At 43.2% G+C, this 72,089-nt stretch overlaps 1 protein-coding gene and 1 long non-coding RNA gene across 2 annotated transcripts; one reads left to right on the top strand and one right to left on the bottom strand.

Annotated features, from left to right (window-relative positions):
* The first annotated feature begins 744 nt into the window (after positions 1-744).
* LOC142777222 (uncharacterized) lies at positions 745-8,138 on the top strand. Its single transcript, XR_012887978.1, has 3 exons — positions 745-980; positions 3,862-3,971; positions 8,041-8,138. It is a non-coding gene; the product is annotated as an uncharacterized LOC142777222 (long non-coding RNA).
* A 9,149-nt stretch (positions 8,139-17,287) lies between these two features.
* LOC142775311 (uncharacterized) lies at positions 17,288-46,686 on the bottom strand. The gene is made up of 3 exons (XM_075876653.1): positions 46,614-46,686; positions 44,509-44,589; positions 17,288-17,589 (listed from the first exon to the last, which is right to left on the bottom strand). Exons 1-3 carry the CDS (start codon positions 46,684-46,686, stop codon positions 17,288-17,290), a joined length of 456 nt encoding a protein of 151 aa, XP_075732768.1.
* Between the last annotated feature and the right edge of the window lie 25,403 nt (positions 46,687-72,089).

Here is a 72,089-nt window from a genome sequence, read left to right as displayed (position 1 = left end):
ACATGCTTTTCGCATGTCTTTCAACTATAGATTGCTGCCCCGCCACGGATGAAAACAAGTATTTTTACACCCACACACAAGCTTGAGCAGTTGAAGGTTGTTTCCCGGGGCTCTCTTGCGATTGAGTCGGCCACCACAGAGAATTAGAGTGATACGCCATTAATCCCTGCATCTAGCTGTATTCCACTCAGTAGCTCTATCGTTTGATGACAAATCAAGCGCGGGGCGCGACGCTATTGCGCACGACCATGCCTCGCGTAGTGGCGACATCAGCTGATTGCGCCGGCCGGCTTGCTTCGATTTGCTTCAGAGCAAAGAAATGTCATACCTTGAAAGATTGCGTACTGCACTATGTCAAAATGTTACTGCTTTCTAGCCAACCTATGATTCATTGAGAATTGATAACTCTGATATCACTACTGCAGAGCTTTGCGTCGGCGACACGCACCGAACGTGAAACCGCACTACGTCTGTCGTAGAAGCAGTAGGAGGCTGTCGTCTGCTAGAACAAAAACAAAACAAAGACCTGCAAAAATATTCATAAGTTGTAACTTGTTTTTTGAATAACCGTTTATCACTTTTAAAGTTATTTTGCCAAGTAACATACATTTTTTTCAGTTTATAGCAGCGACAGATGTTTTTTTTATTTTCCTCACACAGACATCCAAGTCAAATCCATTCACAGCTAAAGCCACATGTTGTTTGTCTTCTTTGTTTCTGTGGGCATGCCATTTGGGTGCGTCTCTCATGTGTTCGCGCTGCTACACATGAGAGCACGAAATGTTAAATTTACACAAGGAAGCGCCGTTCCTCGTTCGTGTGATGTGCTAAGATTGCGCCCTATTCCCGCGGTTGTTTGAGGGCGGATCAAGTGCGAGTCGTCCAAGGAATCGGCGAGTTGGGCGGGCGCTCGAAGGACTCCGAGGTGACGGCTGACGCCTGTGGTCGCTTCCCTCAGGACAGTGTGAAAGAAACTAAAGGTAAGGGGGACACTTTTTTATGTAGACCAAATATGCCACTCAGTGCAAGTGTGTGTTGCCGCACTCGAACGAGGCGTCGTGAAATGGCAACCTTACGCGCCTTTGCGAGTGCGGTTGCCGATTCGCTTTAACAACGCTAACGCCAGCAGAGCCATGGCGCATCGGCGTGGCCTTACTGGAGCTAATTCGAGACACCTGCGGCAACATGCATGTGTATGGTGATCGATTTTTTCATATGTGCAATGTAGTGAGGAAGACGCACTCGGCGCTTGCTACGTTGTTGATTAAACGAAGCCTGCAGTGCCATTTGATGCAAAGCAGCATTTTGTTTACGTTCGCGGGCGATACAATTTGTAACTTGGCTCGATTCACCTAGCCAACCGCCTAAGTGGGTTGATTAGCAAACGTTCACGGTAGAGCGTTATTATGCCCCTAAACAGTGGCGTGTGCTTGTTGAAAGATATAATGTGTGTACCTAGTGTAGAGAGAGAGAGAGGTGTTTGTGCAATCTGCATGTGTACCTGCAAGACGCCTTTGCTTGTAACTAATAATGTACCGGCCAGGCCCTACATTGTACGCCTGACTTTGAAGAAAACTCGCATGCACAATGTGAGATTTTGTAATCTGCCAGAGTTGCTTTTTATAAAATAATACACTGACAGCATGTTCAAAATATGTTTCGCTGCTGTGTGGCAGGGGTGCGGTTATCACGCTGTTGTGTAGTTGCTGATGCAAGCACTTATAGTTTTGATGCGTTAATATTTCTCATCTAACTCATCAGGTGTTTGGCTGTTTCAGCACAAACAAGGCAAAGAGAGAAGGAAGACGGGTAATGACAGGACATGTGCCGACTTTTGTTTTCAGGAGAATACCCATGTTGGTGTATTTATTGTGACAGCCTTTCTGTGTTGCTTTTTTGCGCAATTTATGCAACAACACAGTTGTCAGCAATATGAGTGAGAACACTGAAATTAGCTTTTAAAGATCATGGTGACTAAATGCCTAGTAACTCACAGCACAAAGTAACAACAAAAGACATCAGTATGATCAATGTGGACGAGTACAGTCTTGCATCTAAAAAGTATATAGTGCAAAATGTTGCCTAAGTAAGAAACCTCTCCATGTTTGCAAATAGTGTGACGTCACTTCGAGCACCGTGCCAGCCATTCCCTCCCTCTGTGCAAGGGCTGGTTGGCAAGGAAGTTGTTTGTGACGTTCCTGATAGACCACTGAGATGTATGCGATTCTAAACCTGTAGCCTAATATATACGTAATCTTTAGTGCAGTTGCATCGCTGCATCTGACACCTAAAACTTATTTGCATATTTACATTGCTCCCTTAGGACCTAACACACAAACTTGTTGTTTGCATTGTCACTTCATGAATATCGAGCGGTAAAGGTACTGAGTATATGTGAAACAAGAATCTCTGCTTATTACATGAAGAAATATAAGGCCTTCGATAAAACGAGTTATACCTTTATTGAGCTTGCGTACTCGTCTGGGCGATTCATACATGCAGCTTCAGCAAATGGTATCTTCCAGCCCGGTGACCTTGCAATTTTTTTCTGCACACAGCGCAAACACCGAGATGTACCCACTCGCAGATGGTCGCGTCAAGTGCATATTTACCTTGACTAAAATGTCGAATCAAGTTTTTTCATCGACCGGTCCCTGCCATGAGTGCTAACGTCTTCGCAAACAAGACACATTGTTATTGACACTGCACACACCCCACACAGTATTCTCAGTTGAACCGATATTCTCAATACCTTTCAATGCACACTACATGCCGCAATCAACAGTGCACATTTTTGAAGACTATGCCACTGTTGCTCGCACAGGCCATCACGTGTGTTCACTTCTTCAAGATAAACAGACAGCGTGGCAAATATTTTACCACACAGCAGGATGTTTGCTGACACATACTACAGCTAATGTCGACATTGTAACGTGAAGTGTAAGCTTTGAAAAATTAAAACTTGCCCCAAACACCGCACGACTGTACCGGGCTGAGCCACCAGCGGGAGTGTTTTTCCAGCCACACCTTTTACATGGGCCAGTGACATCATGCTGTGACATATCTCGGTAGGGGCCCATCGCTGCATACTTTATGTGAATGAGGGTCCTGTTAGTGAAAGCAGGCATTGTTGATTTCGTAACTTGTTCATGCCCAATTGGACCTTCATTTGCACAAGTTGTCTGACTGATATTCAGGCGAACATTTGTGTATAAATTATACAGTTGGCAGTCTGTGCTTGCCTCATACTGTTGTTACTGGTGTTTCTTGTTGTTACTTTGCACTGCTCATTACTACTCACCTACAGAAACTAGCCTATCTTGCCGCTGTTTTGGACAAGATGCAGCTGGCAAGTGCGATAGTGTTCATAACTCTAAATTCTCGAGCAAAAATTTTTGTTTCATTATCAGTTAGTTGCATTCATATCAGTACATTATAAGAAATCATTGATTAAACATGAATCCGTGTTCCTTTACATAATGCTCACAACATTTATATCAAATTGAATGGTGTTTGTAAAAAACATGGGTTTTAGCTAAACTTCATGCTTTTTTCTCGAAGAGCTGACAAAACGCTATTGCATGCTTACTTGCCATGAATTGGAGTGTGTTCGAAATACATTGCAATTCTTCACCGGACTGCCAGTACACTTCACATTGGGGGAAAATTTATTAACCATGGATTGATTAATTAAGAACGGAAAGAAAGAAGCGGCAGGCCGGGATACTTGATATTGGCATCCGTTTTGCTACCCAGCGCATTATCATGCAAACTTCCTATAGAGTGGTTATGCGTCTTGCATGTGTGTCTGTAAACCAAGAACTTTGGGTAGAACTATATTTATCTTACAAATGGTTGCAGGACTGTGGAGGCTGTAGGGCTGCTTAGGAATGGTGGAATCCCTGGACATGTGTTCAACCTTGCTGCATCAGCTCCTTGGTGTTTTCACTGCATCATTACAGATGTGTTGGGTGAGTAAACCAAGCAGGTTTCAACACAAGGAAAAGTATAATATGGCAGCACCTCTTGTGCGCGCCTTACATCCCAAGTATATCAAATGTTTATCTTGCCTTGTGGCCTGTAATTTTTAAAGAGACACTTCTTTTTGCTTTATATTTGAGTCTTGATGCTTCGACAGCAATGTATTTGTGTTTGACAGCAAGTGTTCTTGAACAAATAACTGATCTCAATATTAACAAAACACCTTATATACTTGGTCCTTAGCATAAGCTAGCACTTATCTGTAGCAGATTCAATTATTCATTTTTTGCTGGGATGATAATGGGCAAGTAGCAAAGGCAAGTTCAGATTGGAGTGGTCGGTGACGTCTGTTTAGGCTCTGCCATATTGCTTTGCAACCAGAGTTACTTGTGGCCACATATACAATGAAGCGACATGACGTGCATTCTAAATTAGATTACCATATCACATTTCACTGCATCTTAGTATGTGCCAAACAAATGCAGATATCATTAGCTTGCCACTATAAAGGGATCCTAAACCAACACAAGGTTGAAATTTAGTCGTGGTGTTGTAGCTGTGTATGACGCTACAATAGATGCATAGCCGTGATAATTTGTCTATATGTTGTCGCAATAGTAATGTTACACACATTGTACGATACCAAAGAGGTCCTCGCTTATTTCGATTTTTTTCGCTATGCTTCTTTCTTGTCTCTTCTTGCCATGTGCTCCTCCTCACTGTACAAGGAGCAGAAGCAGTGGGCACACAAACACGTATTTAAAAAAATGTTGTAAGGTGAGCACTGAGAAGCTGAACACTTCCAAAAGGCTCAAAGAGGTAAAGGTATTGTTTCTAGCTACTTTTTTGGCACCCATAGCTAGTTGTGCTGCTGCAGTTAAAAAATAAAAAAATTTAAAAATTAATTGGAGATGGTTTGGCAGCCATAATTGCAGTTACATACAGAACTAGGTTTCAATGCGTAAGCAAAATCTGTTCACTCTAAATCAATCCTAATGATATCTGAAATTCTGGAAATATTCACAGAAAAGCTCAGGAAAAGGCTAAGTGGTTGCCCCTTAAATGTGAAGGAGATACTCTTGTTCTAAAAGGTCAATACACAGTCTAGTAGTCTCAATATTACATGCACTATAAAATATTCTGGTGTGGTACTTTTCATGCATGTTATAATGAGAGGGGTTTTTAATAGAACTGTTGTCACTTTGCCCTGCATTGCTGAAATTGTTCACATAGTTATAATACATGAATCACTTTATGCCTTTTGATTTTATGCAAATAGTTTGCTACCCAGTCGGTTTAACTTGATTTGGATGAAATCATAAATGCTCTAAAGTTTTTTTTTACTATACAGCAGGTTTATTTTTAATATATGCGACCATTCATGTGAACGCAGTTGGTGGTGTGCTTGATTAATCCATCGCTATCACCACTCTAACTACACCTGCTACAGTGCATAGTGTGACAAAAGTAATGGTACCTAACATTACTGGCAGCATACACTTTTATGTCTCAAAATTTGTTAGAAAGCCTGGTTAAAGTGTGTGCACATTTTTTTTTGCGCTCCAACTAAATATTCTGGTCTACTCAAGGCAGCTTACACTCTTTTAAGGTCCTCAAAATATTAGGTCTTCAGAAGAAGTATCAATGCCATCTCCTTTTTTTGTCAGCCTACTCACCACTCTAACAATGAGAATTACCCGATAACAATACCCAGAAAAATATATGGTTGTTATAAAAAGTAATGTCAATTCAATTGTCGAAAAACGTCAACCCATTAGTAACCTGCCGCCAAGTTACGTTTTCGTTCACTTTTCTTTTCACAATTTTGTTTAAGTTATTTTTGATAACGTCACCTATAGTTTGTTTGGTATCATTGTCTGCTAGTTCTCAATATAATGTGTTCAACAAAGACAACGAACCCTTAAATTTATAGTTCTTTCCTTCACTCATGAATCTGAAACAGTGAATATTAGTAATCTTAGCGGTGTGTGACTTGTTTTTTTGATCAGTTGTGCGTGTGTTCAAGTACATGCATTTAGGTGGGAGGGCGAACCATTGCCACCTCCTGTGACTAGCTTATTTTCTGAGAACTAACGAATGCATAGTGCTGCCAAAGAAGTATAGGTATATTGGAAGTAATCGTAATGCGATTGCCAGTAGGCAAAAAAAGGTGTCCCACACTCGCCATAATGGTAACAGGCAGCGCTGACTGACTCTTCTATGATTAAATGCATATATATACCGTACAAAATAGAAGGGGGATAGCCGCCATGGTAGCTCAGTTGATCGAGCATCGGACATGTTATTCGAAGTTCGCAGGCTCGGTCCCTGTCCAGGGCAGGTTATCTTTTTTCCTTCTACTTTTCTTTCTTCACAATTACGACACTTCTATTTTTCTTGAAGATTTTCTGGTGTAAGGAAGGTACCTTATAATCTGAAGAGGCAAACAGATTGTGCCAGTGTATGAGTTGGCGCTTGTAGTGGTTACAAGTAAGATATGTTTTGAAGAATAAATCATTCTGCCACTTGCCTAAAGAATGACTACAGGACATGGTGCTGGATGCACTTTGTTATTTTTGAATCGAGCTATCTTGAATTCTATTTTTATAAATTACATGGGCTACTCACGACGGTATCACACACTTTAATGCCACAAAAAATATGCAGCGAACAATGTTATAAATGCAAAATTGCATAAGAATAAGTTGAAAACTGCACCCTCAACGAGAATGTACAGGTAGCATAAAATGCAGGCGTCATTCCTTCTGCCCGTGCTTTTCAAGTGCGAGCTGTTTTCACTTCGTTCTGATCAACTAACTAGATTGAGATGTGTTGTTATAGTGCATAATGATGCTCCACGGGAAACTAGGTTTGTCTCAAACTCTGTGTGTCTTTAAACCTATATGATGCCAGGTTCAAGAGTTCATGCAGACCAGATTGTGTAAAACAGGACACCCGTTTAACATAATAATATGCTTAAAGCATAAGCAGTTATCAATTTTTATAGTAGCTGTTTTTTTCTGCAATAGAAAGCTTACTGGTCTTATCGCATAAACATGCAGTGAAAGAAGAGAATTTTCGGGGCTTGTTTCTTTTTGTTTGACATGGCTTTCATGAGTACATCTAGTGGTAACACAGAAAGTGCTGGAAACATTTTAACAATTTTCGGGTCTCTGACTGCTATGAAGTGTCACACAAAGGCAGCAAACAGTGGGAGGTCAGCATAACAGCTTTATATGTTTGTGCATTGCAGTTTGCTGCGAAAGCATGCACTTCATGTGCATGTGAAATGCACATATTTCACACTGTTTGCCATGATGACAGTGCTGCTTTTTGAGGGTTGACTCCTCTGCGTAGGCAGCACAAAATAATGTTCGCACAGGTAATATGAATATATGCTGTAACTTTGACCACTAATCTTTTTGCATGTTAAAGCATATAATAATTCGCAGTAAACAAACAGGCTGCATGACATACTGATTTTTAGGCTTTTTAAGTGCAATCTTAAAAGGAAATGCCACTCAAGTTGCAAAAAGAATGCAGTTCAATTCACATTTTTCGATTTTCACCTCCAATCACACATTTTGGCGACTTGTCAGTCCCTTTAATGAAGAAATCCTAATCAAAATTTTTAGCTGAATGGGTTGGTACTGATGTTGAATTTTGTGCACTGCTCATGAGTAGAACGATATATTCGTGCCCTACCCTTCAGTAGTGCCTGAAATCGATCAGGCAATCTTTGCATATTTTTTGTATCGTTGGACGATCAGTGTCAGCTTAAGCTATGCCATTAAAGCTGCCCACAGCGTCCAGCTAATGTTGTTTTCGTGTGCAACCGTAGTTGTGGTTGTGCTGATTGATCTTTCTTTGTATACACTACATAACAAACTTGCTCCTTTAGAGTCAAGTGCATCTTCGGATCGATTGTAAATGTTTTCATATGCGAGGCCTTAAGTTTTATAAGAAGTTCCTCAGTGTGCCACGAGGAAATGTGTCTTCAGCGAAAATTTGTATATCAATATACACAACTCTTAAAGCCTCGTCTACAACTTTGTACAGGTTGACCTTGAGCAGAAAACGAGGAGCGGCAGCAGCCCCCAGAAAAGAGCAAGCACCCTCCAAGCTCTCTTCGACAGGAACAGCAAAGTCACTGTGTGGCATTGAAAACCATTGCAAGAAGTGCCTTATCAGGACACTGTGCTGCTCTTTCATCGCAGAACACGAAGTTGACCACTCCAGAGGAACTTCACGATGTGCCTTGGGAGTGTGTCAGTGGTTTTCTTTTGTCCAGCCAGCTGTCAAGAAATCATGTGTCAGATTCAGCCGGGATGGCTAGAGGGAGCTGGGCAGGCATGTTTGGACATTTGTCTAGCCAAGTAGTGCCCATTTTCACACTGGTCCTGTTGGAGTTGCTGCCACAAATGACAAAAGCTTCGTCACCTCTCTAAATGCACAGATGTGTCGGGGAAGATTAGCTGCATTAGTTTTTTCTATAAATGATAGCTGCCAACATTCTTCATTGTACAGGAGTTTTGTTCCTCACTTATGGGTGTAAAGCCCTCCACAGAAAAAATGCTACACGTCTACTTACAGAAGGACCCAAGGCCCTACTTGTAGGTTTTTTCGGCTGGTATGATAAGTACCTCATTTGGGTGTACATGAACATTTTATAAACATGTACAGCAAGAAATTTGGGTGGCTGGTCATTTTGTCGTTATCATGTTTCTCGCAATATTCTTAAGCATGTTGTGCATTACGTTGTCAATCTGGTTCATGTGCATAAAAGACAATACACAGTTTCAGGCTACTTCAAGCACCGTTAGTATAAAAAGCCAGGAAGCAAGCTATCAATAATTTTTTAACACAGTTGCTTAATCTGATGCATGATACATCACTAAACTTTCGTGCGTATTCATCAATGTAAGCTCGTCTTAGTGTTATCCAAAATGAAGATGCGAGTCGACAGATAGAAGCATCTAGTCGGGTAATCAGGGTGAACAGTGGCAATGCCTCAGACAGGCTGGCAGATGTTGCGATAGGAGGACCTATTTTTTAGAAGTCACCATGTCATCCTTGGTGTGTTAATTTATATAGGTTTAGTAATGACATCATCTTTTGGTGTAGGCGTGTGCCTGTTGGAAATATTTGTCTGAAAAAAAAACCTATAACGCAGAAGAGTGCAGTCCTTGCTTCCTTTCAAGTTAGGTTGCGATGATACAAAGTATTCTCCTGACTGAGGTTGGGGGTAAGAGAAGCAAAAAAAGGTAAAAGAAAGAAAAAAAGGAAAAAGAAGAAAGAAAAGGGGGATGCAAAGTAAAAGTAGTGTGCTACACTGCTCCTACTTTGCATGCCCCTTTTCTTCTTTTTTTCCTTTGTTTTCTTTTTTCATCTTTTTTGTTACATTTGCATTGTCCCATCTAGTGCATGAATCAATGACACATGGCTTTGCTGTAGCAAAGATGCCTATGTGGTGTTGGATTGAACAGTGCATTGTACTTCATTCAGTTAATTACAGGCTGATCAGTATTGCAATAAGCGCTTCCTGTCTGTGACCACACATGATCAAATGAAAAGTTTGCGCTTGGCTCTTAGTATACTGGTAGATAGCTTGTGTCTTGGACTACTCAAAATGAATGTTATTTTGCTGCTGTTTATGGTAATGAATTTATCCAACATGAAAATATCTTGCCTTGTGAACCTTGTCAGACCTGCCTTTTTTTCCTTTCCTATGCAGGCATTGTATGTAAGGAAGGCAGTAACAGAGAGGTGATAGCTTGAGCTTCGGAAGAATAAATGCTGGCAGTGAGGCAATTCCACATCAAACATTCCGGTCATTTTGCCAACAATCCTAAATGTGTTTTCAAAAAAAATATTGTGCTCGTTTACTATATTGAAAACAGCAAAATGCTGAAATCTATCGCAGAGAACAAAATATTCGGCCACCTTGGTGTCTTCTGGACTTCCCAGGATGTAGTCTGGGTGTTGTTTGTAAAAAGTAAAAAGAAGTATTCAAAAAATACTGCCTCTTCTACACCAAATTTAGTCTAGGCATTAGGTAAAGGTGATTGTGTGTAGTGCATGAAGCTCAGTAATATTAGTGCAATTTTTTCCCACATCAAAAGCAAGGAAGCAGTTCTCTATATATGGCAAGTTATATGATTACACTTTGTTTTAAAGAATAAATTGATTTTTGAAGTTTCCTTATGATGGCTGTTTTCTGCATTTCATATACGACAGCTTTCGTTCCGAAGTTCCCCATGGCCCTCAATTTTGAAGTTTTCTGATGATGGCTGTTTTCTCCATTTCATATACGACAGCTTTCGTTCCGAAGTTTCCCATGACCCTCAATAGGAGACTTCAAAAATCATTTTCCTCATTGAAACAAAAATTGTAATGATAACACTTGCCATATAACAAGAACTGTTTATTTGCTTTCAACTTACACATAAAAGTAATTTTCCATTAGACAAACACATAGTCCAAATTGCATCTCAATGTGGACAAAAAAATTATATAGTGATATTTGTAATCTGGACCTAACATTATTTTTTTCGTGAATTATAACTTCTGTGGAGTGAGTATTTGTGGCTCAAATATTCATACAAAATGCAGTACTGCCATACAAGAAATGCAAACGATAAATAGTTAGGCTGAATTCTTCAAAGCGTATGTAGCGGATAAATTGCACTAATGTTACTCGGCTTCAAATACTTTAAAGAAGCACCTTTACCTAATATGTAGATCAAATTTGATATGGTAAAAAAAGCGGTACTTTTACATTTTTCTCACAAATAACCCCGCACGACATTCTGCGAAATTCTGAAGGTACCCACGTGACCACTACTTTTTTTTCTTCGAAATAATTCTGCAAAGAACTATTTTAAAAAGAGTAAATTGCCATCAATTTTAAAAATATATATCTGTAATGGTCGCCAGTCAGTATGGTTTGAATGTTTGGTGTAGAATAGCGCAGTGGGAAAAACAACAAGTGTCTGAGCATCCTTTCACGCTCGGGCAATTTTGAAAGCATTTGTTTGTTAGCAGCAATTCAATTAAGCCATTGTCTTCATGCTTAGGCCCAGAAACAAAACACAAGTAACCAAAGTAGTCCTAAGAGTCATGCAGTCTCGCTGTTCCAAGGCTTATGGAGCATAATTTAGTGCAAGCTTCACCCTTTTTTAAAAATTCAGATTCAACCAACAGGTTTTGGAGGCACAGTCCATTTTCAGCTAACTTGTTTCACATCACTTACTTAGATAAAAAGCGGAAAGTAGAGGTAAAAATACCATTTTAAAGGCATTGTAGGTAATAACAAAAAGGACTGCTTTCTTTTTTTTGTGTGGTGCTTTACCTGAACGCTGTGATTTTTGTGGTATAGTTCATTGTCTAGTGAACATAGGCCTTAAAAACTAACATTAGTCATGTTGAGGTCGATTTCTTGGTCATAGTCATAGTAGCCATATTAAAAATTATGACTTCAAACTTAATTGTTCTTTTGAAGATTTTTTCCTTGCATAATGATATTGAGAGTCTTAGTCAATTTTATTATAAGAAAAGGTGATGTCATAATAGGGTCACTTTTTGTAGAGTCGTTCAGTTCTACCTTACCTTTTACATTCCTAATAGAGCAGTTATTTTCAATATCGGTATTTAAAATGGAATGAGCATGCTGTATGTAGTAAGGTGTAAGCACTTACAGATAGCACATGCACCCAACTTTTCTGTTGGCAGTGTATTTCTGTTATTCTTGATTTATGTGTGGGGTTTCACGTCCGAAAACTACTATATGAATATGAGAGACGCCGTAGTGGAGGGCACTGGAAACTTCGACCACTTGGGATTCTTTAACGTACACCGAAATCTGAGCACACGTGCCTACAGCATTTCTGCCTCCATCGGAAATGGAGCCGGGGTTTGATACCGCGACATGCGGGTCAGCAGCCGAATTTCTGTTACTCTTGCTCCCCTATTTCTGTGCAGTACGGTTATAGTTGTCTGGCTTGCACAGATTTTTAATGGCACCTGCCTGGTCCTGCTTGCTTTCATGGTGATTTTAACCTTCATAAGTTGCGTAGGTTTAACTCTCAAAATTGTTCAAGATGCCAATTTTGTGCACAAACTGTATAGTATAAAGGCAGCAGATGTACATGCACACACTATTAAATGTACATTGAGAGCTTTCACTTGCAGTTCCTAAAGTTTTACTGTGCAGGAAGCATTTAATTCATAATTTCATAAGGACACATTAATCGATTATCTCTACCATTGAAAATCGTGACAACCTAGTTATTTTCACTGTGAAAAGCATGCTGTTTTTTGATGTGGCAGAACTAATTTATACACTCATTCCTTCTATTATTCACATATGCATAAGATGAAGGATTGTGTGCCTTACATTTTCAGTTTCATTCTGTGTGTTATATTTCTTGTGCATGTAAACTATTGTGCTAACATGTGTCTCTGGCATTATTTGTGCCAATTATTTTCATTTCCAGGTGCCTATGAAGGACACATAAGTTCTATGGCAGTGACCTTCGAAATTCACAGTGGTGCCGGAGCCTCAAGCAGCATTTCGCCGATCTCCACAAGGCATTCATGAGATAAACACAGCGCCACACTTTCACAGTGCTATGATTCCTATTTATGTTTAAACATTTCGTTCTAAAATTGCTGTTACATTGTGCCACCATCCTGTGGCTTAGGTGGAGCTTGTGAAATTACGGTGCAGTCACCTCATTTGTGTACGATCAACACTGCAATGTCACTATTGACAGCTGGAGCATACAGACAAATAAAAAAATATATTGATTGTAGCAGGGCTGATGTGTATATTAATGCTTCTCTATTGATAATAATTACTTTATAAGTTCTTCAAGTCTTGCATAGAACACTGCATTAATGTGTTGCAATGTAACACCATTTATGATCGCTAGCATGTTAATTTAGTAGTTTTGTAATGTATTTTATTTAAAAGGTAATTTTGCTTCCGCATCACGACAATTAGAAAGATGCCGATGATTCAATCTCTCATCATGCACATTTAAGAAATATTGTGATTTGTACACTGTACACAGTATTGCATGTACTCAAGATGTAGATGTCTATTCAATGTACACATTATATTGCTTTGCACTAGATTCAGACGTAACATGCACACATTTCTGTAATTTCCGCATGATACGTCCTTCCATAAGATGCGAAGTCCGCATCATACGTCTTATGCGGAGTCCACATCATATGTTTTATGCGGAGTCCGCATCATACGTCTTCCATATTCCAATAATTCCGTACTTGAGGTCTCCGCATCTTACGGAACGTTTCAGTAGGGATAAACGATTGCAAACAATAAAAAAAACGTGTTAAGACCCCCTGCCCTCCAAAGAATCAAGCAAAAGCAAGAAAAATGGCACTAAATTATGTGGCATCCGAAAAAAGCAAATTCTGATTTCGTCAACAGAACAGACGCCATGCGCTAACGCACTTGTCAACTCTTTTTTTAATTTAATCCAATATCTATCTGGTCATCGGCTTTTCATGCCTGACAATAATTTGTTTGTCAGACAGCTCTGACTGGCAAGCGCTCTTCTTGTCGAGTATCGCTATGTGTGAGTACGGCACCCCCTTTAGTGAACTTTCACGTTCCCGAAGGTGCACATTCAGGCAACGACCTGATTGACCAACGTATTCCTTCCCACATGTGAAAGAAAAGAAACACGTTGGCCAACCAGGTCGTTGCCTAAATGTACGCCTTCGTCGAAATGAGGGTTCTCCAAAGGGGGCTCCGTACTCGCACTCAGCGATGCACTGCAAAGAGTGCGCTTGCCAGTCATAACTGTCTGACAAATGATTGGCAAGCACGAGAAGTGGGCGTCCAGATATATATATATATATATATTAAAGCGTATCGAAATAAACAAAGAGTTTACAAGTGGCTTAGTGCATGGCGTCTCTTCTGTTGGCGGAATCTGATTTTGCTTTTTTAGACGTCACATGATTCAGTGCATCTCTTTTCTGGCATTCTTGTTTTTTCGGAAGTGGGTCCCAACATCTGTTTTTTCGGTTGTTTGCAATTGTTTATAGGAGTTGTTTTCGTTATTTCACGTTGTTGTCATAATAGGGGTGGTTTGTGCTGACGTACATGCATGGTGCGCTTAGACTACTGAGGGTGTCTGTTTTAAAATAAATTTTTACTTGATAGTAAGTGCTAGTCCTGTCCTTTCTAAGTGTTCGTACGTTTTTGCGCTTGTTTCATCATCAACCTACCAACATGCCCAAGTGGCTGTCGTCCAATATATTCGACTGCATGCTTTTCAGATGCCTCTGAGCGTATGTCAAACGGGGGAAACTTACTTGTTGATCCGAGTTCATGTTTTTCGAAGGACCAAATTACAAACAAAAGATTCACTGGCATGAAAGAATCGCGGGAATTCACCAAAAATATAAAAAAATAGAGTCGGCCGCAAAACTGCACCACTTTCGCCACGCAAAGCGAAAGCTTATCCATATGTTGCAGTGCATAGCATTTCTAATATAAAACGGCTGGCTAATGTTCGTTCGACGATAAGGTCGCCGTAGTGAAAAAGATCAGCACGCGGTCGTGTACAAGCACCGAACGTGCCCAGTTCACACTATCACGTTTTCCTCGCGTCGTAGCAGAGAGCCCTCCATCATGGGCCAGGCTCATGGGCAAAGTCTCTTCACCATGACGGCGCTCTAAGGCACCACGCACCTCTTGAAGCAGTCTTCGAAATCACGGAACGCCCTGTAGACGCAAACGCCTGTCCAACGGCGGCAGCGATGCCTTAGCGGGTCGTAGAACCACAAAGAGCGTGACGCCGCCGACCGCGTACAGTTCGGGGATGCTGGTAGCCGTATCACCGACTCCAGACAGCGCCGCTCCGGAGGCACTTTGTGATAAAACAAAAAGGACACGAAAGAATGAGCAAAACGAGCACGATATTGGGTAAAATGGAACGACTCTGTTTGTGCAGAAAGACGTTCATGGCAGCAATGCGAGCAGAAATCGAGGGCAGAGCCGGCTTGAATTGTGAAGCCTACTGAGAGTGTTGAGTGTGGCTACTTTATTTCTCTCTAGTATTTCAGTTTCTGCTTGTGCTAGGTGCAAGCCTCAATATCAGAGCCCCAAAGAGAAACCCATAAAAATAAATATACTGCCAAATGCCTCGTACGCTTCTCCCTCTCGCCCTTCCCTCTGTAGGCGTTTATATCGCAAAAATAAAATAATTCAATTGTGGTTCAATGCCACCAGTCAAATTTGCAATTGATTTCCTGGCACTATATTTTAAGGGATGCATCACTGAGCATGCCATGCAGACTTAGAATCCAGGATTACCAAAATTTTCTAGAGGACAAGTTCCTGCCTTGCAATGTGGAAATAAAGCTATGCATTAAATATGGCCCCAGGCTGCAGACAACGCCCAGTCCGCTAAAAATTTCATCAGCGCAATCGCTCCCGTGCGTGGAACTAAAAGTATTCAAGGCACACACCCAATGGCGCCTCTCAGAATTTTTCGTTGTAGTGAGCGTAATGTGTGGTGGTGCTAAAACGCCCTTCAAAGTCATTTGGGCCTCGTAGCGCACATGTGTTCGCGCACAGGCCACAGTTAGGGTTCAAAACCATCGAGTAGTAGTTGGTGTTGTGCTCGCGAGCGTTTATCACCATTATCAGCATCATGGCTAGCATGGTAACGCCAGCAGTGACACCTGCCGGCGAAGCTGGCTGGCGCAATGCTATTCCAAAACTGCCGACAAGTATACTGCCCAACACACTCACATAAACCAAATAGAGAAAGTCCAACAAGTGTCCCACAAAGGTCGCCCAACTTTTTGTGCTCGGCAGACTGGGTGCGTTATTCCCACAATAGGTTATTAATCTATTAAAGCCTGTTTGACCACCTTGGAGCGACAGCTCTACTACTCCACATACAAACCAGAAGCACACCTGGTTTTCCAGATCTGATCTTCAACCTCAGTTAAAGCTTGTGTGGTGGTGTAAGTCACTTAAAATTAGCAACCTCGCGGATGGTCGGCTCTTCATAAATTATTATGCTCTATCCAAGTATTTAGGTGTGTGGTGCTGTAATTCAGACTTAAGACGTCCTTCCCTGAGGCCTGGCAAGATTGTAAACTTACAAGTTTAAACCAAGTGAATTGGCCAATGGATTTATAAATATGAACTGATGCATAGCTTTTTTGGCTTAGTGTGTTCAATATGCAGAAAAATTAAAATGTTGCTTGAATAAAAGACGTTCACACAAATACACTCCTTTATACCACTTGTTAACGTCTCTTTTTTCACGCAATCTTTCGTTTTTAACTATTAGCTTAGATTATCGCCCGGTAAAACTCGATTTGCTCTAGCGTGCAGTGTCCACTACCGAACCTACTTCGACTGCACAAGAACACAACAGCTGTGAAGCGAAAACTTCAGCAGCGCTACCAGCTGAAATATCCAGCATTCAATCAATAAGTCATTCAATTATTTATTCAAATAATCAATCATTCAATCAATCAAACAACGTTTCCATCAAAAAATTAAACATTTGTGGTGAAACAAATGAGGCCAGGAAAAAAGCTGTCGAATAACAGCTTGACAAAGCCCCACAGACACCCATCGGCGGTGAAGCTAGAGGGTACAACATTTCATCTCAGAGAATAAAAAAATTTCAAAGATGCATAACACTTTTAGTTTTCGTTCCAAAGTAAAATGCACAAACCAAAACAAATATGTATGCACGTATATTAGACTGATATATAGGCAACGTATATAAATAATAAATAATAACAAAAAACAACTTACAAAACACTTGTATGTTTATTTGTTACAAGAAGCAAGCTTAAATAGTTACGAAATCTGCCCTCTAGTTTCTTTTTTTTTGGTTAGAATAAAATATCTGTTCCTTGCATTTCGAAATAATTTATTGTTGTTTGGACGGTCTGTTGGATCTTTGCGTTCCATAGTGCGTGCGTGAGAATGGAACGTGCCAAAGTTGTTTATAGCGGACGCGATAAGTAGCTTCCTTTTTGTATAAGGTTGGCAAGTGTAAAAAATATATCTCATTTTCTAAGTGCTGCATTATTATAGTGGCGTAGCAGTTTGAAAGTCTATAGGTCTGATATTTTAAGGATTGGAAACTGTTTCAAAAGAGGGGCGTTGTGTTCTAGATGGGAACTTTAGAAATCATTCGAAAGATTTTCTTTTCTAACACGCTCAGTTTTGCCATGTTAGTAAGAATAAAGTATGCGAGACAATCGCGATGACGTGAGTTTCGTATTGTCATACGTTTCACCACCCAGCAACATCACAGGTGTCGCGAAGTGCTGGTCGATGCTCGAGTGATAAGACTTCATCGCCGTATACAATGGGACACTGCGATGCCGAAAGGGCCTCACCACGATGACAATGTTTCTGACAGTGCTGCAGTTCCTTGAAGTGGGCTGGTGAGTCCCACAGGCACTGGGCCTCTGCGTCCCACTTGAAGCAGCCCGGCCCGAAGCGCGTCACCAGGAAGAACCACGACTCGTCTCCTGGTTGCGGCCACGACCCGAGCTGAGGTGAACACTTGTAGAACTTGGGGTCTGGGCACCCTGCATAATCATAAATGGACAAGCCAAAGTACTTTGACAGAAGACAGGCTTTCATATTCATTATCTAGAATCAGGATAAAGCATACACCAGCTTACAATCCACTTTCACTGGATGTAAACGACTGATTGAAGAGTGTGCTGATGTTCAACCAACGTGCTGTTCTTCAGCTCTACGGACATGTTCTCTCAGAGTCAATTTAGCAACAGTGTCTTGCCTGTCCTGTTGTGTTTTCTCATCTTAGCTTCTATTGCTACATAAGACTTTACTATACGATCAAGTTAAACAAAAGATATAGGCTGTCAAGCTCTCACCAGGTAATATACCAACATAGATTTTGTTCAGCCACTACCACCCGGAAGAACACTCCACAGCTAAACCAAACGTTAATCATCCAAAACGAGGCACCTACCGAATATTTCAAAGTGCGTTATTGCTGCTAATTGCACTATAATAAAGCTTGAGAATAAATAGCACAGACTTTCGCCGGACATTTTGTCTAAAGAAAGTTACAGGGTCATTCCGCTGAGTGAGATCAACATGCGGCAAATTGAAACGTAGCCTCTTCCATGATCCCCTGACTGCTGGTACCAACGTTACTAGAATAAACTTACTTTCAAAGCTCCGTAACTTCACCAGCAGAATAAGATAGGCCAAACGGCAGTCGCAAGAAGTAGCGGTGCTCGAGTCTGATCATGCGTAATCTTGCTCTACTCTCGGCGCATCGTCTTTCACGGCGGCGTGCCACGGCGCTTCACTGCGATGTTCTTTTCGCCGGCTTCCCCGTTGTACTGTTCTCGAACTTAACCATTCGTCATGCGTTTCCAGTCAATATTCTCGCGTCACATTTGTGGACTGGACAAGGTCTCCTGTATAAATTGCCCGGATGTGTTTCTCCTTGCAAGTTGGCTAAAAATCAATGTCCTCCCTATATTTGCGCTACCTGCATTCGGTTTAACCTACAAGTACAGAAATTCTACTTGATTGAGCATTTTTAGTGTAAACATTTTATGACGAGTGCTAGCGTTTTAGCCATTGTCATCTTGCCTTGAGCGGAAAAGGCCCAAAACGTCTGTAAAACCTCAAAAATTGGGACTTACTGGAATAGAAAAATGCTCTTTAACAACGGCACTTATCTTGGTTGAAGAGCACACGTGGTACGAGGGCGAAGAAAAAGAACACAGGCAAGCGCTGACTCGCAACTTAATTTCATTGGGGAAACAACAGATATTATATAGGTGAAGCGAAAACAACAAAACCTATACCAACTCGTTCAAGCTTCCATTCTTGAACAGTACTCATGTTTTGTACTATTTACAAAAAACTTTCTTGATGCTTCCCACTGTTCATCACACAAGTATTCATGACGGCTACCAATCGAGAGCAGAGTGCAAATTCTTACAGCAACTTCACCTACCTTCTTACATTTTCCACATTTTCAGAATGCTCCTGAATTGTTTTCTTGCAAAAAAAGGAAAGAAGGGATGTTCTCAACACAATGTAAGACATAACCACCACAACCTCATGATGAAGGGTAAAGTTCAAAAGATGCAGTGGCAGCCACTCAAACTTTACAAGCCCAATCCGAATAATGTCATCATCCAAAGGGTATTCACAAAAAGCCTCTCAACAGTTTTCTCAATTGCTTTTGATGTACAATAAAGGTTGCGTAGGGGAGGATATAAGCACCCTTATTGAAAACACCTCATCTTTATAGGTGCACTTTCAAGTGATTTGGGTGCGCCTGCTCCAGAGGTGCTTGTGATATATGCTAGAGGCCCTCTTTGCAAGTAGTCACTCAATTTTTTACGAAGGTACCTACAGATGCTGTACACTCATGGTGTGCTACTTCATGGTGCACTTCGCTGCACCGAGAAGCGACACCTATACATTCGCCACCCTTACCATCTCTGAGGTTCAGAAATGAGAACACTGTGAATGAGAAAAGATATTTTTTGCCGAGTCCAAGGGAAGTACCAACCGCAACGGAGGACACCACTAATCAAACAGGTAACGCGGGCCTGAATGCCAGAGCAGGAAAGCAAGATAGTCACACCGTCACGAGACGAAATAGCAAGCCTTCGTGCAACAATACAACAGCTCACTACGCAACTAAATGAAGCGAGACAACAAATTCAAGCTCTAACAGCGACCTACAGCTCCCCCCCTCACACTCTGTAGATGTAAGCAAACCTAAACACAGAGCCCCACCACCCTGCGAAACGAATATTGGTGAGAGTCACTCAACAGAAAACACTCTAAACGAAACCTTACACCTCACACAAGAAAACCACAATGATATCGACATTCTGTAACGCCGGGTAGAAGCACTAGAGCAAGAAGCCACCATGAAAGGTAAAACTAAAATCAGACAAGTATTTTCTATGGATCCAATGGCACAGCTGCCAGAGACAACAAATTCAGTTTAATCGTCATGTCTTCCACAAGCCAAAACACGTTAGAAATTCGGCAGTGGAATTGCTCTAGCTTCGCGAACCTCAAATCCACACTTCTGCAGTACATCAAAGCGCAACCCAAGAAGCTTCATGTAATATTACTACAAGAGACCCTTTGTGAGGCACTCACACAAGTGGGTCACCACCCCATCTCACAACGAGGAAAGACCAAGAGAAGTATAGCCACACTCATCAGCAAGAAATTTGTTCACATAGCTCATGAAGTGTAACCCACCTACTGCCGCCTAGTGGCGATACTCATTGAACTTGTACCAAACCGTTTTCTAAAACAAAGCGGTTTTATTCTTAACATTTAAAGGTCCCTTTTAGAATATAGGCAGTCTTTTCATGCGCTCTTAGCTAAAGCCACAACCCTCACGCAAGACTTTCCGCTTGCTATAGCAGGTGACTTCAGTGCCCCACACCCGTCATGGGGTTACCCCTAGGCAACGGCAAACGGCACCAACCTTACGCAAGCAATAGACGACCTGTCCCTCACACTCATAACAGATCACCGATCCCCAACGAGACTTGTCACATCGGTACAATGTGACACTACGCCGGACTTGGTATTTATCCATAACGTCACAGGCCACACCTAGGCCTATACGCAAGAGAACCTGGGCAGCGATCACTTCATCATACGTACCGAACTACCTAACGCATTTTCCCCACCACGTACATTCACACTAACGGTCTGGGATACCTTCCGCACCCTCCGCAAAAATAACACAAAGTAATACAACACATTCACTGAACTACCTGCCTCCTTAATTCAGGAAGACATAGCGAAAACAACGGAAACCATACAAACAAAACTAGAGGTCCCGAGAATGGGCCCACACCTCGCACATTTGCTGGAGGCAAAGCGTTCATACTCGCGTGCTGGAAAACACATCGACTAAACAGACGCTTACCAAAACGCGTATCAGTACTAAAATAAGACATCGCAAAATATTGAATGGAGCTCACACGACTCCAATGAAATGAACTCTGCTCCGCGGTCGACGGTCGCATGAGTACTAGGGGTAAATGTAACCTCCTAAAATACATACTTGATGACCACCAAACAAAAGACAACCATAGCCATGCCATTGATGGTCTCCTACACTGGCACAAAAATACGGGAGGAACGGAATCAACCTTTTTTTAAGAAATCGCCAAACGACACCTCTCTCTAAAGACTGCACAACCCACCGACTACCCACAACTAGAATGCGAAACAATACCGGAACTCGATGACACCTTCAGAGAGTCTGAAGTTCAGGAAGCACTACATAACCTGGATGGTCGATCGGCTCCCGGTCCTGACAACGTAATCAACCGCATTTTGCGGAATTCAGATGACCAAGGCATCAAACTACTCACAAAAGACATTAACCACATGTGGGAGTTTGGCCAGGTACCTGAACAATGACGCACAGCCATGGTAATCCTTCTCTCAAAGCCAGGTAAACCAATAAACTTCGACAGTCTACGCCCAAATTTCTCGAACCTCATGTATAGGAAAAGCAGCTGAACATGCAATCCTAAATCATGTCTCGCGTTACATAGAGGATCCCGACTCTTTCCCTTCATCATGGTCGGGCTCCGTTCGCACTTATCAACACAATACGTCATGCTATTACTAAAAAACAGATTTTCGGCTCAAAAACGAGAGATGTTCGTGGCATGCTCGCCCTAGACCAACAACATTCTATCGCTCCTCCCACCGCATTATACTGGAATCTATTCTCAGCCTCGGTCTCAGTAAAAGATTCCAGGCATACATTCGTTCTTGCCTACAAGACCGAAAGGCTAAGATTCGAATATCGCAACTTACATTCGACACATACAGTAGGTTTCAACGGGACACAACAAGGGGAGTCATTGCTCCACTTTTTTTTAACATTGAAGAGACTGTCTGACAAACTCTTCGACATTCCTAGCATAAACCATGCTGTATGCTAAACCCTCAAAGTGGACGTCATCCGCGCATCGAAGTCTGCCCGTGACCGACAAACCGAAATCTGGAAAAGTTAGTGCCATCCGTGAACTCATCGCTACTCAGCCCTGACACGTGACGGACCAGCTGGTGAAATGCCCCCACCCTTTAAATACTCGGACGCATCGTGGGACACAACCACACTTCGGGCAGCAGTGGCAGCAGGTGGTCCATCGCAGCACTGTCTTAATTCATCTTCTTGCCTATGCGCAGGTTGGTTACCATTATTTGCACGTTATTGTTGCTATATAGCTGCTGCTACTGCTGCCCTTGGATCTTGTATTTTGCACCTAGAAGAACTTTACAATGAGTCACATATGCGAGTCTTGTAAACAGTACTTCTCTGAGGATGACGATGTATAACGTGTGCAGAATGCACACAACGCTATCACGTCGGAGAATGTATTGGTCTAAGTGAGCGCACCAATTAAAAGAAAAGTAAAGAGCCAAGGAAAGCGTTGAAATGCCAGAATTGCCGTGCACCTTCATCTCAGAACAGCCAAATTATTACTTACGCTAGTCAGTCAGCTTTAACAGAAGCCTAAGGCAGCAACTTGCGGACATGAGCAAAAGCTTGGCAAGCCTGACTACCAAGGTTGACCACCTTGCAGATTTAAAATAAACAGTGACTAGCATCGAACAATTCAATCAGCACATCTCAAATACGCATGACAAGCTTCTTGAAATCAGCGCAAGGCATGATAAAGAGATTGAAAGCCTCCGCACAGATGGGATGCTGTTGAGCAAAACGTTGACAAAAAAGAAATTCTTAAACTAAATAATCAGCTTAATGACCTACAGCAGTACAATCGTTGCCAGAATCTGGAAAAACATGACATTTGATTGAAAAAGAGGATATCATATCAAAAGCTAACGACCTTGCGAAGAAGCTTGACTTGCCACCATTGTCTCACTGAGACGTAAAAGCAAGCATCGGTTGCCCCCACGTAATGGGAACCCCCCCCCCCTTATACTGACAAGATTTGCTTGACTGAGTTGAAGGCGGCATGGCTTGCAAAACGTGCCAAACTGAGAGATAAAGACAGCAGTATCCACCTGCTAGTTAACCTAACACCTGCAAACAAGAAGCTTCTTTGGATTGATTGATATGTAGGGTTTAACCTCCCAAAAGCACCATATGATTATGAGAGACGCCATAGTGGAGGGCTCCGGAAATTTCGACCACCTGTAGTTCTTTAACGTGCACCCAAATCTCAGCACACAGGCCTACAACATTTCCGCCTTCATCGGAAATGCAGCCGCCGCAGCAAGCTTCTTTAGATGGCAAGGACGAGAGCCACTGAAATGAACTATCGGGTCACTTGGTCGTCGCAGGGAAACATTTTTGTCAGAAAGAATCCTGAAGCACGGACAATTAGGATTACATCTGTGGATGATTTAAAGAAGGTTTTTTTTTCTAAATACCATATCTACTGCTTTTCTTTCAGCTTGTGTTGATGAACAAGTGAATGTATCACAATGCTGTCTTCTTCAAAATGTTGATTAAAAACTCGGACTTCCTTTCTGAACGAGGTCTTGCCCGTTATCATTTTAATGCACAGATCATGAGGAACAAGGGTGAAGAAATCGAAAGTGAATTGACACACCTCGGTTATGACTTTGATATCATGGGTTTCTCGGAAAATTGGTTTTCTTAACAGTCAGATGTGTTCAATTTGGAAAATTACAATATGGAATCACTAATCAGATTAGGAAAACGTGATGGTGGTGTAGTTTTATATATTAAACAGAACTTGCCCATCGAGGCGTGGCCCGACTGTTGCATTGTTTACAAAGATTTCAAAGCTATTACTCTGATACACAATACGGTTGTAATTGTGGTGATCTACCGGCCCCCAGGTGGTAGCACAGACCTATTTCTCGAGTTCTTTGAGAAGCTCCTTCTTCATGCTGATTCCAACCGATGGTTTGTTGTATCATTTGGTGACTTTATTATTTATGTCTCAAAACATGGTCCTACTAAACTAATGCTAATAAATTTGATGTTGTCATATGGCTGTGAAAACGTCATTAACCCACCTACCAGAATAACTAGCAGATCGAAAAGAATTATTGATCTCTGTTTCACTAATATATCACCCGACAATACACCAGCCGGAGAATTCAGCTCAGGTATAAGTTCTCACCTGTTTTTTTTTTGCACTATTAGGAATGCCTGAACTGCAGCATTTTGCCAAATATACCCATAGAGACATAAACGATGTAACTGTACTTCAATTTCGCTCTCTATTGCTTGACTGCAACTGGGATGACTTGTATTGAGAACCTGATCCGTCTAAGTCATATAACCTGTTCATAGCGAGAATCGTAGGCAATTACAATATTGCTTTTCCGTACGCTGTTGTAAAGAAACACTAAAGAACAAGAAAGGAGTGGTTCACGTCAGTACTTCTTAACAAACTCTTTGGGCATTTTTTAAAAACAAAAAATGAAATTCCTCTCGCTGAGTTCAAAAAGTTCCGAAACAATCTAAACAAGACCTAAAGAGAGCTAAAATAGATTTCTGTGCCTACAAGTTTTCTACAATGATTGAGAATCCAAAAATGGTTTGGAATTTAGTAATAAATTGATAGAAAAAAAACCAGGCTACCGTTCCTCACGATATAGAGATAAACAACATTCAATATAGTGGCAAATCATTAGCAGACAAATTTATTCTTTACTTCAGTTATGCGGAATCATTAAGCACTATCACGCAAGTGTCTGACCTTGAACCGGCCCAATCCTCTATTCAAAGCCCACGCGCTAATTCATTGTTTTTATCACCAGTTACCGAGGAGGAAGTAGCCACACCTATATGCTCACTACGGAATAGTTCCCCAGGTCAAGATGACATTGCCGTAACACCTATTAGGGCAAATACTACTTTAATTGTCGCTCATTTGCTTATATATGTAACAGGGTCTTTTGACATACATTTTATATCTTCTATGAAAATAGCTCGCGTAACAATTATTTTTTAAGTAGGCAGTAAAAATGACCTTGAAAATTATTGCCCAATATTCATATTACCCCTTTGCTCAAAGGTCGCTGAACGCTTCATTGATGAGAGGATGTATTTTTTTACAGCAAACTGAACTATATTTGTGAAGAACAGTTTTGATTTCAGCCAGGTAGATCAACCCAGACTGCCCTACACTGTATTAGGGAAAGCCTACTTCAAAACTTTGAAAAGAAGCTTTATACTGTAGGGATATTTCTTGCTTCCGTAAGCCTTTTGATTCAATAAAGCAAGACAAATTAATTAAAAATTTACATATCTATTGAAAACGCGGAATTGCACTTGACCTAAATAAAAGCTACCTCTGGGCAAGAAAACAATATGTGCAGCTTCATAATTTTAAATCTTACCTGGGTATAATTAAGTATAGGGTTCCACAAGGATCGATACAGGGTCCTTTACTTTTATATTGTACATAATTGATATCGTAAGCATTCCTTCTACACGAAATATAGTGATGTACGCCGATGATACCAATGTATTGTTTCTTGGTTTACATCTCTTTGATATTGAGACAACTGCGAGTTCCTGGTTTTATGAACTAAAACTATGGCTTGCAGTGAATCAATTAGAAATAAATACCCAAAAAACTACATCTATGCTCTTCTAGCAGAAAAATAGATCTGAAGATCATACTATATTTTAGTTTTTTATGGTGAGAGTATATCTCAGGTAAACAAAATTCCATTCGTGGGCGTATGTTTTCAAAGCAACCTTAATTGGTCCAAACATGTGAATAACCTTCGAATGAAAATATCAAGGTATATCGGTTTAATTTGATGATTGCAGGATCTACTTCCAGAGAGTGTGAAACGGCAGTTGTACTTTTCTTTTATCCACTCGCGAATCATGTATTGTATTCTAGTCTGGGTTACGTGTAACAAAACAAACAGTGAAGGTATTATTCTTCCCAAAAAACGCATACAACGTCTGCTAACTACCTCGGTCCCCCCAAATAAGGCCCTTTTTCGTTTGCACAACGTGACACCATTCCCAGAGTAGTACAAGGTACAACTAGCCATGGTAATTCATAAAAAAATTGAAAACAACTTTCAGAGTTTTTCTTACTCATACTTAAGCAGAGATCTTGCATACAATCTACGTACTGTAGCTTTGGTGGGGCCAATGTGTCGGACGAACTATAGCATACAGTCAATTGATAACCAAATTGTTTTACTGTGCAGTAAGATTTCTGAAATAATAGAATACGCCAGGGAGACGAAAAAGAGTACAAAATTCAAGAAGCCAATTAAGAGTGTAGTATTTCAAACCCACTTATACGGTGCGTGTGCTGAATATTGTTAATGTATCAAATATATAAGTTGTAATCATTGTTTTTATCATTGTTTACCATATGCACACAAATTGCATGTATTTGAATATGATTTATTAGTGCTGGTAACATATTTGTAATTATCGCTAAAAAAGCTTTGTTTGAATCTTTAACCGATATTTTCTGCAATTGTTGAAAGGAACATTGTTTTTTATATTTTTGTATGTAAAATATTGAACTTGATATGTATTGTTTAGCTGTACTTGCCCGAGGTGCCTCACGAAGAGTGGGTGAAGTCAGGAGACGCTCTCTCTTTTAGCCCTTTCGTGGGCATTTTTGTAGTAATGCCCAAATAAAAGAAATAAAGAAATAAAATTAAAAAAATATCCGCAGATGACATCACCATTTGGTGCCCTAGAGGCTCTTTGGCAGATTTATAACAGGCCCTTTGAACCACCCTCGATACCACAGGAGCCTACCTAAAAAACACTGGACTGCGAATGTCGCCCACAAAATCAGAGTCGCTGCTATACCGGCCATCTCGCCAAGGCGTTCGTAATTCAACGCCCTTGTATGAACCACCCATAGCGCTACACGCCAAAGACTGGCAACGATTACCGCGCGTGGACTCCATAGGCACTTTCTGTCTCCGAATCGAGGCCACTGGCTACCATGCACAAACAATAACACACATCACAGCAACGACGGAAAACATGCTCTCACTGATTCAGCGAGTCTCGGGTCAACGACGAGGCCTTGGAGAGGCCAACCTTCTGTGCATATACCACGCATACCTGGTGAGCCACATCAACTGCGTCCCCTCTGCCCACGACTTGAAGAAAGCAGAAAAGATAAAACTAAACGCGCTCATGCGCAAAAACATTAAACAAGCCCTTGGTTTACCTCTAAACACGAGCACTTCCCGACTCGACCAACTAGGCATCCACAACAACATCGATGAAGTGATCGAGGCCCAGACCACGGCCCAAGTGATCCACCTCTCCTCCTCTATCGCAGGCCACCAAGTTCTAAGCGAGGCTGGGATGTCCCCACATCCCTACCTTGAACGCGCAGTCACCCTCCTCAGAGCTGTCCGCAATACCTACATGGTAAACACATTTCGGCTAAATTTTCACCCGCAACACAACAAAGGCAGATGCCTGGCCCGTGCTCGCGCGACCCTCGACCGTACCGCTGCGAATCGCAACTCTACAGTCTTCGTCGATGCGGTGCAATACAATAACTCCTCTACCTTCGCACTAGCGGTAGTATATGGCGATGGAGCCCTACGCTATGCCGCCTCGGTTAGGCTAGCAACGAGCGCCATAGCCGAGCAGGTTGCTATCGCTTTATCGATGGTCGACCGCTCACACACCCATGTTTTTAAAGACTCTCGCGCCGCCATTCGGGCTTACGGAAGCGGCAACATCGCTCGAGAAGCAGCCCGCATTCTACAAACAGGCACATGAATGTTTAGCAGAGGGCTTGCACTACCTATCTTGGATTTCTGGCTACATAAGCAAACAGGTCTACCCACAGCAACCCAACCTCAACGAAATGGCTCATGACCGAGTGCGAGAACTCACCCGCCACGACGATCAATCAGCTACCGAAGAGCTGGGCCCAGACGTAGAGTTTAATGATCCTTTACTCACCTTTCAAGAAATTACCTTCTACTACTGAAACGATAGAAGCAAATACCTTTGATCACATGCAAAGCTCGAACGCGCATACGAGGTAGCTTTTCGCAAGCTACAAACGAGATCATACCCATCACGGGGCCGACTCAACCATTACAACTCAGACATAGATTCACAATGCCCATACTGCTCATAAGTGTACTCTTCACTCAAACACATGCTCATGCAATGTCCCGCGTTACCTCGAGGACCTCTCACCAGTGAGCACAACTGGTAGGAGGCACTCAAGAGCCCCAGTCTCAGAAACCAACAAAAGCCAGTCCAGAGGGCTCAAGAACTGGCGGAATGCGACCACGTTTCCGCTGGACTTGGGCATCGCCTACAGTAACTGCTGCTAGAGTGTCCCTCGTGAACACCCTGGTGGCTTAAACTCCTCAAGACCATTTATTAATGTTCTTGACTGACTGACTGTAATATGGTTACTGCGTATGTGACTTGGGTATGAGACTCTGGCCAGTGAGCCAACTGGGAGGAGGTACTCAAGAGCACCACTCTCAGAAACCAACAAAAGGCAGTCCAGAGGGCCCAAGAACTGGCGGAACGCCACCACGTTCGCGCCCCTACTCACCGTGCTCCCGACCAGGCTGCAGAAATTAGGTGCCTTTCTCCTCTTCTAACCACTACCACCACCACCACTGCCTACTCGGCTGTCGCCTACAGCAGCGGCTGCTTGAGTGTCCCTCGTGGACACCCTGGTGGCTTTAACTCGTCAGACCATTCATAAAGTTCTTGACTGACTGACTAATATTGTTATTGCGTATGTGACCTGGGTATGAGCCTCTAGGTAGCACGGAATAGGGAGACCAGAGAAGAGAACGTTCGGCTAGAAGAAAGGCCTCCGGTGCACGACACCTTCGAGTCTACTGGTACGTAACAGCGGATTAAACAAATTTCCAAACGTGACAGAGTGGTGGAGGTGCTGGGTAGTAGGATGAATAGGTAGGCGGATGATGGATGGTGTCGTCGACCAGTGTGTCTTGTCGCTGCAGCTCATCACGCTCTATTGCCCGTATAGTAGCGGCAAGTTTGGCAGGCGGGCTCACGTCGATGAAGGCGACCGTTGTTACATTTGCCAGCCTACCAAATTTCGGGGCAATACAACGGGTCTTCAACTTCTCAAAAGTGCGGCAGTGACGTTGGACGGTGAAGATGGAGGTGAGGTCTTCCCTGCCTATCAGGAAATTGTAGGCGTCCTCTGCTATATCCTTCAGAATGTGCCCGACCACGTCCTCTTCAACCATATACGGGTCTATGATCTTGCAAAGCATCAGAATCTCCTCTAGTTAGGTGGTATATGTTTCTCCAGGAGTCTGAGCGCTTTAAGCCAACCTGCTCTCCACGCTTTTCCTAATCAAATAAGAGTCGCCGAAGCACTACTTGAGTTCTTCAGTGAAACTATCCTCCGTTGTTTAAGAATCTTCGTGGTTTTCGTACCACATAAGGGTGGTTTCCGTGCGAAACAGCACGACATTTCCCAGTTGGTCAGTGGGATACCAGCAGTTGTACCAGCTCACCCTTTTGTAATGTTTCAGCCAAATATCCACATCTTCTTAGGCTCTTTCCGCGAACGGGCGGGGTTTCATATAGTCATACAGAGGTGCAGGCGGCAGTGGCCTTTGCGTGGTTGAGAAGCCGTGACCTTCGGTCTCGGTCATGACGGTTGTTGTCAGTGGCAGACCAGCAAGATGACGGCTCCTGCGAAGTTAAACAGCTGCGGCTCCATGGTTTGTCGACGGGCTGTACCATGCACTTCCACGACTCTGTTACGTTGCATATGAATGTCGTTGCGTATGGTAGTCACTCGCTAAGCAAATCCGAGCTACACCGTCACCGAGCAAGAATGCCTCGCAGTAGTCTTCGCCGTGCAGTGCTTCCGGTCCTACTAGTACGTACGCCACTTTACCATCGTGACAGATCATCATTCGCTCTCCTGGTTGGTCAATCTGTGCGCCCTATCTCATAGACTAGCGCGTTGGGCACTCCGTCTGCAGGAATACGATTTATGGTTTTCTACATAAGTGGTTGTCGTCACGCTGATGCAGATTGTATTTCACGACTACCGCTACCATCGACGGACTGTGAAGGGGACAACTTGAACACCCACACTGCACCATTGAACCTGCCATGTCCTGATACCTAGTGCCTTCAAGACTGAATAGCAAAAGGACTTCACCATACAGCAGCTCCTTCCTACCGAGTCAAGATCATCGGTGACTCGCTTCTGCGTCCGCGATGGACTAGTATACAAAACGAACTATGCTACGACCAGCTCACGATATCTACTCGTGGTTCCGAAAAGTCTTCGCGTTTTCATCTTGCAGGCTATGCATGATGATCCAATGTCCGGCCATCTAGGCACGACGAAAACTTTTTGCCGGCTTCAAGAAAGATTTTATTGGCCAAAAATGCACCAGACGACGGAACAGTACGTCTGTAGTTGCAACGAGTGTGAACAACGCAAGAGCCCTACCAGTGCTGCTTTAGGGCAACTACTTACCATTTCAACCCGTAGAACTCCAATTGAGCCAGTTGAGATAGACCTTCTAGGACCATTTCTGCGGTCTTCAAATGGAAATCACTAAAGAGTCGTATGCGCTGAATGTTTAACACGGTACTGCGAGACAGCTGCCATACCATCGGCAACCGCAGCTGACGTGTGTTTGTTCATGCTGTGTTTTGTAGTTCTACGACATGGATCTCCTATAATTGTTATCAGTGATCATGGGCGACAATTCACTGCAGACGTGGTGGAAAAGATGCTTCGTGTATGCGCTTCAACCTTTCGTCGCTCTACGCCATATCATTCCGAAACAAACGGCCGGACGGAACGAACCAAAATCACTCTCACAAACGCGCTCTCTATGTATGTCACAGCAGATCATAAGAACTGGAATGGTGTGCTATTTTTCATAACTTGTGCAATTAACACCGCACATCATGAAACTACCGGCGACAGTCCGTTCTTTCTTCTTAATGCTCAGCCGCCTCGTCATACTCTCGATAACGTCTTCTCGTTTTTCGACCACCATGATTCGCCCCGCCGCGGTGGTCTAGTGGGTAAGGTACTCCGCTACTGACCCGCAGGTCGGGGGATCAAATCCCGGCTGCGGCGGCTGCATTTCCGATGGAAGTGGAAATGTTGTAGGCCCTTGTGCTCAGATTTCGGTGCACGTTAAAGAACCCCGGGTAGTCGAAATTTCCGGAGACCTCCACTACGGGGTCTCTCATAATCATATGGTGGTTTTGGTACGTAAAACCCCACATATTAATCAAGCATCATCATCAATCACCATGACTCCGCTATATCCGTGATCATCTGCCGTGCAAAAGAAGCCTGACACCTTGCTTACCTGTGCACTCTCGCTTCACAAGATCGCTCAGACAAGTTTTGACCGTGAACGCCAACACGTGACCTATAATTGCGGAGACTTCACGTTTCTGTGGACGCCAACTAAAAAACGTAGGTTGTGTGAGAAACTGACCGCACAGTATGCGGGACCTTATGTTGTTCTAGACCGTATGAGCAATTTAACTTACCACGTAGCAGGTCTTTACTCAAAAAGCCGACAGTCTCGATTAACTGAACTTGCCCATTTAGCACGTTTGATGTGCTTTATTTCCAGAAAACTCTTCAACTCACCCGCTCGGCTTCGTGTGGGTGGAGGAAATGTTACTGCATATGTGACTTGGAGCCTCTAGGTAGCGGAGAACAGGAAGATCAGAGAAGAGAACGCTGGGCTTGCGAGAAAAGTCTGCGCGACACGTTCGAGTCTACCGGTAAGTCAGAGCGGAATTAACGCATTCCTAAACATAACAATATGAAGAAAATGTAAGAAAACCTGGTCACTGGCAAAACATGACCACTTACCTATGTTTGTGTTGGTTACTAAGGGAAAAGTAATAAATCAGAAATATAAACTGCTTTTAAGGCAGTGAGACAGTTGACAATAGCCCCGCTGCGGTGGCCTTATGGCTAAGATACTCACTTGCTGACCCGCAGGTCGCGGGACCAAATCCCGGCAGTGGCGGCTGTATTTCCGATGGAGGCGGAAAGGTTGTAGGCCCATGTGCTGAGATTCCGGTGCTCGTTGAAGAACCCCAGATGATAAAAATTTTCGGAGCCCTCCACTACAGCGTCTCTCACAATATTATGGTAGTTTTGTAACGTAAAAACCAACATATCAATCAAACAGTTGGCAATATATCGAATGCTACTGTGATGCAACTCCAAGTATCGACAACGTTGCTCATCACGCGTCTTTCGACTTGCTTTTCTATTTTTGGTGGTTCCTTTAAATTTGGCACTGAGCATTCGAGTGACGCCATTTGTTATTTGGAGGGGGGGGGGGGGTTTGGGGGAAACGGCGAATTGATTATGATCATTTCAGCTATGATATATGGGGCGCAATCGTGGGGAACAAGCCGTTATGGATGCAGGTTGCGAGCTGCCACTTTCCGCGTGAGACAAAAGCTTCCTGTCCACCAAAACATAACGGAAGTACGTTACGATGCCTTCATTTTCACAATGACCGCCATAGACTACGTTTAGCACTAGGTTTTTTCTCTTTGCGACGCAAAGGTTATTGCCACCTTTTTATTTGAGCCGGACGCCTGATTTAAAAGCTTTACTATAACAACATGGTCTCAATTTCTTTCGATGGTCTGATCAATCCGCGGGGTATATTTGTTGGAGGTTAGAACTAACTTTCAGTGTGTGCTTTGATCATGCTCTCAAATTAAAATGTATGATAAACGACTGTCTCTTTCCCTCTAAATATAATTTTAATGTTTAAGCGCTGTATAATTTTTGAACGTGATAACTTTAACGAGCTCATTTCGAAAAATTGCGATGTTGGCCTCACTGCTAGCCTCTGCGTTTGTGAGCGAGAAATCATCATTGTGCCTGTGACAAAAAAAAAAGAATCCTGCCAATAAAAAACTAACACAAAACTTCAGTACGAGTGAGAATCGCACCCAGGCTCTTTGTGAGGCAATCAGTTTTCATACCACAGAGGCACGCCAGTGTTCGAATTTGACCCGAAAAAAAGAACAGTACCGATTCCATGTATTAGAAGTACTCATTACTATTTTGTCCAGCCAAAACAAAAAAAAAAGCAGAGACTCGCGTTTACACTTTTTTTGTTCATGTAGCAGAAGGAATTTCTTCAATTCACACAATTTTAAGTGGTAGAAGCGTAGTATCGCGCCAGACATCTAAAAATGTGAAATGCGCAACAAGTGGGTGTTAGAAAGGCCCGGCCACTACAGAGCACTCAAACTTGTGTTCGTGTGTTGCTGTACGCACGTGTTAAATCCCTTTTGTTGATTCGCAAAAGGAACAATTAAGGTGCAGCGGGCACTTCGCAACTGTACTTGCAGTAGACATTCTACTATAGTTTGAAACGGCCATTGTTTTACGCACAGTCGTTCGTTCCCTCACGACACGGTGGAGGCATACACCAAGACAGAAGATAGGCGAGTAATTGAGATGGTGATTCGCGCAGGGCCCAGTTACGCTATTGCGGTCTAGCCTTGAAGGCGAACCTTATGCGTCATCCAAGTTTTGTAATTGTTGTGTTCGTAACTGCTGTGTAATTGTTGACACACAATACACATAATATTCAATGGCGTCATCTATGGCATATCCGCCCGTTGCTACCACATATCATAATAATAATATTGGAAATGCAATTTTTATTTGCACTACAAGATGCAAGGCTAGACAGCCAATTCACTTAAGATCGTTCGACTGCTAGCCCAACACTGCTGGGTGAAAGAGATTGCAGGCTACATATATGAGGTTCTCAAGCTGCTTCTAGCAGCTTTTGTATTGCTTCACGCCCCTGTGTAACCAATTGTACACAGAAATTAAATAATGAACAAAAAAAGTCGGCATATTCCACGTATCTGGGAGTCAACGTTATGCGAAGCATGCGGAGGCAGGTGACCGTGTTGCAATTTTTTCATTGAGCGACACGTCTCGAAATGATGCTAAATATATGCACAAATGTTGCACGCACAGACATAAGTTGAAGAGTTGCAGATGTTTATATAGGCAGTTATTTAAACTTGCACAACGATGCCACCTGGAACATGCGTATTAGAAACACCAGAAGCTGATATGAAGCACTGATGCTCGCACAGATGCATGCTGGCCCTGGACACTGCTATATAAATCAACTTCGGCGCATTACAACTAATCACAATTGACGTTAACCCGACGTGACGGCTGTATCAAAGGAGTACATACGCACTGTTTATAAAATTGGACAAGCAGCACTGCAACCACTATTCACGTTTCACGAAGATTAGCGTCTACTTGTAAAGTAGTTCCGGGCCCTGGCGTAGTTCTGTAGTAAAATCCTTCGTTGCGACACAGAATGCTCCGGTTCTATTCCAGCTAGGACCCTTTCATTTATTCTTCGGATTCGTCGGGTATTCCTTGACGCTCGCGCGTTAAAATTGCCCATCTGTGTTCTCGTCGTTCCTTGGTATATACTAAGTGTCAATTACCTGTGGCACATACCCGCATACCCGCGGTATGTGCCTAGGTATGTGCCACCGTCTGGCGGGAAGTGTTTGACGACGTACGCGACGGGATTGTGACATTAATCATGTCTTGACCAGCGCGTCATTTTCAACAAGCGATCTTACCCTCCGATGCTAATTTTGGTACATGTCACATCAAAACGGTGACCACGAGAGTGCCCTAGCATAAGCGGCTAGATAGATAGATAGATAGATAGATAGATAGATAGATAGATAGATAGATAGATAGATAGATAGATAGATAGATAGATAGATACATAGATAGATAGATAGGTAGATAAATAGATAAATAGATAAATAGATAGATAAATAGATAGATACGCTCAAAGTCGCCGAAGTTAGCTAAGAAATGCTTCGCATTTAAAAACAAACAAATGAACGAACAAGTGGCATGAAGCAGACTCGTTATAGCAGTCGTTACTGTTGGAGTCTCGCGCAAAGCTAGTCCGCGTACCTCAATGGCCGACATCTTGTGACATCATTGGTATGAAAAACGTTATAGTCGTAAAACGGGTAGCGATACCACCTTGAGAACCAGCTCCATTCATCTTCTGACACGCGTACTTTGAAGACTGAACAACCTGCAGGATCATGCCCGTTATGGTCGTCTAGTGACTGTCTTACTCGGCTGCTGCCCCGCTGGTAGCGGGGTGAAATTCCGGCCATGACGGCCGCATTTTCGACGGAGGCAAAAGTGCTTGAGGTCCGTGTGCTTAGATTGAGCTGCATGTTAAAACACCACAGGTAGTTGAAATTTCCCGATACCTCGACTACGGCTTCTCTTATAATCACATAGTGCTTTCGGGACGGTGATCTCTAACAATTATCAATATTACCACCAGGATGAGTACACGAAACAGGTTAGGGAAAAGCTCGATACGGAAGAGTGTAGATAACTTCTCGACAAATATGTTGTTCATGAAAAAATATTTTTCAAATTGGTGATGTGTGCAGCCATATGCAGATCTGTTATTATAAGGGCAAAAAGAACAAATATATGAAAAAAAGGATTGGATGAACCCTGTGAACGTTCGCAGGCAATCCAAACAAAAAATGCCAATAAACGTCGGGAGGAGAAAGGGACAATTGTTTAGCTATAGAACAAGACAAGCACCTAGACGAAGGGGCACGAACCTTGCGCTTCTTTTAAAGAGAAGTTCCTTTGAAAAGAGGCGACGTTTTGTAATCTGGCGTTGACGGCACGCTGAAGCAAGATGTCATGAACTTTAACACGCAGTAATGAGATGCCATCATTTTTTTTCGTGATGACGCAATATACACCCCTTCAAATATTTTGACCCGCCGTGGTAACTTATAACATCCATAATGTCACGTCGCTATACTTTAGAGTGGGGGTTTGAGTGCCGTAAACAATGGCCGCGTTTTAATTTGCACGAAATGTGAAGAACACCGGCGTACTTAGATGTATATGCTCGTTGAAAAACCACAGATGGTCGTAACTAATATTGAAGTACCCTACTGCGGGGTGCCACTCAATAATATCATGGTTTTGACATAGAAAATCACAGAATTTATTTTATAAATAAAATGGCTCTATAGGGTACACGTTAAAAATTACATTTATTTTTTCGGCAAGGCCAGGGATAGAGTTGCGCATACTGTGTGCCCAGTTATGCAATTTTGCCACATTTCTTTAACGGTCTGGTTACTTTTTCTTTGTTCTTGCCTCGTTCCCGGGATGAAATCGATCTGCGTGCGTGTGCTTATTCATTCGTTCGTTTCGCATACGGATGTTATATGCTCGACAAAAAAAAAAAGGCGCCGTGTTTTCGCAGATATCGCCGCTGATAAAATACAAGCAAAATACCCTTGTGCGACCACGTCTACGACGCTGACACACTGACGCGTGGGAACGAGCGCGCAACATGAGCGGAGCACATCTGCTGTGCTCCTTGCCTACAGAAGGTGCACTGTGAGCCGATCGTGAACGCCTGTAAGCGTCACTGGAGATGGCACATGCACACTTGGGTGCTCTGGGCGAGCAGCCGGGTATTTTTCCTACGGCCGGTACCTGGACAACACGTGCCGCAGACGCTCTGCGTCGAGACGAAGCTGAACGAGCGAGAACGGTGGACGAGATCTCACTCTAAGCCGTAAGGCCTTTATAGTGACAGCGCCACAAAGCAGGGCGACATCACGCTTGATCTCAGTTATTACTGAGACAGAAGATTTTGACACGTCTGCAGTTTCATTCTGGAGTGCATAATTTTCCCGTTTTTTTTTTTGTTCTACTGTCCCGGCTGCTTCCTGCTAACCATCGAATTCCGTGAGTAGCGTTCACTTGCTTTTCATGCATTGGAAATTTTTGTTCCTACAGTTTAGCCGGTGTATAGTGAAGGGTATTTCAAAGCATGGAGCTAAATACGCTACTGCTCGTTCAATAGAGGTTTTTATTCTGTGCGGTTGACCGTTGCACGCAAAATACTTAGCGTGTAATGGAATAACGGGCGTGAACTTCGCATGTTCGCGCCTGTAAAACATGGCGGTGCCTCTGAAGTCAATTGCCTTCCACATCGAATCTATCGAGTGGTTGTTACGTGCTCTGTAGCTGGCTAGCTTCGGATACAAGATTTGCTTGAGATTCATGGCCTTAATCTTCGACAGGAAAGTATTTGTGCTGTTTCGCCAATGTTTTTGAGAGATTTACTCAAATAATCTATGCTGTGAGCTTAGTCAGTTACGCTCCCGAAAACTCAGAGGTCGTAAAGTACGTGATTGCTAGTTGTCTTTATTCTTCCATAGATGGCGCCTCTTGAAGTGGTGGCAGCTACGAAGCACGTTAATTGGTAAAACGTCTGCCCTTTTATTTGCCGGAAAACCGAATGAACTAAACACCTTTATGCTAAGTTAACGTCCTGTGAAATCCCCAAGTTAAGAAACTTATTATAAATATGTGTCCTGAGCGTAGGTGGGCCAACTCACTCACGTGTCGACACACTCCAACTCATTAGGACACAGATCAAGTTACCAGTCCGGGTGAGTGATATTATGGCTGTGTTTGAGGCTGAGCGAGTCTGGTTAAAGAAAAGGTTTGTTCATGCGAGTCAGAGTGAGTGTGCTTTGTGAAAATTTTGGTGAGTCTGTGTCCGAGTGAGCCCCAAGTTCAAAACAAAGTTCGTGAGATGGTTTGTGGGAGCTACGCAATTTTTACCGTCCTGTGGTCCTGATTATGTACGGTGCCTTGACCATTTAGCTAAAAGTATTTATAAAGTCATTATCTCCCGTAAGCATAAATTAACAATTAACGAGCCATTATTGTTTAAAATTTTGATAACAAATAGAAATACACTTTTGATAGTGTTTCAGGTTCTTTACAGGAAGTGGCACCACCAAGTGTGGTTATGGTGCCTTTGATGCATGCTGTCCGCGCTTCAGGGTGAGGGAATGTGCCGCGTTCACTGCGGCGGAACATCCGTATTTTTGGCTGCGGTGTCTCACCAACGTCTCACAGTGGCAGCTCAACGGTGGCTACACTGAGAGGTGCGGGACTCGAACAAAAAATGGCGGCTTGGCGGCATCTTCCGATTGAAACTACAGTAACACCTTGTGGAGGGGGCACGCATCAGGCTCACTAGAGCGTGTTGAAATCCTTTGATCTAGGAAAGTAACGACACTCTCCTCCGCGTGCACATTTTGTCCCCGATTCTTTCCATCCGCCTTCCAAGTGTCGTGAACACGTGCTTTCCCCAACAACGGCGGAGAAACCGGATTTTATGCACCGTGTGGCGGTGCCGTCCGTTGCTGGCGCGTTGGCGAGTGGTGAGCTGAAGCAGCGGTTGACGACGATGGGGTTCACCTGGCTGGTCAATGCACCAGCGTGTTGGTCTGAGAAATGCTACAGAATACTTTTGCAGGTGATTGGAATGCTCACTGTATTTAAATTACCGGTCATTGATGCAGACAGGGAAAATTATATTTTTGTGGACCATATGGAAAATCTTCTATAGAACCGCATATTCAAACGCTGGCAGGTCGGCCTATTTTTTGCTGGGCACGTAATTTCAGATATTTTGACAAAGCATTTTACTCACAATGCCGTTTTAAAGGCGCAGTAATTCTTTGAAGTGCTCAAATTGCGAACAAATGTGCGTTGAGTGTTTCTATCTATCGATCATCTAACTACTTACCTACGCCTGAGTACCGTAGTTGTCTTCTCCTTAACGGGTATAAACTAAATATACCAAGTGAGTTCATGATTGCTGGACGAACTCGAAAGGCACGAGATTAAATGTATGACGTGAAATTTTTGTCCATACGTCCTAAAATTGTTTTGCTCAGTCAGGTGTGGCCCGTACCTGCATACCACGGGCACACCATAGAATGCTGGATGTGTGCGTCGCACGCACGTTTGAAGAATAGCATTAGACGCTCTTTTCTCGCCAAATTTCAATAGATGCAAAGAACGAAAATTACCTATGCATCCGAAGTAACCTATCACAAAGAGTGGCCGATGGTGGGATCTTGCGGAAAAGGATTTTAGTAGTGATGTAAGGACAATGGAGTGGCGATGTTGGCTAAACGCTTTTATAACAATACAGTAAGCATTATACGTACGCTAGTATGACTCTGTGCGTAAGTGTTGCATGCATCGCAAGTACCGTAGCATGCAGTTCATTCGATGACAATTTCGTATGTGCGTTAGCGTTGGTAGCATTGTGTTATAAGATAGTGCGCTAGCGTGTAGGCACCAGCGAACTCCACATCCCTCGTGAGCTCCCGATCAGACAAAGTAATATACTAGCCTAAACCATGCATATATATATATATATATATATATATATATATATATATATATATATATATATATATATATATATATATATATATATATATATATATATATATATATATATATATATATATATATATATATATATATATATATGAGAAAGAAGTGTATACCTAAGGGCTCGTTTTCCGTGTTTTGATTTTGACACAATAATAATGAGAACTAACAGACAGTGATGCCAAGGAATGTAAAGGGAAGTCATTAGAGCCACTGTAGATAATTAGGAAAAAAGAAAAGTGGGTGAAAAAAGTTTCGATTCCTGCTCATGGCAAGTTATTTTTCACCCACTTTTCTTTCTTTTTATTTATTTTACAGTGGTTCTTATGAATTCCCCCATACATTCCTTGACAATATTGTCTGCTGGTTCTCATTATATATATATACATATATATATATATATATATATATATATATATATATATATATATATATATATATATATATATATTGAGATCTAACAGACAGTACTGCCAAGGAAATTATAAGGGAAGGTATTAGACCCAGCTGTAACGTGAATTACAAGAAAGAAAAGTGGGTGAAAAGATAACTTGCCGTGAGCAGGAATTGAACCCCCTCCTCCTCCAAATGTAAACACTATAATTGGTCGGTGAGTATTTTCATTATTGTACTCAAGCATGATTTCTTGAAAAATAATGGCAATGAACTGGAACTGGATGCCTGAATAATGTAGATTTATGTTCATCGTGCGCTTTACTAAATATCGCAAGTATTTGGCGTTCTGAAGGCGCAAAGTGGCCCTTATAGTCCTCAGACCTCTTTTTTCCTCGTTTAGAATTTATCGGCACCATGTGAACGAACACAAGGCGCTTATACCGCAACCACAAAACTCGGCGTCAACGCGAGGACCTCGTCAGGGCGCTGACTGAGGTGCGCGAACGAAGCGCAACAGCCAGTGGCATCGCCCTCTGGAGGCTGTATCGTAAAAATTTTCAGCATCAGTGCCTCATTCGTGACACTAGAAAAATCATCCTAGAAATTTTAAGCGAGCGTTGCACCCAGTGCCATTTTTCGCTTGGGCTCTCAAGGACACTTCGCCAAACTCAATGGAGACGCGTGATTTCATGCAACTTGCGCGCTCTGGTTGTGTAGCGAGTTCGGAAAAATGGCGACCACAAAATAGATAACAGCGAAATGAACGTTTATTAGATTAGGGTTTTCCTAAAGCAGTGTAAATGTGGCGTGCTACTTTAAAAGCAGCTTCATTGAAAGTTCTATGATGCAGGTAGTTTTTAGATAACATGCTTTACGTTTGCCTTATTTATAGTTTTTTTTTTGGGCAACTACATAGACGGAAAGAGGAGCAGGTGGCAGCAGCCACTCATACTATCGACTAGAGATTCATGTCTTGGTGAAAGGGGCCTCTTGTGCTTCACGGCAGAGTAGGGGAAAAACGATGTTCATACTGCGTAGAGTTTCAGGTATTGTTTCCCCTATCATTGCAAAGTATTCGACATAAATAGGTCTTCATTTAAATAAAAAAAGGTTGTACAAAAAGCTGATGACCATCCAGCAACGATTTGCGGTTTAGTTTACGAAATGTCAAGTGACTACCACCCTGCAGTGCTAAAGAATATTGACGCAGAACTTCTCTTAATTATTACCTACTTAGCATAATCGTTACTGTCTGCCTAAAACTCATCAATGGCATAATTTGGGCTTGCGTTAGATCAACGAAAAATGTGCCCTAATACTCCAGAAAGGTGATTTAAAACCATTCACCTTAAAAGCAAGAATTTTAGGTCTGCATCTGCCAAGAAGTGGATATCATGAGCAAGCGAGCACAATCACGGGAGTACCGCTTGCACGACACTTGGTTGCGCGAGAAAACCAAAATATAATCGGCCCCCAGCCATGTTCGCTTGACATCTAAATTAGAATGTAAATTAATGAACTAAACACACACTCTTAGCCAGCTGACGCTGCTCTTCTGAACTATCATGGGCGTACTTACCGTTTAACGAAAGGCTGAGATGCCTGATCAAACGCGACATATCCCTGTCGGCGTTCCGCGTCGGAGCTGTCTCGCATCGTTAGGAGCAGTTGTTGGAAAAAACCATCATCACAAGATGACGTTCCATATGACGACATTTTATGTCACATAATTGGTGACGTCCTAATGATGACAGGGCTGTCACGTGACATAGCTTACGCCACGTCACATAACGGCTCACTTTCGCTATCAGTAGGTAATGGTTTTCTCGGCAGTTTATTCTGACAGAGCTCGTTTTCTTTATTCTTCTATCACCAGATTGCACTATTGTATTTTATGTGTGATTATGCCTCCCCCCCACCCCTTCGCATTATAGGTAACCTCATTTGAAGACCATCGCCAGGGTCACCTGATCTACTCGTATATTCTCCTTTTTTACTGCATTCATTTTCAGCGGATTTTAACAATCACCATAAACACAATCGAGATGCTGTATCATACCAGGTTCGCAGTGAACAGCAGTCTAGTTCAATTCAGACTAAACAGCAGTTGCTGAATTGTGATTTCATGGACTCTTGGCCACATCATAAACATATTCAGGAGAATTCTATATTAACGCGACGCATAGTTAGCCATAAAAAGAACTATGCCGATGCGACAGGAAGACTATTTAAAATAAGCACAAATTTCTGAGATGCTTTCGTGCGAGTAATGAGGAAAGCACCGTAACTGCCAAAGAACATGATCTTTGACGGATCTAAGTTCTTTCGGCTGATGTAGTGCACCGACTGCTGCCTACGGAAGTTATCGTGCTTTCCTCTCATATTCTAAACAAAAGCGCACTTATTTGTACTCTGGTTGCAAAAATTTTAGGTGCCACGGCAAGGGACAGAGCCCGCAAATAGCGCAGAAAACAAAGCGCTTGCCATGTTTGCTATACTGAATCTACGCACATTGCTGGCGAAAAACTGTGCGTGTGAAAAAGAAAAATATGAACCCAGCGCTTGAGTCGCGCGTCTTTACGGGCAAATACAAAGGAGATCAATGAAGTCGCAAAAACAGCAGCGGAGAAAGGGAGGATTTGAAAGGTACCAGGAGAAGGAGAAGAGGTGGCGTGTACAGTAAATGACGGTACTTTCCCAAGATCAAAACTCCTTGGAGCGAGTCATTTTGTAGCGCCATCTCATGGCGCTAGGAAGAAGCGGGGCCGGTTTAAACTTAATCCCCAGAATTAATGCTCACGAAAATGCACTTGTAGCCTCACCAAGTAAACTGTGCCAGAAGAGTCATGGAACCATCTGAGATTTCCGGCATAACAATGATTGCTGTCTAGCGTACAATACCGAAATAGTTCATGCGAAAAAATTATTCGTTATGTCAAACCACTTAAAATCTTGCCTTCTCAAGAAAAGTATGACGGCTAGAAGAATGGCGACTGTTGACGTTAATATCTGCTGGCATCCCACTAGAAACAGGGCGGTAAGAAGTGGTCACCAAGCCTGCCTGTGCAAAACACGCTTCTGTAAATCTATAGCATTGTTCTGCTCTGCCTATTATCTCCTTCATGCATTTCCTCAACGCGAATACCCTTACCTCGGTATTATCCTATTATCTACGCCTAGAACAAATGTTTCACTGATTTGTTACCCGCAGTTATTTCACCAATGCTTGAAACATTTCTTTTGTAACTCAACCTCTCATCCGTCCATGCTTCCATCCACTTTGAACGCAACCATTTCTGGAATCTACACATTTTTTAAGGTTCTCAACCAGTAAAGGCTTTTTCATTCTAATAACATTATCCAGCATTTCACGTCCCAAAACCATCATATGATTATAATAGATGTCGTAGTGAAGGTCTCGGGAAATTTTGACCACCTACGGTTCTTTAAAAGGGACACTTATGTCAAACAACAATTTACGTAACAGTAAAAACTCAATGTATCACAACATATAAAACAACAATATTATCAACAACAGGGTCCTACTTACCGAGAAATTAAGGTAAATGCACAAGAACACAAGCGCCGCAGTAGGACATTTTCAAAATGATCACGAGGATATCAGACGGACCACTTAAACCTAATTACTAATCATTGATCCAACTGCACTAAATAAGGACAATTTCGTGCATCAAGAGACGCAAAAAAATGACGCTTGCTCGTTTCTGTTTGATTCATGGAAAAAAGAACCACCGGAAGTTATTGTGGGGAATGGCGCGAGTGGTTCAAAAATCCAAGATTCGCATGGTTACAAGCGACAGGTGGTGTCATCTAGACGCGCCCAGTTAAAACAAAAGCGTCTGCAATGCCGAAGCCAATGGCGGGATATTGATCAATGGCCATTGTTGCTGCTGTGGCTCCCGCTGCTCTTGGTCTGCTGCTACTAGCGCAGTCAAACCGGGCAACGTTGTGCACTACAACAGTGCCATGAGACGGTGCGGTTAGAGTGTACTAGAAGTCTACACTGTAGTGGGGTCAATGCGCTTCTTGAGGCAGGTAATTTCAAGTGAGGTAACACGAAGCGGAGCACTAAAACTTCATTTTATTTAAAAATGGGCCCTTCCTTGGCACGAAAGTAACACTACAAGGTTTCTGGACCACCATTTAAACAAGCAACGTCGACTTAACCGTTGGCTTTAGTGTCCCTTCAACGCGCGCTGACATCGAACACCACACGACCTTCTACCGTTCCCCCTCAACCGAATCGCGTCCATCGCGGTCGGGATCAATCCCATGATTTTCTTGTCAGCAGCCGAGCACCGTCTTTGATCCATCGAGGTGACGCCGCATCTTAAGAAACTCTGACGTTGGCACTGCTGCACTAATAACGTATCTTAATAAATGCGAAGCGCAGATTGCCGTCTCGAAATGTGTGCCACGCAGCAAGGGTGTGGAGTTGATGACGGAGCTGGATTTCTGTCATGAGAAAAAAGCGGGTGGGGGGAAAAGGAGCTTGAGGGGGGCGTAGTGGAGGGGTTTCGGCACTGAACCTTTAAGAAGACTGTCACTCGCGTGTTCTGATTGAGTTAGCAAGTGAGTGTTGTGGGGAGGAACACCCGAATCAAAAGGTAGGAAAGATTTCAGAGAGACGAACTAGAAACTTCTTTTAAATTGTGAGGCTGTGACATAAGATGAATACAAGCGCTCAAAAAGCTGAAGTTCGTGTGCACTCACTGTGCCGTGGCCACACCAGAGACCTGGCCGACAAGCTCTCGTTGCTTCGATGAAAGCTGTCAGTCTGGTAGTCGCCAGTGTCTGAAGAGGAACCAATCAAGTGATGAGAAACCACTTAACGTTACCCACAAACAAGGGACGCCCTTTCAACACCTGAAAGTGACCTTGTATTCACATCGCCCTAGTCACTAAATGCGCTAGAGCATTCACCAATGAATTAGAGACTATATGACTGGTCAGACTATATTGTCTGTGGGTGCAATGCAGCCACGTCATTAAATAGAGATCGTCCTTTGCAGAAACGCTACGCATTTTACTTTCGACCACTTCTGTAATACCTCTTACAACACCTTAAGAACAAAATACCCGTCTGGAATTAAGGTTAGCTGTCAAAATTTAAGGATGCACTCAGAGAGTGCATCCTTAAAACTTTCTCTTTAGAGAGTCACTCCTGTGCAAACTCTCCTTAATATAACAATCTCAGAGATTTGACGTGCTTGCCATGCAACTTATATATATATATATATATATATATATATATATATATATATATATATATATATATAAGAGAAAACAGTGTATAGTGTATACCTAAGGGCTCGTTTTTCCGTGTTTTAACACAATATTAATGAGATATAACAGAGAGTAATGCGAAGGAATGTACAGGGGAAGTTATTATAACCAATGGAATGTAAATAGGAAGAAAGAAAAGTGGATGAAAAAATAACCAGCCGTGGGCAAGAATCGAACCTACGACCTTCGAATAACGCGTTCGATGCTCTAACCACTGAGCTACCACAGCGGCCTTTCCTCCATCCACTTTTTTGGGTTTATATGTGAATTTAGAAGTAGTAGTGACAGTCAGCGCCATCTATATGCCAAACGACGAGTGTGAAAACACTTTTAGGCGCATGTTTGGCGTCACGTAGCACGTGAACTTATTATGAGCGGGCTGCTGATTAATTGTCCCTCTTATAAAACCTAAACGCACCAAGCCTGCCAGTACGAGACCCTCGTTAAATGAAAGAAGGAAAAGAAGTGTATACCTAAGGGCTCATTTTTCGGTGTTTTAACACAATATTAATGAGATCTAAAAGACAGTAATGCCAAGGAATCTACAAAGGAAGTTATTAGAACCAATGGAATGTAAATAATAAGAAGAAAAGTGGATAAAAAAATAACCAGCCGTGAGCAGGAATCGAACCTACGACCTTCGAATAACGCGTTCGATGCTCCAACCACTGAGCTACCACAGCGGCCTTCCCCCCCCCTCTCTCTCTCTCTCTCTCTCTCTCTCTCTCTCTCTATATATATATATATATATATATATATATATATATATATATATATATATATATATATATATATATATATATATCGGCACAAAATTTGGCATCGCATGAACTCCATTCCCGTCATGTATGAGCTACGAGCTCCACGAAAACTTTGTCCAAGGAAATTTTGAATATCTCGTGTTTCTTGGCATGCACCAACCATGCACAGCACACGGTCATGTGGCAGTTCGTCTCTATTGAAATGCGACCGTCACTGCCGCGATCGAATCCAGGGCGGCGCCAGGGATGTGCATGAAAGGGGCTTGAGCTTTCCCCTCCAATTTCAGTCTCCCCCCCCATTGTCCCCCAAAAGAAAATATTGTACCACAGTCCATGGCTAAAATCTCCGCTTTTTTGTCCCCCCCCCCCACCCAATGAAGAAACTCACTTTTATAATATATATATATATATATATATATATATATATATATATATATATATATATATATATATATATATATATATATATATATATATATATCAGTAATAGTCACTAAGTCATTTGTTGTTAACCATCACTAGCATTGCTGACCAGGAAAGTTTCCTGTGCGAAAGTGCAGGCTCCCTACGTGTTCTTCGTTGATCTTCACACGTGATCACTCGTAGTCAAGGAGCTTTATTGCTTCTTCTAAGATGCAGTGAATAGCTGCTGAATGACATGTTGCTGAGCTATGTGGTGCTTACTTATGGTCATTTAGATGTACAAAGCACACAACCGCACGAAAGAAAAACATCTGAGAGTTACAGTTGCTATTTAGATATTGCACTTACCGAGAGACACGAAGGCGATGTACATGAGTACCACTGCCAAGCTGCCTCCTAAGGACACCATGCCAACCACCATCATGAGCACGCAACGCTCTACTTTTTCCCGTATGCTGTTTAGAAAAATTAGGACACAGCCATTCTCTTTCCAGTCTCTTGAAACCAAGGGAAACTAAGAAATAACTTAAAGCTTATCAGCACAGCTACAACATTTTTCAAGCTGTGCCCGCTTACTCATCGGGAACTCATAATTTTTTCAGTAAATCAAGTCTAAATGAATGTTTGAGTTACCTAGAACTGGAAATTGAGTTGTTTGAATTTTACTCATGGTCTAAGGTTTGAAATGTGGCAGCTTTGGCTGGTTGGTACGAAACAGCGCAAACATAATTCATAAAAAATATCGTTTGTACCATTTTGTCTGTGCCTGTTGTGTGCAGTTTTACACCTCGCACCTTGTTGCACTCACTTTATCTGTGACGAATCACAACGGTGCTCTGCTGGGCACCCTGGTGCACCGCTTTGTCCAGTCATTGTCGCGCCTGATTGCCCAAGTGTGCATCAGTTTGATTTCTGGCCATTAGATTTTCCTTAGCCTACGAGAGTGATGACACCAATGATGCCATTCTCCTGACATACTCCTTTATGCGGCCAATAGTTTAGCGGCAGGCTCTGCTCTCTAACAAGGTGAAAACAATCAATGAAAAAGAAAAACGACCGGAGGCACGGAGTAAGTTTTCTGAAAAGGAGATGCTAAACAACCACAAAAAGGCCACTGTTTGAATACTCCAAGAAGGAACTGGTGCTGAGTTCAGGCAACGGCACCAACACAGCTTTTTTTTCATTCTGTTGCTGCCAGTTTAATCTTATTGTGTATAAGTCGTTGCGTGATGTTTTTTTAAGGTCACTGTTTCAGAGAAATTAACCCGCCTCATTTTTGACTGCTGCGTCTTCCTCAAGAAGACTTCGTGACAGGACAAAGTAACCGTCAGGTTCTATCTTTATTGTAGTGTCCTCAAACTCCTACAGAGAACGAAGAGTGCTTTGGGGGTGTGCCTCAGACTAACTTTAACCTCTAGAGCATTGTACAAGCACCTTATCGTAAACCATCGAGATCACGAAACTATATATACTCATCTCGTATTGATACCTCGCACTCGACAGCTACTATTCAAGGTGATTCAGTAACTTTCTACGATTGTCACACTACAGCACGCATTCGCAATCGTCGACGAAAGAGCACCGCGATAAGGAGAAGTGAACGAATAATTGATTTCTGTTAAAATTGTGTGCCCCAATGATCCGTTTTTGCTCCGCTTGCTCGACCCAGTGCTCAACCCACTTGCTCGGCCCGACTCATGTCAACGCTCTGGCTCCGCGCGTCTCCTCAGCCGGCGAGATAAGGGAAACTCCTCTGAGCTCTTCGGTTCTCAAAACATTGGAAACTTTTTTGCAAATGGCCCAGCCATTCAATTAAGCTGTTTAAAAAATGTTCAGTGCTCGGGCCCGCGCTTGCATTGGCGGTAGTGTAGCTACAAGGTATGAGATTAGACTAAAACCACCGTGAAACAGTTTTACTTTTTTCATAGCGTCCTAACTACACTTAACCTGTTTTTTATTGTTTTTTCTACCTTTAAGACTGGAAGCAAAGTTTAGATTGTCATTGATTAGCTGATGCATGAACCTTATTCTCAGAGGATATCTCAACCACGTTAGTAACAAGCAGTGATTGCAATGCATTGGGTACTTACAACTGGGACTCATCTCCAGCTGGATATATTTGAAGGGAAATCCCATCTGCAATAAAACACAGAAAGAGAGTATGTGGTAGGCCCGTGTGCCCAAATTTGGGTGCACGTGAATGATCCTCAGGTGGTCCGAATTCCCGGAGCCCTCCACTATGGCGTCTCTCGTGATCATATGGTGGTTTTGGGACGTTACACTCCACATAGGAATCATCAAATCAATCAGATACAGTGTTTTATTACTCAATTATAAGGGAAAAAGTGAGTGTTCTAAAGTACAAACACTCCAATTTAGGGCTAGGATATCGTAGTGATTCTATTTCAACGTTTTTCCTTTACACGCTTTTTTCTGTGGTTGCACTGGTGCTCAGCCCACGTCGCCTCTGCAGTCAACATGCGTACGCAATGAGTAATACGAAAAAGTGAGCCATTACACACTGTGGAGGTAATAATATTAATTGCTGGGATTTATCACCCTAAAACCACCATATGATTATAAGAGACGGCGTAGTGAATAGCTCCAGAAATTCAGACCACCTTGAGTTCTTTGACACGCACGTAATTATAAGCACACAGGCCTCAAACATTTCCACCTCCATTGAAAATGCCGCCACCACGGCCGGGATATGACCCCACAATTTGCGGTTCAGAAGCCCGGTGCTTTAGTCACTATAGACCACCATGGCGTGTCACACTGTGAACGTAAATGGCCAGCAAAGCTTCTTAGCGCATGACACAAAGATGGCATGGTTGAGCCCATTTTGGCATGAATGACCATTTGGCGAACGTTCCTATAAACGTTGAATCATTTTGCACAGTCTATCATCAAAGATCGACGACGACACCAATATCGAGGTGCGCGTTAAGCGACGCTCCCTCACCGAGCCCGCCGACAATACTGCACTCTCCACTTCGCGAAATGCGTGCACGTCTTTCTTTTTTTCCCTAAAGGTGCGTCCACGCTCTTGGACAAACCAGCTAACAAAAAAAAATTTACACCATCTTCCGCTAAAGCGAACTATGTGTAGATGCGAAGCAGTGGGCGCTAACGCTTACACTGGAGGTGGCGTTTACGGCGCCTCGCAACTCGGCGTGGTGCAGGATGGAAACCTCTATAGGTACAAACCACGCAGTGGTGGACTGATGTTTTTTACTGGAGCATGTCAGTATCTGCTAATGGGCAATTAGAGACAGAAGAATTTGATTGGACTCTGATTGTCAGTCCACATTTAAATAACGCGCACGCTTCGAATGTTTAATTTTCAACAACGCACAGGAGAAATCTCTCGCTGGCATTGCTTGGAGGGCAAGATGACGTGCCTATGTATACGTGGTGGACAGTGGACGGTTGTGCAGTTGTGGATGGTTGGACAGTGGACGGTTGTGACGTGCTTATGTATACGTGGTGGACAGTGGACCGCAGCGTCTGCTAGCGAGAAACTCACTAACAGACGCTGCCTGCATCGGCGTTGCGAAGTGACAGAGCGGAGAGCGTAGGCAGCGCCTACGCTTTCCACTTTGTCAGCCAGATGCGCGTAATCCAGCTGTTCCCCGCCCTTTTCTCTAGCCCTTTCCTGCTCTCGCCCCTCGCCAAGCCTTCGCGTGTGCTTCGCTGTCATGGGGGAGAGAGCTCTCTCCTGGAGTACGTCAAGACGGAAATCATACGAAGTAATTTTCGTTTAGTTGTGTACAGATGCGCGGGGTGGTGCCTTGCTTTCCTCCTCTTCACCATGTTGGCGGTCACGCTTGCTCTGTATATCGCGTTGCTGTTCGTGGTGCTATGCGGGCAACCAATGGGGAAGCGTCACTGCAACGCTTCTAGATGCGATGCGCCGTGATTGATTGATTGATATGTGGGGTTTAACGTCCCAAAACCACTTCATGATTATGAGAGACGCCGTAGTGGAAGGCTCCGGATATTTTGACCACCTGGGGTTCTTTAACGTGCACCCAAATCTGAGCACACGGGCCTACAACATTTCTGCCTCCATCGGAAATGCAGCCGCCGCAGCCGGGATTCGAACCCGCGCCATGCGGGTCAGCAGCCGAGTACCTTAGCCACTAGACCACCGCGGCGGGGCGATGCGCCGTGATGTGGTAGCTGCGTTACTTCGATCCACAAGAAAGGAGCACGAAGTAACAAATTTTACAGACGGGCGATATTGCAGTGGGAAACTAGTCTATCGCATCTCCGGGGGAATGTGCTCGGAAACACGTTTGGCGGAAGCTGCGTGACCCCTCATGCCGTGGCATGAGGGGTCATGCATCACGACCAATCCCTGAACTAAGATGAAGCGAGGCTCCCATTGATAAGCGCGTGTTTGCACTGGATTTGAAATAAAGGAGGCGTTGGCATAAGTGAGGAGAGAGAGGAGACGGGACGTGCATGCGCAATAGGGGTGTATATGCTGCGCAGCAGATGGCGTAGCGGAGAGAGAGGGGAGAGGGGACGTTGGTTTGCAGAAGTTCCCAGCGTCGGCGTTTCGAAGCGAGAGAGCGGGGTTTGGACGTTCATGCGCAGTAAAAGGGGTCACTACGCAAGCGTGATTGCCCTCGACCCTAAGCTCCTTCGCATATAAAACCAAGCCAACACAGATTTTGTTAAGTCACTTCACCTATACACAACATTGAATTGCTTAAAAAAGGCACTTTTTGGGGCAACAAATGCTAACTTATCTCAACATTGGATATTTTTATTGCTTTGTTAATCGTTTTTATTGCCTCCAGGCACGCGCATGTTTTGGCACGACACGCACGCGACCACTGCTGGTTTGATTATGCTCACGCGTGGATGGTTACTAGAGAGCGCACGCACCGCCCGAGAGGGAGCACGGCTGTGCACGGCTGTACGGATGCGTACACTACATCTCGGCTTTTACGTTGCGCACGCTACAGCCATTGGGTACCTTAGCACATACAGTTTCGTAAACTTAGGCGACTCTATGTCTTATCAGTTGCTCTCGCGAGATCTCTCCCTGGTGAGACCACGAAAACCAAGATGGCCGTGACCAACAGCAGTATAAGCAGCAGTGCGGTCATGGCTGCGAGTTAATCCCACGTGCATTTCATGATTGCCCTCGATTTGGAGCTCCTTGCTTACGTGAGGAGCTTGAATCTGTTCGCAGACACCGTGCAATGAACGTTATCGCTATGAAAATGCCGGAGCTGACATGGATGCCTTTCAACGCCCGGAATGTGCGCAGTTTCATGTGTCATATCTTGACTCGTGCCACTCTTGTCAACTACATTTGAAGATTGTAGCTAATTACCTAGTAACTAGGTGGTGCCAAGAAGCGCTCCAAGACGACTAATACTATAGGAAGCAGCCTCAGCTGTATCGTACGTAGTGCGCTAGCCGTTACACACACACACACACACACTCTCTCTCTCTCTCTCTACTGGTCGGTCAAGTCCGATGAAAATGCGTTAACGTATATCCTCCGCTAGAACGTATGTCACACGCTGAACGCTGAACGTATGTCAAAAGGCTTCTTAACGACGACCAACGTACATCACTTACCGCTCGATATGACATTGGCTATATCCGCCCAATCGATCAATCAACCAGATGATAGGCGATTAGTTTTATTGGTGCCTTATCCCGTCGAGTATTTCTTTTAGCCTACTCTTGGCGACATTCGCGCGGATGCCTTTCCATATGCACGCTGGCAGCACTGCATCTATTTTGTAGTATGTTCTAGACATGTGTCTTTATGGGACAGTTGTCAACCGGTAAAATGCCACAGGGTGATACACCTCGAGATAGGAAAGTTGATAGTTTATATTTGTTTGCTTATTTTATATTTTGTGCACATACCACTCAGTAGCTCGAGAATGAACTTCGTTTATTTATTACCTGCATAGTTTAAGAGGAAAAAAATATTCAACTTATTTTGTACAGAAGGACCAATTTCGTCCCTTGTTATTTCCGAAGATTAACTATGGTATAAAAACACGAATATTAGCTTTATGAAGACGATATCTTTCTCTCATAAATATACAGGTAATTAAGAGTGAAGAAGCATTGTTTGAAGCTTGTAGGCTGAAGACATCTGTTCCTGAAAAATGTGTGAACAGGTTACATTTTTTTAGGGTACTCAATTTGAGATTGTTTCTTCCTAAGCTAAAGCAGCTAGTGTTTCATAACTTCGTCACTTTTTACAACATGATGTTTTCAATATTGTCTGTGAATTCCGTTACTGCACCTCAAAGACATAATTTTATATATGGCCTCAAACTTTCAAATTCGTCGACAGTAAAGCCTACTGAAAAATCAATATTTGAAAACCCCATCTGAGAAGTTTCTGAAAATCTCACAAAACGTCTTTTGCAGACAATAAAAACACTATTGGAAACATATTGCAGCATTTCATTTGTACAATAATACGGATGGAATTTCCTGCGCTTCGAACTTGCACTTAACGATAAACGAATGAGAAATCAGGCAAAAAAGTGGTCTTGAGCTTCTGAGTTGTTTGAACTAGACCATATGTACTGAGTAAAAGCAGTTTTGGTAAAACGAAATGACCGTTTTGAGCGTTCCGATCTGAAATACCTCAATTCGCCTTTTACAGCTGAGGCTTGAGCCCCCAAGTCATCGGCACCTGAGTTGCTCACCTCAGTTATTTGAGGCAGCTATTACAATCATTTAGTGTTTTGGTTCAGTACACTTAAATGGAAATAGGCTCGCAAGAGGAATTACTGAAGCATAACGAATACTAATATTTAGTAACGTTGCTGCCGCCTCTTTAACCTGAACGCGGTTTGGCGTCTCCTTCCCTGTTCACCTGCTCTACAATTTCATGTGCGCCCCCTCTTGTAGGCAATGTATGATATCATAGTACTTCTACTACAGAAAATGGTAAGAAATCTGTAATTTTACCGGAACATAGATCAGTGAAGCCGAGCAAAGCACGAAACCTCACTCTCCCACCTAAGAGCGGCAAACTAGGGAGTTATTAAGCCGGTATCTGAAATGATTTTGTAGAAGACCCTACAGCTGAATGACAAAATGCTCTATGCAAATGGAGATTACCTAGAGAACATTAGTTACTTTGAGATTGTTTTAGTGCATATTTTTGCCACGTGTTGCGAACCTATGTTTTCGGTTCGTTTGGTCAACTTCACACATCGATGCAAATCATGGTCGTGTTTTTTCAGTGTTAATCGCTGCTATAATTCATCTGGAAAAAAACAGCGTTTTGAGCAAACCATCGTGGCTTTTGTTCAATGAATTCATCATCTTAAGAGGGGATAGGGGCGGGGGGCATTTCAAGTGTCCAGGTACTATTTTCCATGGACCTATGCTGGTGTTAGAACATTTTAGTTCATCGCGTTGTCTGCAAATATGTACGGATTGCCTTGAAGTGTGTCATTATTTATTTCACATCCGGCATTAAAGCTGAGTGAAGTGCGCCAGAAATGCGCTTTACATATTTACATAAAATTATTCCTCAATGTGCTAACTTTGCTTCTACTCTGTAAGTATGGTCCTGTTCGAACGACTCAGAAGCTCAAGCCCACTTTTTGTCAGTCCGATTTCTCTTTGTTCTCATTTGTTTTTCTTTTAAGTGCATCTTCGAGAAGCTGGAACGTTCACTCATAATGTTTTCCCTACAAATAAAAAACTGTGATGTGTTTTTTAATAGTTTTTTTATCATCTACGAAAAATGTTTTATGAGATTGTAAGAAAACTCCAAGATGGGGCTTTTTAAATATTGATTTTTAAATAGGCTTTGTTGTCAAGAAGTTTGAAAGTTGGAGGCAATTTATACAACTATGTCTTTAAGGTACAACAATGGCAATGACACACAATGGTGCAAACATGTTGTAATAGGTGTCCAAGTTATGAAGCACCAGTCGGTATAGCTTAGGAGGAAAAAATATCAAATTAAGCAACTTTTAAAAGAATGTCACCTGCTGACACATTTTTCAGAAACAGTTGTCTTAAGCCTACAAGCTACAAGCTTACCCTGTATGGTCGCTATCACGATTAATACACGCATGTCTGCTCTATCGTATGTCACGAACAGAGTGTAGAGCGTGCATTATAATAAGGATCATACTTTAGAGTAGCTTCAAACACAAACACCAGCAACACAGGAATAATAAAAGCCATGGGTGAACTTGAAATAAGCAATTTACTTAGAAAGATATTTGCGAATTGGGCTGCGGACGCCACATTTTGAAACGACGCACCTCGCTATTCTTGTCATTCGCTCTTGCTAACGGTCACAGTTTGAAGTAATGGCACGTTTATGTTTGTACAAGTGACTTAGTGTGCTATTGTTGAAAAATATTATAAATAATTACAAATACAACCTCTGATTTCAACGACAAACGCTACAGTACAAGCCAATGGGGTTCTTCTGTCTTGTTTCTGCCCTGTTGACCATTTACAATGTGCAATTATTTGGTTCCTATGAAATTGATTCGTAGCTATAATGCGATGCATTGAAAACTATTCAAGCTTACTTTTAAAATGACGTTCATCCGCCGTGATGGTTTAATAGTTATGGTGCCCCAGTGCTGACCTGAAGGTCACGGGATAAAGTCCCGGCCTGGGTGGCCACAATTTCTATAAAGGCGAAAGTGCTAGAAGGCCCATTTGCTTAGATATAGGTGCGCGCTAAAGAACCCCAGGTGATCTATATCTTCAGAGCCGCCCTCCCCCACTTCCCTATGCAGCACCCCTCGTAACAATATCATGGTTTTGGAACGTAAAACGACAACGATTATGAATATTATCATAGATATATTCGAGATCCAAGATATTTCTGAAATATCGGGGTGCTTTTAGAGTTCCTAACATGTATATCACATGTTACGCTTTCTCTATTTCACTACATCACAAGTTAGAAATGGTACACTACGCGCTATTATTGCAGTACACTTTTTGGCGGCGCCCTAATAACTGCGTTTGATCCCACAGTCAGCACAAATTCTGGACTCTCGTGAATATTGCCAGACTCAAGTGGTCAATGCTCGAAACCTTTGGGCCAGCTTACAACAAGCGCTACTGCTTCTTCGTTGTGCAGAATACTTACGCCACTTCATTTCAGATAGCGGGCAGCTAGAAGCGTAGAAGACAAGCTGTCGATCAAACGAAATTCTTGAGGTGGGGTATTTTTTCGCAGTAGGCGATACGGAAACAATTTGATTGCCGTTGGGTTCTTACTAGCTTGGATTGTTGGCTTCCACAGTGACGTATGCCCACTGCGGTTCTGGGTGGAACATAAAAGGACAGGTATACCGGCTTAGAGAGAGGAAACAATGACGGGAAATCAAATAAAGATTAACATACTTTTTAAATACTACTTGACAGAGAATCACCTTTTTAAAATTAGAATCGTTTCATGACTATGACTTCATTGAAGATAAAAAGAGAGTAATTCAACGCGGCAGTGGGTGTGTATGAACAACCAACTGACTCACCAGTCAACTGATTCATTCAGCGCAATAACCGCTCCTGGTAACAACCCGCTATAGTGGTCTAGCGGACAAGGAACTCGGCTACTGACCCGCAGGTCGCGGGATCAAATCACGGCCGCGGCGCCCGCACTTTTGATGGAGGCGAAAATGCTTGAGACCCGTGTGCTTAAATTTAGGTGCACGTTAAGTACACCAGATGATCGAAATTTCCGGAACCCTCCTCTACGGCGTCTCTTATAATCATATGCTCGCTTTGGGACAATAAACACGAACAATTATCATTAAAAACTTATCTACTAAAAATAAACTCAAACAATTGTTATAACTTCAAAGCGTGTAATGAAAGTCAACTGATGCGAATACAAAATGTAAAAAAGGAGTATTTTTGAAAGTGAAAAAAAAAACAACGACCAAGATTTAGCGCAAGTGCATCCAAACATAGGAGACTTGAGCCTCATTTGGCTATCATATTCCTGTAGTGGCCTTACTAACTGAAATCTTATGACTAAAAATCTCGAAATGGAATCGAATAAAAAACTTATTTCAGTCCTCCAGGACGCGCTGAGCGCGTAGCGGACATCTCCCACGTAAAATTTTACTTTCTTCCTCGCAATATTTCTCCCCTATAGAGATATCATACTTTAAGCTACTTTCAAACTTCGCATGTAAACCACAAGAGTGGAAGCTTGGGCTAGTTGGTGCGTAGTCATATTTGCAAGGTGTTTCAGCGCGCGAACAAAGGAAAAAAGGACAGGGTAGACAAAAAGAGCGCTGACTTCCGACTAACTTTATTTCGCACAGTGGCAAGAATTTATACGTCTGAAAAAGAAGATTACAGAGCATGAAGGTAAAAAAAAAACAAGCCCGATCTACACACCAGTAACAGCACGTGTGACAGGTCCTCTAATGCCTCAAAGCCCAGCCAGGTAATCACGTTCAGCCTAGGATAAAGCAACCCATGAAGTGCTTCCGCATTTATCTTCTAGCACGTGTATTTTTTCTGCTTCGATAATTTCTCGGGTAAGTTGCTCCCTGTGCCTTGCCAATATAGAGCACTGATCAAAGAGGGGGGTGCACCCACAATCTCGGCAATGAATGCCAAGATGCCCTTGTACCACATTGTGCACATTGTTTCGGTGTTCTCGCAGGCGGTCGTTTATGCACCTGCCGGTTTGACCTACATGGACGCACCCACACGTCAGTGGAATTAAGTATACGACTCCCACTGCGCATGGGACGTAGCATGTCCTGTGCGCGACAGAGCACGCGGCAGAAGTTGCGCGAGGTGTATTTACCCGTTTGCAAAGCTTCTGCAATTTTGCGGTGCTGAAAAAACAACAAGAACGTTGGCGTCTCGAGCAATCTTTTTTAGCCTGTGTGAGACGTCGTGCACGTACGGTAGTACGACAGGCCGGCTCTTTCTGACGCTGTCGCGCTTATCTGGTTTGTTGCCTCGCTTCACGACAGTGACCAGCTTTTCCGCCACTGAAACGAGAACGTGTGCGGGGTAACCGGCTTTGCTGAGGCACTCCACTTGTAGAGCAAAGCTGCGTTGTACCATGTGGGGGCAAGACTTCTTTAAGGCGTTGGCAAGGCAGATGTTAGCAATGCCCCGCTTGACCAATTTTGAGTGCGCTGAGCCGAAAGGCAGAAGTGGCTTGACGCTTCTTGGTTCAAACATCCAGCAAACATGTCGGGGTTCTAGCAAAAGCTTCAAATCTAGAAAATTCAGGTTGTTATCAGTGGGTGATTCATACGTTAAAACTAATGGTTTCAGGCACTCTCGGAAAACAGTCAACACGTCAGAGGAAATGGTGTGAAAATTTTGACTGTCACATTTCAACAACACTAAATAATCATCAACAAAACGGCAGACTTTAAAAACCACAGAGTCATCAAGTTTCTTTGACGAGACATGATCCTGATGTGCTAGAAATATGTCACTGAGAATGGGTGCCAAGCATGAACCAATACATACTCCACTTTTTTGTAAGTAGCTATTGTCATCCCATGATACAAAAGTGGCCTTCAAATAGATGCTGAGTAACTCTAATAAGCTGCTGTTATGAATTCCAGTGCGCGTTTCAGCTGCAAAAAGCTTAGCCTTGACTTGTTTTTTTCTTCAAAAACGCACAAAATTGACTGCCCTTTGCGGGTCATTGTAACAGAAAGGGGGACCTGGCAAAAGTCGGTAGCACTTTTCTTGCAAGAAAAGCTAAAAAATTTAACAATGGACGACCCTTTTTTAGTCAAAAACTCTGGCGCGTTTATTGACATTATTGGGCGAACTAACACAGGACTCCAGGCAATGTCTGTGGATATTAAGGACTTGTATTACTCTTTGCCGCACGATCAACTACTAAAATGTGTAGAGGAATCCATAGACAACTTCAGATCATCAGCGTTCCAAACGCGCACTGGAATACATAACAGCAACTTATTAGAGTTACTCAGCTTCTATTTAAAGGCCACTTTTGTATCATGGGATTACAAAAACTTTTTACAAAAAAGTGGAGTATGTATTGGTTCATGCTTGGCACCCATTCTCAGTGACATACTTCTAGCACATCAGGATCGTGTCTTGTCAAACAAACTTGATGACTCTGTGGTTTTTAAAGTCTGCCGTTTTGTTGATGATTGTTTAGTGTTGTTGAAATGTGACAGTCAAAATTTTCACACCATTTCCTCTGACGTGTTGACTGTTTTCCGAGAGTGCCTGAAACCATTAGTTTTAACGTATGAATCACCCACTGATAACAACCTGAATTTTCTAGATTTGAAGCTTTTGCTAGAACCCCGACATGTTTGCTGGATGTTTGAACCAAGAAGCGTCAAGCCACTTCTGCCTTTTGGCTCAGCGCACTCAAAATTGGTCAAGCGGGGCATTGCTAACATCTGCCTTGCCAACGCCTTAAAGAAGTCTTGCCCCCACATGGTACAACGCAGCTTTGCTCTACAAGTGGAGTGCCTCAGCAAAGCCGGTTACCCAGCACACGTTCTCGTTTCAGTGGCGGAAAAGCTGGTCACTGTCGTGAAGCGAGGCAACAAACCAGATAAGCGCGACAGCGTCAGAAAGAGCCGGCCTGTCGTACTACCGTACGTGCACGACGTCTCACACAGGCTAAAAAAGATTGCTCGAGACGCCAACGTTCTTGTTGTTTTTTCAGCACCGGAAAAATTGCAGAAGCTTTGCAAACGGGTAAATACACCTCGCGCAACTTCTGCCGCGTGCTCTGTCGCGCACAGGACATGCTACGTCCCATGCGCAGTGGGAGTCGTATACTTAATTCCACTGACGTGTGGGTGCGTCCATGTAGGTCAAACCGGCAGGTGCATAAACGACCGCCTGCGAGAACACCGAAACAATGTGCACAATGTGGTACAAGGGCATCTTGGCATTCATTGCCGAGATTGTGGGTGCACCCCCCTCTTTGATCAGTGCTCTATATTGGCAAGGCACAGGGAGCAACTTACCCGAGAAATTATCGAAGCAGAAAAAATACACGTGCTAGGAGATAAATGCGTAAGCACTTCATCGGTTGCTTTATCCCAGGCTGAACGTGATTACCTGGCTGGGCTATGAGGCATTAGAGGACTCTCACACGTGCTGTTACTGGTGTGTAGATCGGGCTTGTTTTTTTTTACCTTCATGCTCTGTAATCTTCTTTTTTAGACGTATAAATTCTTGCCACTCTGCGAAATAAAGTTAGTTGGAAGTCAGCGCTCTCTCTGTCTACCCTGTCCTTTTTTCCTTTGTTCGCGCGCTGAAACACCTTGCAAATATGACTTCGCATGTAAGCGGTAAGAAATGTGGAAATAAATAAACAAAAATAAATACATGCTTGTTTTGTTTTCATAGTATATTGGCTAATGCTTAAGCCTTTAGTTCATCATACTTTTTTTTATCCGCAGGCCGCACTTCTTCTTTGCCCTGTCTGACACGTCATAGCTTGTGCCACGATGAGGCGCGTGGAGTGGTTCCTTTTGCATAATGTCCAGAAGACCAACAGCAGTCCCCGGAGCCTCGAGGTGCCTTCACTCGCTTCCTGCAGCTTTACGTCCACCATTACGGAGCCGTCTTTGAGCCCCCCCAAGTCCATGCGCAGGGCATCGTTTCCACCGCCAGTGACGCTGCACACGCTACCGGGGAGCCCACTGCGCAGGACGGCCAGCTCGCATTCTTTCCATTTCCTGCCGTGTTCGCCGACCGGGATGCTTCAGGAGTCACCTCGATTCACGCCCACCCCTCCCAGGCGGTGCGAGACCGAGGCCAACATTGCGGGTATCAAAAAGTATGGTGTGCTTCATATCGTGTTCTATCTGACGAGAACGATTTGTCGTTGTTCGTTCTTACCCACCCTGATAGCTTAGCACGTAAAGAGCCGCGCTTCTAATCTCCAGGACGCAGGTTCGATACCCAGCCAAAGCAACAGCATTTTGATGGGGACGAAGTGTGAACTGCTGTGTGTTAGATTTACGAGCTCGCTAAAGAACCCTAGGTAGTTGTGCTTTATCCGGAGCCCTCCCCACTTTGGCGTGCCTCATTTTGTGGTTCAGTGGCTATCACCCCAGTAAGTATAATCATTTTTTTCTCTTTTTCAAGGTTCAAAAAACGCAAGTGATAAGTTTGAAGGGTCAATTCGTCGGCTAGTTGGCTGAACATATATCGAGAAAAAGCGCGAAAGACAACCCCAGTAAAGACACACAAACAACCACAGGTAGCACTACGCGTGATTGTGTGTGAGACCTTATTTTCCTGGTCTATCAGGCTGTTTCCCTGTCATAAATGTGACTGTGCGTTGTGTTGGTCGTGGAGTACTCGGTTAGTGTTTTACAGCGAAAGCTGTTAGGAGATCACAACTCGGCTCTCACGAAGCACCGCATTTGTCCGCCGCCGCCGCTGCCGCCGCTGGTGTCCGTAACAACATCGTGCGAAATTGAGAAAAAAAACTAGTACCAAATGTGAGACGCTGTACGAGCCAGCGCGCAAACGGGACGCTTTGGTGGCTGACAACAAAAGAGCATTTATTGAATCACTGTAAGGCCGAGTAAGAGAAATGGCGCTAGTGGCGCTAACAGTGTCTGTGACGCAAGCAGCGACGCCAAAGGCCACCTATCCCTTTCTTCCTTGAAAGAAGATAGCTAGACTCAGCACTCTTCAACAAAGCGTCGTGGCTTTTGGCATTTTCTGGTACTACGCCTTAGGAATTGGGGTTGTGGTCCCGGGGCAGTGGCAATGTAGTTGCTGATGAGCTGTGGGCTCATATATGCTCTCGATTGCGGTGGAGCTCTTCCCCATCTTCATTGTCCACGATGTACGACCTCGGTGTTGGGTCTTCGTAGACTACTATCGCTGGATACCACTCAGAAATTCAACTGTTAAACACTGTAACTTGGGATCCAGGATGTAAACATGCTAGGTAGGTCTCTTTTACAATTACTGTAGCACGTTTTTTGCCACTGGACGATCTCCTTGAGTCTTGCCGTTCCTTCTTTGAAAGCACTGTCTTAGGATCTAGTAGCTTATTGTGAACAAGCAGCTGAGTCCTTGTTCTTTTACCTATCAGTCGCTGTACTGGGGACTGCAATACCTTGTCGCTCGGAGTGTATCTATATTCTTGTAGGGCATTGTAAAACCCTGCGGACCCATAGGCAGTCTTATTAGGAAGTTTCTTTGCCCATAGGACGGCTCGTTCCGCCATTCCACTGGACCATGGATAGTGAGGACTTGATGTGGAGCGCTCGATGTCACACTCACTCATGTATTCAGCAAGTTTGTGGCTGTTGATTGGTGGTCAATTGTCGCTGATGAGCTTACGAGGTACACCATTAGTAGCGGAGACTACTTGGCAAAACATCATGACGGCTTCAGTGGTAATGTGCTTCAAGCGTCGAATCTCAAAGTAGAACGAGTAGAAGTCGACAATGACCCCATATTCCTCTCCCTCGTGACAAAAGAAATTGATGCCAACGGTTTGCCAGGGTTGTTCGGGTATTTCGTGGCTTATCATCGGCAGTCGTTGGTTCCTGGGATTATGTTTCCTGCACAGTGAACATCAATCTGCTTTCTCTTGAATGTCTGCTCACATGTAAGGCCAAAACATTATATCTCTGGTTCGTTGCTCAATCTTTTTGCTCCTCCATGGGCTGCATGCAGGAGGTCTAGGACATGGTTGCCCATGCTGCTGGGAATGATTAGTTGGTTGGATCGGAAGATGATATCATCTTCAACTTGGATCTCGTCACGGTACGGCCAGTACGCTCAAATTTGTTCAGGGACTGACCTTTTGTCCTCTTGCCATGTCATACTCACATAGTCCTTCAGGTTACATTGGCAGTTGTCGTGACTTGTTTCACGGTTGATCTGCTGCAGTTTTTTGGTGGAGACTGACAACTCTTGCACGAAATTTACTTAGAAGTGTTCTACTTCCGCTACATTTTTTGACGGAAACCGAGACAAGGCATCTGCTATAAACATCTCAGTTCCTGCTTTATATATTATCCAAAGCGAATACTTTTAGAGTGAGTCGCATTCTTTGCAGACGCAATGGACACTGGTGAAGCGGTTTTTTGAAGATCATCTCGAGTGGGTGGTGGTTCTTTTTCACATAGGCAGTTGTGAAATCTGGTGCATGTTATCATCTCCTTTTCAATTTGTGTATAGTTTTCTTGTGCTTCTGCTAGTGAGCGAAAAGAATAAGCCAAGGGGTGTGCGTTCTGCAGGACGACTGCTCCTTATACTCCATGTTGGCTAGCATCTACTTGTAGCACAATCGGCTGTGCCTTGTCGTAGTATGGCAGGACCGGTGCTTGTGACAAAGTTTTTCGCAAGCTCTTAAAGCTTTGTTGCGGCGCGTCTGTCTACACCTATGCGTTGTTCTTCTTCAGTATGTCACGCAGTGGTGCACTTATCTCCGACGTGTTCGGTATAAATCTGACAAAAAGGTTACTATTCCCAGGAATGTATTGAGTTACTTGGTGTTCTCTGGGACTTGAACTGCGAGAATCGCTTCAGTTCTTTTCGGGTCAATCGAGATTTCTTGTTCGGTCTGCTTGAAATATAGATAGCGTGATTCGGTTTTGCAGAAGTGACACTTGGCCTCGTTAATCTTGAGGTTTATTTCTTGGCACCGTTGCAAAACATTTCGCAGACGTCTTTCGTGCTCATCCTTATTTGAACCCCATATACTAGTATGTAATTCATGACTACGTCGACGCCATCAAGACCTTCAAGTGTTTGATGCATTGCTTTCTGGAAGACTTTCCGTGATGTGTAAATTCCAGATGGCATCCGTAAAATCGGTATCTCCTGTAGGGCGTGCTCATGGTGCATACGTACGAGCTGAGCTTGTCAAGTCGCATTCGCCAAAGTCTAGTGGCAGCGTCCAGAGTAGAGAAGTACTTGGCAGAGTCTATCTTAGTCACAACATCTTCAAGCGCCGGCATGTGGTAGTGCTCTCGCTTGAATGCGTTGACAAGGTCGACATAATCAAAGCAAATTCTTGTCTTTCTTCACCCCAACTACCATTTCATTTGCCCATACAGTCGATTCAGTGACAGGCGTGAGGACTCCATTTGCTTCTATTCTGTCTAGCTCGGCCTTGAACTTTTCATGGAGAGCTAATGCAACGCTACAGGGGGGCTTGACTAGGCCTTGAAATTCCTTGTGTATGTTCATGTGGTAAACTAAACCACGTAGCTCACCAAGACCTTTGAATGTGTCAGCCAATGGCTTTGCCACTTCATAAAGTTGGTTCCCTGTAGCTGTGAGTACGGCCACAAGTTGGATGAGTCCTAGCTTCTGAGACAGTTCACCGTTGAGAGTTGTTGGCATGCGTTCTTGCTCAACAAATAAATGTGCTTGAGCAGATCCGTGTTTGCTTGTAGCTTGTAGGGTAACTCTGCCCAATGCATGTTTCTTGTGCCCAAACAATGTGTTAGGCAACGTGTTGCTTGCTGTTGTTTGCGTGCTTGTAACTGCTTTCAGTTGCTTGAGCAAAATCACAGAACAGTTCGCTCCGGTGCCTCAGTTGCATAGCACTGGCTTGCCATCGATTTCAATCTCGGTCTTCCGAACTCACTCGTTTGCACGTGGGTATACGAGATAGCATGAATAAAGTAATTTTCTTCGCATCTGAGGGTATCAACGTTTCAAGGGTTTATCTTAATCGCGTTCCTTTTTTCGGCCTTTTTTGACCAACAGACGCTCGCGAAGTGGTTGCGTTTCTCGCACTTCATTCATGTCTTGCCTTCTGCGAGGCAGGACTGATTCTTGTGGAACTCGTATCCACATTTCATGCCTGTTTTCTCGTTTTGGACGAGGTTGACCTCTTCAGGGCAGTCTGGGTATTTGTCGGCGTTGCCATGACTTTCTTGGGTCGTTCTGTGTATCTATTCTATTTGCTCCTAGCTTCGTTCTCTCGTGCGACAAATTTCGACGAGCTTGGGAAAATCTAGGTGGTAATGAACTAACTGGATTTGTAGATGTTTGTATTTTCTCCTTGGATGATGCGACTCTTCAACATTCTCTCTTCAAGTAACCCAACCAGCTTTCGGAGTTCTGTGAGCCATTCATTGAAACTCTCTCTCTCGGTTTTTGATCTCTTGTGCCAAAAACGAAGTCGTGGCACGCGAGGTTGGCGATGGGCTTGCAGCGTTGTTCAAATTTCTTAACAGCTTGCCTACATCATTACGGTCCGCTTCGGCTTCAAAGCTAAACGTGCGGTTATTCTTCCGCCCCTGTTCCCCAATTATGACGAAAAATGTTGCCGCTTGAACTTCTTTCGGCTTACCGGAGAGTCCATTCGCAGTGGCGTAGAGCTTGTAGTCGCCTTCTCAAAGTTTCAACGTTAAGCAAAGATCTTGCGTCATATGCAGGGGATTTGTTGTTTGGAGCAAAGACGTCATTTTTCCTGTACCCATAATAAAGATGCACGGGTGGGTAGCTGTCCGGCGAAGGCTTCTGGTTAGGTGGACAAAGCTGGGACTACTTTGTCGGTCTTCTGACACCATGTTAGACACTGTACGAGCCAGCGCGAAAATAGGACCCACCGATGGCTGTCAACAAAAGGATATTTATTGAATCACAGTAAGGCCGAGGAACAAGCAGGATTTCGAACAGGCTACTCAACAATCGTCCACATTCATACTATCAACCTGGTAATAGAGAAATGCTCACAATATAGTCAACCACTACACATAACCTTCATAGATTAGTAGAAGGCGTTCAATTCAGTAGAAATATCAGCAGTCATGCAGACGATGCGGAATATGGCCGTCAACGAGGGTATAAATGTCCTGGAAGAAATCTACAGGGAATCAACTGCTTCACAAACAAAGCAACAGAATACTAATCAAGAAGGATGTAAGGCAGGGGGATACAATTTTCCCAATGCTATTTACCACGTGCTTACAGGAGCTTTTCAGAGCCCTCGAATGGGAACAGTTAGGCTTAAGAGTAAATGGAAAGCACCTTAGTAACCCGCACTTTGCTGATGACATTGCATTGCTGAGTAACTCAGGGGAGGAATTGCAACACATGATTACAAGATGAGACAAGGTAAGTAGAAAAGTTTGGTCTTAAAATTAATCTGCTGTAAATGAAGTAATGTACAACAACCTCGGAAGAGAACAGCGCTTCGACATAGCTAATAGTGCAATGGAAGTTGTAAAAAAAGACTATGTCTACTTAGGACAGGTAATGACTTCGGAGCTGAACCACGAGACCGAAGTAACTTGAAAAATAAGAATGGGGTGGAGCACATTTGGCAAGCACTCTCAAATCTTGACAGGTAGATTGCCAATATTTTTCAAGAGGAAGGTATATAACAGCTGAATCTTGCCAGTACTTAGCTACGGAGCAGAAACCTGGAGATTTACGAAGAGGTTTCAACTTAAACTGAGGACGATGCAGCGAGCAATGTAAAAGAAAGTGGTAGGTGAAACTTTAAGAGACAAGAATAGAGCAGAGTGGATTAGAGAACAAACCGGGGTTAAGGATATTATAGTGCAAATCAAGAAGAGAAAATGGACATGGGCCGGGCATGTAGCACGTGGACAGGATAATCGCTGGTCATTAAGTGTAACTAACTGGATTCCTAGAGAAGGCATGCGGGTTAGGGGGGGACAGAAGGTTAGGTAGGCAGATGAGATTCAGAAGTTTGCGGGTATAAATCGGCAGCAGCAAACACAGGACCAAGAGCACTGGCGGAACACGGAAGAAGCATTTGTCTAGCAGTGGATATAGTCAGGCTGATGATGATGATGACAGGTCTCCGCTGAGAAATGAAATTTGGCAAGCGAGTGATAAGGCGATGTGAACTGGGCCCGATTGTGCTAGTCTACTCTACTCTTAAAGTCAAGCCTTCTGGTTATTGTTTTTCTTCAAGTGTATGTTTGCACGTTGAACATACTTTCAAAACAGCGCACGACCACGCAGACACAAGAGAAAGAAGGACAACTCACAGCCTGGTTTGTTAGGGTGTTGTCACAAGCTAACCCAGCAGTCCTTCTGCGTTTGCAGCACCTTTCATTTGTTCAAATGTTCACAAAATGTAATAAAAAGCACATTGTATTTACTATCCACTGACGTTCTGAGCACTGGCTAGTCCGCCTGTAGTTCAGTTCACAGTTTCTTATGTACACTAGGGAAAATCTGGAGAAAAGTATCAGCACAATCAATGCGTCACAATCAGTGCTTTATCATATGCTCTTTTTTTAGGGGCCGCACACAATCGCGCGATACATATATAGCACGACCATCAGTCAAGTGTGATGTCTCTACCTTCGGGCACTAAAATAAATTCTAATGCGTCAGAAAATACTATGTTGGATCAGGTCCAACAAAGCTTGACGTTCGTTTTTATTCGAAACAAGAAATCGAAATATTCAGCACTCAAATTATGGCCGAGATTAAGAACGACCAACCTGGTTCGAACAAAATCGACTGCAGTAAGCTACTTAGGACGATCTAAGACCTTTCTGCATTTTTTCTGCATAAGATTTTTTGTGTTCATGACCCCTCATTAAATAAAATACGGCATTACGTTATGCCAGTGGCGATCCTTCAATTTTGGTGATTTGCGCGCTAACGCAGGAAGACGGTGAAGACGGGCGACTCCTTGCCTCAGCTTCCGTTCCAAGGCGTCACTCCAGTATACTCGGATTGGAACGCCTCGACTTTCAGCACACAGGCCGAAAGGGCGAAAGAAAGCAGCACGAAGACGGAGCCGCTGACCATCTTCAGCGACGGCGCACGGCTGAATGAGTATAGCGCTACTGGCCAATACTTACTTCATTATTTCCGCTTGCGAAGAGGCTTACCATAGTTGCGCGACGACTGGTGCTCCAAAACAGGTGCGCAATTTGCGAGATATAGTGCGTCAGCTTTGACTTTTTAGAATAAATTAAGTTAATTATTCGACGAGAACGAAAACGCTGAGACGTGTCATCACGTCGTAAAACGAGATAGCTTGCACACAATTGCAGTTATATTCATTTGTGTGCAATGACATATTCTCATTGTCTAGGGCTATTTAATAACTTATATTGCGCGAAGTGTAAAATAAGAGTGTCCGGCCTCACTGAGATCAAACGTGGCAAAATATTAGTAGAAGATTAGGCTTGAAAAGTTAAAAAAAAATCACCTTCGATGCCACTAATTGTAAAGCAAAATCCCAAAGGCCCCTGTTCTGTGCGATATTGGTGCACGTTCAAAAACAGCCGGTGGTCGAATCTCTCATAATCATACCATAATTTTGGAAGACAAATACAAAAAGTTATAGTAATATCTTAAGACTGCAACTAGTGCTAACTTGGAGAAGACAAAAACGAATGTCGATATGTTGGTTCATGCGGCTTGACTTGCTCGTGAATCTGTCTTAGTCTCTGGGCATTTGTTTGATGGAAACATGAGCTGACGCGGTGATTGTCAAAGTGATATCGTGTCACCCACTTATTATTCCCCTGCGATTAGGTGGCCATCGCCATTCCTCGAACACTGATAAGCTCCCTACAAAAACAAGAATTATCTAAGAACACTTCAAGATTTGGCCCATTCCACTTACATACACCATGAGTATTCGGAAGACATGTCATAGCACCGCATCAGTGACAGCATTTCTCTCTGGAATAATTATTTTTAAAACTTAAGTAAGCTGCGGCTTACACGCCACACGCAAAAAATTAAAAGGATAAACACAGTATGAATTTCTATGATGAATCACTGACTCAATTCGGGGTCAGAATTTTCTGATAAATAATAGTTCTTTTCCTTCTATTGATTCTACCAATTTTGATTCACTCATATCAATGTGTGGCCAATATCAGTAAAGTCTGAGGACTGCATCTTCGTTTCTAACCGATGACGAAAATCTGACAGAATACAGACGTGTTAATGCGTTAGAGAAAAAGATTCTTGATGGCTAAAGTCAGGGAGCTTATTAAGTGTCCTAGTGGAATCAAATACAGTGATGTTCACGTGAATGTGACTTTGCATCGTTAACTAGAAATTCTCACTTTGAGGTATGTATCCATCTTAACACATTTCAAGGTGAGCTCAATCAAAACAAGTTCTTCTAATCCGCTATTCCACTTTTTCTGTGGTTGCAGCAGTAATAATTCCAGGCACTGGTTCAGCTGGAAGTTTGCTCCTCGCTGGAACTGGGCGGTATTTCTCACCTCGGTGGCGGCACTCATCACCTTCATCCTCGTCTTGGTCGTCATAGGCACCGCCCTCAGCGCACGTAAGATGCGCTGTAAACGTCAAGCATGTTCCCTCCGCACTTTCCATGTCTGGCGCGACATAATATAAAGGTTTCCCTCGGTTTTAGGCGCACGTTAAAGTAGCCTTGCAAAACTGTTCCTAGCAACCATTGAATGACCTTATTAGTGGAGATACTTAAACCAGCCAATGGCCATGAGTTTCAATGTAAGGCATGGTCATTTAGTTATATGGCATAATTTGTAAAAAAAGTGGGAGCAATTTCTAGCTTACTTTGATTATTCCACATTCCAGGCCACGGACCATGCTACAACATCTCGCTATTTAGATTTCAGGGACATTGATTACCAACCAATAGCGTTTTTTTACCCTGCTAGAAAATTGCTGCAGGGCCACTTGTAAACAACTTCAGGAAGTCAGAATTGATCTGGAAATGTCCACTGTATACAGTGTACCCCATAATTGTATAAATGTTCTAGCACATTGTGCGTTCATCGGGAAACCGCCCCTGGAAACATCCGGTTTAGCTTGCGTTTGCATGGTTTTAGCGTTTGCTGCAGGCCACGGCTGCTTGTGTTCCGGTGTTTTATGTGGATAAATTGATTTCCATGAAGCGCTGGCAACTCGAGCACAGCTGTTTCAAGCCAGAATGCAGTCTACATGCCTGAAATAATCTTATATGCTAGTCAAAACGTTCCATTTTCTGACCGATGACGATAGAAAGAGGTCTTGCATTGCAGCGATCACACCAGAAAGCTGGATTCCTACGAAAAGTGCGTAGGTTTGTTTTTCCGATTTCATTAATGGTTATGTAAAGCTCAGCGCAGACTAACGACACAGAGGCGATACTCAGACGTTGGACTAGTCGAAGGCCCCTCGTTACCGGGAACGCATCAGTCACTGTTGTCTTTCATCCGTGGCAGATAAGTGTACTGACGCGGGAAATTGGCAGCAAAACGTGGAAGCTAGCACTGAAAATTCATCGCAAAGGTGTTTATTTTATAGTCTGAGCTATATCAATAATGGGCTTTGTTCGAAACAAACGGGACACAAAGTTGCCGCGTTTAACATTAATCGCTGCACAGTGTACGCCACGGTGTCCACGTTTTGTTGTCGTTGCATTTGATTTTTTCAAATGCGACGTGGGTGAGTCGGCTCTCATCTGTGCGAGCAAATGACTCATCGTCTAACTTTCGGCCACCAATGAACATCGCCGCATCCAAGCTCATTTAACATTTGGATGTGAAGATGAACTGCCGGCTTAGGTAGGTTCAACTTGAAAATTTGGTTCATGAATAGCTTACTTGTGAGTAAAACATAATAGTTAACGTGACCTTGCAGCCACAGTTTACGTCATCACATCAGCAAATTTTATAAATTCTTAGTCACACGAACACTTCGGATGGCGAGTGATTCCGATCGCCGCTGATCTCTTTAAAAAGGGCCCGGTGTGACACAGGTGCAGAAATAGGTGTTTTATCCAGAGGCTGTGTGCTTAGACGAAAATACAAATATGTTCGGGGTTCAACAGAAGGAAAGTTTTCAGTTCTAGTCGAAAACTGAATTGAACAACTTCCCTTTACTTCTGCACATCGATGATGTGGTTGCGCTTTGAAGTAGTGGACAGGGAAAAGACAGGTGTGCGCTGTCAATTCCCGATCCGCGTCTTCAAAGCGCATCCACATCATCGACATGTAGAACCAACTGGCCCAATTAAGTTCGCTGACGAGCTTGTCCTGCAAGTTATGCGTTTTCTGCTTGTATAGACATGACCATTATCAAAGGTAAAATGGAGCAGGGGGCCGCGCTTATCGGAAGGCCACGATAGATATCTTGCGCGGCACACGTCGGCAACGCGAGCCACGTTACCTGCAGCAGTGGCCGCGCCTGTGCCTGCCGTGCGCTACGTTGAGCCCCTTCATGTAGCCGCTAGGCGTTGCTCCAAACACATCCAAAGGAATGCGCCAGAAATAATAGAGCAGAAAATTCAAACACACCCCTAAGACACCGCCGAAACCATTGAAAAAGCATTGCCGGAGGTACCGCACCGGAAGTCTAGCGGGGTAGGCCGTTCGTCACGAGCCGGTTTGTTTACAAACACCGAAACTGTCTATACAGCCACTAGACATAACCATTCTTCACAGTCTTTATGTCCACGTGCTCTTCCGGGTTTAAAGGTCCCTTGCGGCAGTAAAGAGCATACATCATTGTTATCATTGTCATCAGAATCCAAGTAAACTTGCGGTACGTAAGAATACTTATCAATTACCTACATTGGCCTAATGTACGCGTACATAAAAGCAAGTTTTTACTGGTAAATACTTGTTCGTTGTTATTATTCACTCATAGCATGCCGCAAAGCTGTCCCATTAGACATAAATACAACAAAACAAGAGAGCACAATCTTCTCAGCATGAACAAAGAAAATAACATCGTACAAATATACCACACCCTTAATAAAATACAAAAGGAACTACCGGAAAAGCTCTATCTTATCTTTTTTGGCCAACTGGTAAATTTTTTTTCGTTGCGACAATTTCTTTACACAAAGTAAAATTTACATTCATGTTCTCGTTCAGTGAGCTACACCTGCATTGATTCATTACTTATTTCAGCTTCAGAGTTTATAGTTTCGTAGAAACGAAGGAAGCTTATTACCAAGCAGTTCACTGCCTTTATCCAGTTTTGTTCAGGCCATACATAAAAGTTACCCTAAGTAAATAAATAAATAGATAAATAAATCAACAAATAAAATACTAAATGAACTGCCTATTGTGAGCTACTTTCTATAGATCAATCGTGAGTCACTCTTCAAAATAGCGTCAATTTTGGTGTAGGTTATACAGTAAGTCAATCTTAAATTCTGACCTACATGGCGGAATTCATTTACGCCAAGTGGTTCAATTGGCACTGATGGCGGCATATTTTTGCAGATAACAGCGACCCGAAAATGGATGGTTTCGAGCGGTTGCCTGACTTGTTCGAGAACAAACCTTCCATCTCCGTTGTGCACAAGAAAAGAGTGAACATCACCGCTACAACTACGGGTGAGTGAGAGACGCTAGTTTTTCGTCCCACAACCAAGCACTACTCGCGAGGTGTTTAGAAAACTAAACTTACCGAAATGTTTACACCAAAAATGAACATTTCAAAAATTTCCATTGAGAGGTAGAAAACCTCTGCAGGACCACTTAATTGAGAAAAAAAGGGACAAGAACGTAACTAAGAGAGTAAAGTTTGCACTAACTGCATTAGATGTAACTATGGTGCTGTAATGTCTATGGGAGCTGCAGCGTAGAGCGCTTCAGGTAGCTGGGAACGTTTGGTAGTGCCCCAATTTGCCTATAGTCTTTGTTCTTTCGGCTTCGTTTGGCTTCGCGTAGTCTGGAGTTGGTCTGTCATGAGACAACAATCAGCAAATGTTCAGCAAAATTGTTTGTTGGCCTAGTTGGTACTTGCTTGATGGCATATTTTTTGCTGCGAACCAGCACAAACATAGGGCAAAGAAACAGATGATAACAAAAGTTGAATGTGCCGCCTTCCTTGTCGTGTGTTTTTTTGCTCTATGTTTGTGGTATTTTATGACTA

Source organism: Rhipicephalus microplus, chromosome X (genome assembly GCF_043290135.1).
Source record: "Rhipicephalus microplus isolate Deutch F79 chromosome X, USDA_Rmic, whole genome shotgun sequence".
Taxonomy (NCBI): domain Eukaryota; kingdom Metazoa; phylum Arthropoda; class Arachnida; order Ixodida; family Ixodidae; genus Rhipicephalus; species Rhipicephalus microplus.
This window is presented reverse-complemented; position numbering and strand designations above follow the sequence as displayed.

What these genes read in the sequence shown, in the direction of transcription:
- LOC142775311 (XM_075876653.1), bottom strand. Translation starts at nt 46,686, where the DNA reads ATGGTGGTTGGCATGGTGTCCTTAGGAGGCAGCTTGGCAGTGGTACTC. An exon ending in CATCGCCTTCGTGTCTCTCG is followed by an intron (nt 44,590 to 46,613) that starts GTAAGTGCAATA and finishes GTTCCTCTTCAG; the next exon opens with ACACTGGCGACTACCAGACT. An exon ending in TCTGGTGTGGCCACGGCACA is followed by an intron (nt 17,590 to 44,508) that starts GTGAGTGCACAC and finishes ATGATTATGCAG; the next exon opens with GGTGCCCAGACCCCAAGTTC.